Genomic DNA, 72,089 nt, shown 5'->3' on the forward strand with positions numbered 1-72,089 from the left:
TATATTTTTTTCTTTATGAAACTGACCTTACAACTTATAAAACAAAAAAAAAAAAAAATGATATAGAAATGCAAAAAAGACAAAAAATTGCCCAAAAAAAAAAGTAAAAAATGTTGGTTGTAGGGTCACGATTCGTGGCGGACCGTAACAGTGTCGGGTTCGCACGTAAAACGGCCCTAACAATATCATTTGTAGAGCGTGAGTTTGAAAGGCTAGGCCTTGATCGATAGGCGATGGGTTTTTCATAGCGTTCATACAAGGTTAAACGATCGTCACCCCTAGAGTACTTCTCCTGGAGGTGGGTTGGGAGGCTCTCGTTTTTAGCCATTTTTCTCAGCCTTCCTTTTTGGTGCACCTTCCTTTTTATTATATAGTCCGGCCTGGTTGATCCTGACCCTCCACTTGCAGGTCAGGCGGGAGCTTATCTCTGTATCCGTCCCGTCAGCCGTCCCATCTAACTTTCTATTAGTTGCATGGATCAAGGTTCACACTGTCCAAACGTCTTTTCTTTTCAACCATCTCTGGGTATTGGCAGGTGCATTTACTGAAGAAAGGACGCGTTTTCTTTAGTCCAACTTTCACACCCTGCTTCCCTATGGGCCCCATTTCGTTCACATCCCCTGGAGGGGACTGTTTGGGGGTTGCCTACACCGCAGTGTGGGCCTTTCTATTACAGCTCCGGAATGCCGAGGACGGGGTAAGTCCTCAGCCATTCCCTTCGCCACGCCGGCCACTGACCATTCGTCCTCGGCAAGATACCCTCTCGGCACGGGTTCTGGGCCCAGGTAGAGTTTGGGCTGGGTTGCAGACCTCTCGGGCCCACATTGGTAATGGCAACCCATTTTTTATAAGTATTCAAATTTTCAAGCCATTGAGATATCCTTATAAATACAATTGAAATGCTTAGAAAAAGAAGAAGAGCATAACTGAGAGAAAAAAAAAATCAAAATAGTAAAAAAAAATAAAATAAAGTACAATTTTTAACCTAAAAATTTGAATTGTTTATATTTTTACCATTCGTGTTTAATTTGCCTTTCTGTTTTAGGGGTAATTCTATGGTACCCTCTCTTTTTTTTGGGGTACGGTACCGATTAGTAGGCAACCTGCTATATCAGGTTACCAAAACATTACATTTGATGGTACCATCCTCATATTGTGTAGTAATAACATCACATGTTATTGTACTTTTGTTACATTCAATAGTTCTCTTATTTTTTTCTCACATTTGATAGTATCATCTTCACATTGTGCACTACTAACATCATATGTGACTGTACTTTTGTCACAGTCGGTGGTTCTTTCATTTTTTTCTTCTTACATTTGATGGTATCATCTTCACATTATGTAGTATTAACATCATATGTGATTGTACTTTTGTCACATTTAATAGTTCCCTTATTTTTTCTCACAATTAATGGTACTATTCTCACATTATGTAATACTAGCATAACATGTGACTGTACTTTTGTTACATTCGGTGGTTCCTTTATTTTTTTTCTCATATTTGATGGTACCATCTTTACATTGTGTAGAACTAACATCACATGTGATTGTACTTTTGTCACATTTGATGGTTCCCTTATTTTTTCTCACATTTGATGATACCATTCTCATATTGTGCAATACTAATATCACATGTAACTGTATTTTGCCACATTTGGTGATTCATTTATTTTTTTCTCACATTTGATTGTACCATCCTCACATTATGCAATACCAATATCATATATGACTGTATTTTGCCACATTTGGTGGTTCATTTATTTTTTTCTCATATTTAATGGTATCATCCTCACATTGTACAGTGACTGTATTTTTTTTTTTTTTTTTTTTTTTTTTACATTTGATTGTACCATCCTCACATTATGAATACCAATATCACATGTGACTGTATTTTGCCACATTTGGTGATTCATTTATTTTTTTCTCACATTTGATGGTATTATCCTCATATTATGTAGTACTAACATCACATGTTATTGTACTTTTGTCACATTTAATGGTTCCCTTATTTTTTTTCTTACATTTGATAGTCCTATATTCACATTGTGCACTACCAACTTCACATGTCACTGTATTTTTGTCACATTTGGTGGTTTTTTCATTTTTTTCTCACATTTGATAGTACCATCCTCACATTGTGTAGTATTAAAATCACATGTGTTTGTACATTTGTTACATTCAGTGGTTCCCTTATTTTTTCTCACATTTGATGGTACTATTCTCACATTATGTAGTACTAACATCACATGTGATTGTACTTTTGTCACATTCTGTGGTTCCTTTATTTTTTTTCTCACATTTGATGATACCATCCTCACATTGCGTAGTACCAACATAACATGTGACTGTATTTTTGTCATATTTGGTGGTTCCTTTATTTTTTTTCTAACATTTGATGGTATCATCCTCACATTGTGCAGTACCAACATCACATGTGACTGTATTTTGCCACATTTGGTGGTTCATTTATTTTTTTCTTACATTTGATTGTACCATCCTCACATTATATAATACCAATATCACATGTGACTGTATTTTGCCACATTTGGTGGTTCATTTATTTTTTTCTCACATTTAATGGTATCATCCTCACATTGCGCAGTATCTAACTGTATTTGCCATATTTGGTGGTTCCTTTTATTTTTTTCCTCATATTTGATTATACCTTCCTCACATTGTGCAGTACCAACATTACATGTGATTGTATTTTGCCACATTTGGTGGTTCTTTTTTTTTCCTCACATTTGATTGTACCATCCTCATATTGCACAGTACCAACATCACATGTGACTGTACTTTTGTCACATTCGGTGATTCTCTTATTTTTTTCTCACATTTTATGGTACCAGTTTTACGTTGCGTAGTACCAACATCACATGTGACTATACTTTTGTCACATTTGATGGTTCCCTTATTTTTTCTCATATTTGATGGTACCATCCTCACATTGCACAGTACCAACATTACATATGACTGTACTTTTGTCACATTTTGTTTCTCACATTTGATGGTACCATCCACATATTGTGTAATATCAACTCCACATGTGACTGTACTTTTGTCACATTCGATAGTTCCCTCATGTGACTATAATTTTTCCATAAAAATTACAGCAGACCAATGCATGATAGCTGCTGATCAAGAAACAGGTCTTTAGGAGATCCCAAGTATTCTGAAACATTTGTAACATAATTTTTCAACCAGGAGGTGCTGCGAGTCAACCATCCAGTCTGAGTCAGTTCTTGCATTTCAAGCATGCTTTTCCTTTCCTTATCCAGCAGTATATCTAGCCACCTCTTAGCCATGAAAACTTTGATAGCTTTAACCCCTTCCTTGACAACCTCCACTAGTGGGATTACAAGAGGATTTTGGTCCAAGTTGAGTTTGGTCAAATTATCAAGCAGACCAAATGTATCAGGAAGAGCATTTCCATCCGCTAACCCAACAAAAAAAAAACCCAAATTTCAATACCACACTAACAAGTACCCAAACCCCCTGATCATCAAAAACATAGACATAACAAGTTTGGAAAAACTGAATCCCTATGAAGCATTTCAACAAGCACTTCATGTGCCAACTGAAAAGAAATAACAAAATTAGTACCTCATCAGCACAGAAGTATTGCCTACATTGTGGTACAATGAAATTTAAGAGCGAAATCAAAAAAAAATTCTCAAAACACAACAAAGAAATTAGAGTTTTATTTGATCCTTACCTTAAAAATCAAAAGATTTGATCCTTTAAGAAACCTTCAGTGGTTGGTAAATGGGGATACCGACGAGATGACAGTGAAATTGATGGACATAAGGAACCCATTTGAAAAGAAGGAATCTGGATTTTTTAAGAGAACACCAGAGAGGGAGGACGGGAAAAGGTTGGAGAAGAGTGTGAGAGTGCCTTTTTTTGTAACACTCAGGCCCAAGGATCCCCGGCCTAATAAGTGGTTTGGTGGACCGGGCCTTGATTCACCACAGCTAACAGGCTATTTAAGAATCAAGGAGTGCACAGAACATGCTTCCTACGATACACATAAATGACAAGTAAAGATATTCGTATTGAAAGACATGTCAAAACAGCAAAACAAATTACAGAGAATAGAATCAACAAAGAACACAAAACAAATGTTATGAGGATCCTTAAATCAGTGAGACATATTTTATTAGGATTTCCTTTGTTATGGTTACAGTATGCTCACTATGACGTAATATAAGGTTCAAGCAAGCTCAAAAATTATAGTCTTGAATGGTTATTTCAATCTTCAAGACTTGCAAAGTTTGATTTTTTTTGAATCTGAGTATATGCAATAGTGGCTTTCACAGGATACCGAGAAAAAGTGTTATTAATTTCCTTCAGTTTTCTCTTCTTTTACAATACGTTTCTGATGTTTTTTTGTCTTTTAAAATCTGCCTCTTTTCTTCGTAACCTGCCCCTCCTTTTATAGTGAAATTCTGGCATCCCAGGAGAACCATTGGTTCCCCTGTTTCGTTGTATGGTTAACAGAGCCTGTTCTGTGCCCATCACTCAGCAGGTTCTATTTCCTGTTTTTTTCATTCTTTTCTTCTCTTCAGCTTTGATTCCTTTGAAAGTCCATGGCTGGTCACCTACTTCGGGACGTGCTGAGGTATGCCTTTCTCAATATCAACGTTTGGCAGTTCTCCCCTTTTGCCCTTTTTCCCATCTGGGCAGAATCCCAATTTGCCGTTTTGAAAGTCACCTATTACCATTCCATTTTTCGTAATTCTCTGTTCTGGTTCCCCGAGATGCTTCCCACTTGCACCATGAGAGGTCGCTGGTTATTTCCTCTTTCTTTGCTGGGTCTTTTGGCACTGGTGACTTCTGCTCTGTTTCTTATTTTCTTTTCTTGTCCTTTTCTTTCGAACGGTCTTAATCATCCTTTTGACCGTGCTTATGTGCCTGAAAGGATCCGCGCCTCCTGGTAGTTGCTGAGGATCCTGGCTATTTTTCTTTAATCTCTCGCTGTGGACCTCTTTTCCTTCTTGATGCTTTTCTCTTGGGCTTTCAAGCCTCTTGGGCCTGCTATTTCTTTTTCTTTCGTGGTCCCTTGCACCTGCTTCCTTGGACTTGACTTATTTTCTTTTTGGGCTTGGCTCACTTCTTTGGGCTTGGGCACTATGATCTTTTTAGACCTCAACAAAGAGGAACCACAGTTTTTCTTTTTTCTTTTTTCTTTTTGGCTTTTATATGTTTACTTGGTCTACTGGTAATAGGTTTCCTACTAAACTAAAATTAACGGTTAAGATTAAAATAACATAGTTTAAATGGCAAAGATTTGTGTGGGTACCATACCCACTAAAAATATAGGGGGTACTGGAGAAGGACCCTATATTCGAATAGTGACACGTAAATCTATGAGAATTCACAAGCATGTATAGAAAAAAAAATTTATAAGGTCAACAAAAATTCAAATATCTTCGGTTTCCATGTAAAAATAAATATATATCACTTAAGTTCTATTTTATGTTTAAAATTTTTCTAGAGTATTGACAAAGCATATTTTTCTTTAATGGTAGAATAGAAAATAAACATCATTATAATAAATGCATATTAATAATTACCTCAACTATCAAAATTCATATTAGAAAGAAAATCATATTTTGTTAAATTTTTTTTGTTCATTATATGGATTACTAAATAGTTTATATATTTTTTGCTAAATTACTAACTAGTCTATATCTATGATCTATAATCCATATAATATGTATAAAATTGAAGACGTTTGACTTTTAGTTGACCATGTAATATTTTGCTACATAAGCTTGTAAATTCTAATAATTTTATGTGTGTGTGGAAACTGGAAACTATCTATTTTAATGAAATGTGTAAATATAGGGAATTTGAATTCAGTTAATATATATATATATATATATTTTGGATTGAAAATCTTCAGAAACCTTCCATCAAAAAAATGTTCCATATTTAGATGATTCTCAAAAACAAAAATTCCATGTTTAGAAAAAAAATCATATTTAATGTTGATCTTCCCCGTGAATGCATGAACAACTTACTTGATCTATTACAGCATCATGCTAGGTCTGATCAAGCAAAAAATGATGTGTTTATCCTTTTAGAACTAAAAGTAAAAGATAAATGTCTTATAAGTTGTAACTAGTTGGTACTTTTTGATATTTTCAATGGAAATATTTATTGTTCAAATTTCCTTACCCTCAAATATCAATGTATCCCCAAAAAAACAAAAACAAAAACAAAAAATTAAAGCCAATTCCAATTATAGGGTAAATTGACTAAATTCCACTTTTAACACGTTTTTTGATATACAAATAATAAAAAAAATGAAATTCTATTAATTAATTATTAATTACCATTTAAAACCAAGGGTGTATTTATTAATTAATCCACAGACCTGGCTGCTTTGCCACAACTAAATTTACGATTTTTTCTCCGAAGTATATCCAAATGAAAACATCCTTATCTTATCTTCGAAACCCCATTAAACCACTTCAGTCTACCTAAGTAGGGCAAACGACTTTCACTACTCTATGCTCTTCAAAATTTTCTTTCTCAGGATATTGTAACTTTCTTTTCATAACAATGGCCAGAATAACTGTTGATCACGTAGAAGAGGAATTTACAAAGACCACAGACAAAACCAATTGTGTCTTTGGCATTTGCTCATCACCTTCAACAGTAACCATCGCACAAAAGGTGTAGTCAATAAAAAATAAGTGTTCCTCTTCCCCTCTCTTTTAAATGTGCATTTGTATAAACTGTTGCAAAAAAATATTTTGGCTTTAAAATAAACTTTTGTAAATAAAGTATAAGGAGTTGTTGTTGCTATTATGAAACAGTGTTTTGAGTTTTAAAAACGTACTTTTAGGCTCTCTAATTGTCTAACAAAACTGAGTGTCTCCATATTGCTGGATTATTTGCAGTTGATTGCAGAAGTCATTGGTACGTATTTTGTGATATTTGCTGGTTGTGGATCAGTTGTTGTGAATAAGATCTATGGGTCAGTCACATTTCCAGGCATATGTGTAACGTGGGGTTTGATTGTCATGGTCATGATTTATTCTGTTGGTCATATTTCTGGAGCTCACTTTAATCCGGCAGTCACTATCACTTTTGCCATCTTTCGCCGATTCCCTTACAAGCAGGTCAATCTTCTTCTCAAGGGCCCACCCTAATATGATAAAGGAATAAAAATTCTATGTTCTAGATTATACTCCAAATTGAATTTATGCTCTATTAATCACAGTCCATACATTATAAAGTAAACAAAGTTAAAAATAAATAAATAAATATAGACATATAATGCCTTTTTTTTTCCAATTAGGAAGAGCTAATTAGTTACAAGACTCTTGACTATGACATAATACAATTGGTGGATGGAATATAAATTTTTTTACAATGAGTTCACACACCCAGAGGACTTTTATTTCTTTAAAATTGTATTCACTCATTATTATAAAAAAGGAATGTATTAACTATTTTTCTTGCAAATTAAAATTGCTTCCTATATAAATCAAACATTTAGGACACAAGAATTCACCCACATTTCCTAGTTATAGTATATAGACAAAATTTTTTCTCATCCACAATCCAAATTCTAATATATTGTAAATGCTTAGAAGTAATTGACAGTAATAGTATTTTTCCTCTAAATGTGATTGGGAACACATGTCACAATATTTGCTGGATAATATCTATAAATACATAGTACATGATTTGCCATTGTATACTGCAGGTTCCTCTATACATTGTAGCTCAACTGATGGGATCAATTCTTGCTAGTGGCACTTTGGCTCTAGTGTTTGATGTAACCCCTAATGCTTACTTTGGAACTGTACCAGTTGGATCGAACTGTCAATCCTTAGTTCTGGAAATTGTGATATCCTTCCTCTTGTTGTTTGTCATCTCTGGTGTTGGCACAGACGACAGAGCTGTATGTACTCCAAAAACACCTTAATATTTGTTAATCAACTTTCGAATTTCAAAAAAAAAAAAAAAATCAAACACGTTTGTAAGTCAATAAATTCCTTCTTTTTTTTCTTTTTTTTTTTTTGTTCGACAGACAGGTGAACTAGGAGGGATTGTCACTGGAATGACTATACTATTGAATGTTTTAGTTGCGGGGTAATTCTCTATTCTTTGATAATGAGTAATTATATACTATTAAATGTCTTCGTTGATGGGTAATTCTTTATTATGTGATAATTAACGAAAGGTCCTTATTTCTAATTTGAACTTAAAGTCCCATATTTTTAGTTGGAAATGACCTCACACTCAAAATTTGATTTTCTTCATTTTTTTTTCCTGGTTTATGAATTTTGCTTATGTTGTGTAACAAAAGAAAACGTACACAAAAGAAAAACTTCAAGTCTTCGACCAAAAACCACACAAAAACACTATTCTTAACGTTTTTTTTATTTATTTTTTTGAATTTTTTTTACTCCATGACTTGGTTGTTAAATGTTAAGTCAACGTGGATATATCATAAAATTACTAGATTACATATATCTTATTACTTACTTTGATGTGTGTCTTAATTTTACAGGTTTTGAATTTATTTTTGCATCCTTAGCCTATTTTATAATATAGGAGTACTATATAAAACTGAATACTTTAATTTTTTTATTGACTTTATAATAGTGTGCTATATAAACTTTTGAAACCTCAAAATATAACAAAGATTTTATTTTTATAACGTAACAACAATTTCGGAATTTTTTTTCATTTAACTATTTTCATTTATAAAAGTAAGAAAGTGACCAAGCTGATTTGATACCATTCATAATCGGTTTGTCACAACTCACAAGTTTTTTTCTTTTAAATTTTTAACTTGTTCGTTTATATCAAAATTTTAAAACCTTGGTAGACTTTAACTAACATTCAAAAAAAAAAAAAAAAAAGTAATCAGTAAATAGCTGCTTCTCTGTTCTAAACAGTAAACACGCAATGATTGCTCTATGCTAACACAATTTAGAACAAAATGTTTGCAGGCCAATTTCAGGAGCTTCAATGAATCCAGCAAGGAGCATTGGGCCTGCTGTTGTAAAACATGTCTATAAAGGATTATGGGTCTATGTAGTTGGGCCAATTATTGGAGCAATTGCTGGAGCATTTGCTTATAATCTAATAAGATTCACAGACATGCCTCTTAAGGACTTAGTTCGGAGTGGGTCATTCCTCAGAGGTACTTCAGTTAAATAAGTGCAGAGAAAATCAACGGAGACAATTTTGATGTGTGTGACTATGAATGGTGAAGAAAAAAACGATGGATTCATGACAGTTACTCAAAATTTGCCCGGTCCAAGTTATGACAAAATTGTTGTCCAAGCTAAAATAACTTAGAATTACATTGCTACTTTAAATAACTCAGAATTACATTGCTACTCACGGTAAATTAGAGGGCTGATTATTAAAATAGATTTTGGATTTGTGAATTAAACCAAGGCCCGGCCATTCGGTTTGCGTTCAGCCATAGTAATTTTCTTCCACTTCGTTTTCTCAAGGATTTTGATTTTGATTTTGATTTTTTTTTTTTTTTCTTGTGTGTTTTTAATGTTGATAGACTTATTTTTCTTCATATGAAAGACCTTCTGCTCATGGTCTTTTTTTTTTTTTTTTTTTGAAATAAGAGTGTTTAACTTACCTCCAGTGCTCTCGTGCAATAGGGACGACATGGACATGACACGTATTCTAAAACAGCCATGTGTTGGCCTAATGTCTCATACAATGCATTGGAGTACTAGGCGAAAGCCACACCCAGAATGAGAAAAAAATTATATGTCAAAATTGTTTTATTATATTTCAATATTCAAATAATCAATGAGATGGAGAACATATATAGAAGAGTAACATTCCAATCACAACAATTTTCATAATATTTTTCAAAACAACTGAGTTGACAAGTTTGTTTTCATTTGGGCCAGCCATTGACATCAATTCATCATTTGACATTAACAACTTGCCACTTCGATAATTATTTATTATGAAATATTTTGGGAAATTGTAATAATTCAAAAAATATTGTGTGTGTCTATATATATTGTGTGTTTTCATTTGGGCCAACCATTGACATCAATTCATCATTTGACATTAACAACTTGCCACTTCGATAATTATTTATTATGAAATATTTTGGGAAATTGTAATAATTCAAAAAATATTGTGTGTGTCTATATATATTATTTATTTTTGAGGATCAAGAGATATTGTATATAGCACTAAATAAATGAATATGTGTAAGTGATTATTCATATGTAAATCCCTTTGATCCTGTATTAATTGGGATTGGACGGACACGAACAAATTTTATTTGTAAAAATCTTTCTAAAAGGAAATATTCATTTGAGATTTGCACTAAAGAATTTTCTATCATTGACTTATTTTCTTGAAAATAATTTTCTAAATGCTATTTAGTTATGTTATTTGCCATACATTGAATTATCTTATTACAAGAGTGATTCTAATTGCAAAGTGCACAAAACATGAAACTGTAATCTGTAAAGGCCACAGTTTCCATATGCATTGGCCAATCATCATTTTATAATGAGATCGAATTTGATAAGAATGTGGTGTAAAACCTATGAATTACACCATGCAATAATAGCAGAAGACATCAATGTTGGCTTTGTTGGTAGATGACTTTGGAGATCTGCAGAATTTGGGTGTGGATAATTTTTTTTTTTTTTTTTTTTTTGAGAAGTGGGGTTGGATAATACTTTATCTAGTGAATTGCTAGTATATACCCAAACACATCTCATCTTATCTTCAAATTAAGAAACTAGAAACATGAAAATTTGTCTCTAGATTTTTGCACTTTGTCTTTAACTGTCATAAAGAGTGTACTTATAGCCATTGTTATTGATTCCGTTCCGTTCTGGTCAGAACGGCCGAAATTTTTCGTACCAGTATGCAAACTGGTACCGGAATACCCCACGTTCCACCTCGGGTCAAATTTCGGGCCGTTTCGGTCCATTCTGGTCATTCCGAAAAATTCCGGCCAATTTCGGCCGAGATGTAAATTTCGGCCGGTATTGGATTTTGCCTGTTATTAAAATAAAAAAAAAAAAGTTATATTTGGGAGTTCTTTTGATGATGAATTTGATCATTCTCTCATGGATGATGATGAGGAGGAGGAGTAAATCTTGTATTATTTAATATTTAGTTATTTATTTATTAGAATTGACAATTTTATGTTCTATAAGAATATATATAAATTATTTTTTAAGAACCCCGAAACACCCTGAAACGGTACGCCGAAATCGGCCGGTACCGAAATATTCCATTCCACTAGACAAACCGAAACGGGTCCGAAACGGTATTAATAACAATGCTTATAGCCATTAATTCATCCAAGATTTGGCATGCACGTGGCATCATAATCTAACAAAATTAGAAATCAATATAATCATTTATTAAAAAAAAAAAAAAAGCAACATACTCGTAAGTTGTGAATGAAGGTGAGGATTAAAAAGTATCAGACTTGCCTTGCATTTAAAATTTTGATGTCTGATCAGTGATTCTTGTAATGCCATATTAGTCAAAGCAAGGGGTGGAATTAAATTGTTTCTTTTATTGTCAGAAAATAAATTACCTATTATCATTTTTTATTATTTAAATTGGAAAAAAATTTGTGGAACGAGAGTGCGGCAAGTTGGAGGTATTTTGCTATGGACTTGGTTTGGATCCAATTATTTTATGCACTAGAAGTCTAGACCCAATTTTTGCCAATTTGCTATCCCTAATGAGGTGGTTTTGATAGAAATGAAGTTTTAAGGATAAAAGAAAAATGAGAGAGAAAGAGAGAGAGAGCAAGTAATTGTGAGAGAGTAATAAAATATATTCCAAAAATATATAAAAATTAACATATATAATTTAAATATACTAAATACAAATATGTATAAACACATTGGAGATGGGGCAAAAGAAGTTAAGGTAGGCTGAGCAAAACTTGTCCTCGCATAGTCTTGTCTTCAAGAAAAGGAAAATCCCCTTGAGGCAATGTAGGGCAGGAGATTTTTGCCATCCTTAGTTTGTGCTTTTATAAATACACACATTTTTTCACTTATGTTCGCTTCAATAGATTACACCATTTACCTAACTATAAATGGACTTTAAAATTTCCACTTATTCATAGCATTACAATTATTGTTGGAAGTTGATAGTGACAAAGAGATGAGAGAGAAAAAAGCAAAATTAAGAACTAACATGATTTGGCTTGATGACTTACATTCATACATAAATGTCCCTGAGCTACTACATCTTTAATATACGAATTATTCCAATCACAGATATATTCATACATAAACGTCCACGAGCTAAGTAGCTTATTTATTAAAGGGAAATGTTAATCAATGCTCTAGCTATTTTTAGAAACATTTTTATTGAGAGAATGATAAAATAATAAATGTTGTTAACAACCTTTTATATCTCCCGTAAAAGTGGTGTTGAACCTTTCCTGTTTTGTCATGGGTTCTAGTTAGCTTAATTGGTAAAGTTTTTTATGATTGAATAAGAGATTTGAGGTTCAATTTTCGCCTACATAAAAAACCGATTAATGTCTTGGTCTAATGATAAAGAGTTATTGTCAGGAGTGGACACAATAAATTGAAACTCTCTTAAAAAAAAAAAAAGTGAGACAAAAGTCTTAGTTTTTTTTTTTTTAATCAATTTATTCAGAAGGTGATTATTAAAAAAAAAAAAAAAGTGAGACAAAAGTCTTAGTTTTTTTTTAATCAATTTATTCAAAAGGTGATTAAAAGTAAACTAAAAAATAATAATATTAAAAGAAAAAAGAAAAAATCAAGCTAAAAGCATGGTGTGAAAGGTCATTGTTTAAAGTAATTGAAAATTGAAAATTGAAAAAAAAGAATTAAATGATTACCTATTTAATTGAAGGAAAGAAAAGGTGATTGGCCCTCCATATCTGAGCGCATGAGTGACGCATCCCCAACCTCAAATGTCCGACAGCCCTTACTTTGAAGTCATCACAAATCTGACGCGGCAAGATATTAGTGGTGGGTGTAAATATATAGCTTTACACCAAATTCTTATTAAATTTAAACTCTTTTATAATTATTTATGTAGTGAATTTCTAGTATCTATATACCCAATCATATCTCATCTTATCTTCAAATTAAGAAACTATAAACATGGAAAGTTCTCTCTAGATTCTTGCATTTTGTCTTTAACTTTCATAATGAGTGTACTTAATAGTCATTTACTCATCCAAGATTTGGCATACACTTGGCATCATAATCTAAAAAAATTAGAAATCAATGTAATCATTTATTAAAAAAAAGCAACATAATGGTAAGTTGTGAATGAAGATGAGGATTAAAAATTATGAGACCTGCCTTACTGCTTAGTGCATTTAATTTTTTTTTTTTTTTTTGGGTTAAAAGGAACCATGTCATTATCAAACCAAAACAACAGAAGTATTGGCAGAGCGCCTTAGATTGTACAGACCCTGTGCATTAGAACTTAGAATATTACATAGTTCAACAGAGTCAGGATTTTATAATATAACAAAATCAAAAGGGGAAGAACAGCCTTCCTTAGCTAGCTTGTCTGCCACTCTGTTAGCTTCTCTGAAGACATGGTTGACCTTGAAGTGCTGGAGACGATTAAGGAGGAACCTGCAGTCATTTAAGAGGGGGGAATAAGCTCTATTAGAGTTGTTATTTGAAAGTACAAGCTGCACAATAACCTTAGCATCAAGCTCCACAGCAAGATGGATATTCCCAGTTGGTCTGCTAAAATGAGACCATCTCTGAGAGCCCAAAATTCAGCTATGATGCTTGTTGCAACCCCAACTCTTCTTTTGTAACCTTTAACCCAGTTGCCATTACAGTTGCGAATTACACCACCCCCTCCCGCTTTGCCCGGGTTCCCTAAGGATGCTCCATCTGAATTTAACTTAAACCATCCCTCCTCTGGTTTATTCCAACGTATTAGGTTGGTGGAGCAAGGCTTGGGAATGCGTACTTTGCTCACACAGAAGTGATACTCCATGGCTTGTTGGATGCAAGATTTGTGGAGGCAAAAATTCAGAGGGGTGTTTTCAAAAACCACCTGATTCCTATGTTTCCAAAGGCCCCAAATAGCAAAGAGAAATTGTGTGCTCCATGGCAGTCCATTAGCCTTCAACTGGTTGCTGTCAAGGCAATTCTTTTTTAACCATTCTGCCAAGTTCAGATGGCTTAAATTAAGAAGAGAGAGAGGAGTTTTGATTGCTTGCCAAAAAGAGACAGCGAAGGGGCAATCTCTCAAAAGATGCAGTATAGTTTCCTCTTGGTTCTTACATAAAGGACAGGTAGTATCACAATTAATACCACGTGCAGCAACCACTTGCCTTACTGGAACACTATTGTGGTGACATAACCAAAGGAAAGAGCTGATTTTTGGCCATATGTCTAACTTCCAAACCCAGTTGCCCATAAAAACTTGGGGGTTATTTTCTGCAGTTAAGTTAGACGCATATGCCGATGTCATATTAAACTCACCATCATGGGAAGACTTCTACAACAAAGAATCCTTCCTCTCACCATATATTTGCATAGGTGTGGCATAAATCTTGTCTTTTACCTCATTCGGTAGATCAAAAAATATAAAATCCCATCTCCAATCCTTCCTCTCACAATTTTGATGTCTGATCAGTGATTCTTATAATGCCATATTAGTCAAAGCAAGGGGTGGTAATAAATTGTTTCTTTTATTGTCAGAAAAGAAATTACTCCATTATGATTCTCCTTTTTATTATGTACCATGAGAGAATATAATCAGCCAGGAGTTGAATGCAAAATTAAGGTACTATGCTAAAAATAGAAAATGGGACAGTGTGCTCAAATTCATGAGAAGTTCATCAAATTTAGAAATTAGAACCAGTTAAATGGTACAACTCATTCAATGCATTGTAGACAGTGCACAACCGTCATAATGCTAGTAAAAGTAATATATATATATATATATATATATAGAAGCCAAATGTTAACAAGCATTGCATCAGTGCTTGTCAAGATTGTACTAAAGTGGGTCTCATTTAATAAAAAAATTAGATAAATAAAAGAAAATGACGTAAAACTGATCTTATAGATTATTTTAATATTTTTTTTCTCTCTATAAAATTGGCCTACACTGAAAAAAAAAATGACATAAAATTAAAAAAAAAGAGACAAAATTGTAAAAAAAAATCAAAAAATTGCTGTTAATGGGTACAATTGTTAACGGGCATCTTACTATACCCATTCACACAATCCTATATATAAAGCTAGTAAATAGTGACTAAAGAACTAGTATAGGTGTGCTAAATGCTAAACTTGTGCTAAATGCTAAAAGTTTAGCATTTAGCACAACAAAGGCAAAACATATCACCTTCAAGAAATGTGTCAATTGCTAAATAAATTTGGCATTTGTTATAGTGATGTTCTGTCACTAAACGTACTTTGTTTATTATTCAAACTTTCTGTCCATACAAAATATCTTTCTTAATTAAAAAGAGCAAATAAATTATATTTAAATAAAGTAGTAAAAGAATAAAATATGTAATTTAAAGTGTATTATAATATAATGTGCTAAAATAAATAAAGTAACTTTTTAATATATTAAAATAGTTTTTTTTTTTTTTTTTTAAAGAACCCTAGATGCTAATATTGACAAGTCAATCATTTTGTTAAAAGCAATGGCTCACTGTGAAAGAGATTTTGATCATTATCTCATTCTATATCTTTTGGATTTGATGTAAAATGCAAACATTGCATTCCTTTTTGCTAAAAAACACTATTCTTTTTTTTAGAAAAATTCTAGTACTATTATTTTGTGCACAACTCGCTCATGTGGCGAGTCGTGCATAAAGTAATGGCACTAAAACCACTCTTTTTTTTAAGACGCTAGATGCTAGTATTGACAAGTCAATCATTTTGTTGAAAGCAATGGCTCACCGGCAAAGAGATTTGCAAACATTGCATTCCTTTTTGTTAAAAAAAAAAAGGGTCATGTCTGATTGGACTGAACCTTGAATTTTGTAAAAGTGCACATGAGTTCCTTAGAAAATTGATCATTTATAGGATGGGTGGTACATGCTAGGGATGAGGTGGTTGAATTAAGAGTGTCCTGTTCTTACCTTATTCATTCTATAAAAAAAAAAAAAAAATGGAAAAAATTTGTTGGACGAGAGTGCGGCAAGCTGGATGTATTTTGCTATGGACTAGGTTTGGATCCAATTCTTGTATGCACTGGTATCCAATTTTTGCCATTTTGCTATCCTTAAAAGAAAAATGGAAAGAGAAATCGTTAGAGAGAGAGAGAGAGAGAGAGTAAATAGGAGATAGTAATTTATATGCAAAAAAATGTATAAAAAATTAATATATATATATATATATAATTTAAATATACTAAATACAAATATGTATATACACATTAGAGATGGGGCAAGAAAAGGTAAGGTAGAGTGAGTAAAACCTATTCTCGCATAGCCTTATCTTCAAGAAAAGGAAATTCCACTTGAGGCAATGTAGGGCAAGAGATTTTTGCCATCCTTAGTTTGTGCTTTCTAAAAAAGCACATTTTTTCACTTATGTTCGCTTCAATAGATTACTAAGTTTACTCAAATGTAAATGGACTTTAAAATTTACACTTATTCATAGCATTACAATTATTGTTGGAAGTTGAAAGTGACAAAAAGATGAGATAGAAAAAAAGCGAAATAAAGAATTAACATGATTTGGTTTGATGGCTTACATTTATACATAAACGACCCTGACCTACTACATCTTTAATATATGAATTATTCCAATCACATATATATTCATACATAAACATTCATAAGCTTAGTAGCTTATTTGTTAAAAGGAAATGTTAACTAATACCCTAATAATTTTTAGAAAGATTTTATTGAGAAAATGATAAAATAATAAATATTGTTAACAACTTTTTATATTTCCCATAAAAATAATATCAAAATTTTTTTTTTATAATTTATTAACAATTGTCTTAAGACATCCATTAAGATAACCCTTTATTAAAACTTAAAAGAGAGACAAAAATCTTAACTTACTCTTTTTTTAATCAATTTATTCAAAAGGTGATTAAAAAGTAAACAGAAAAAAATAATATTAAAAAAAACAAGAAATAAAAAAAATCAAGCTAAAAGCATGCTTGTGAAAGGTCATTGTTTAATGAAAATGAAAATTGAAAAATGAAAAAAAAAGAAAGCGAAGGTGATTGGCCCTCCATGTCTATGAGCATGACGCACCCCCTACCTCGGAGTCAGGCGGCCCTCACTTTTTAAGTCATCACCACCAAACCAAAAAAAGCTAACAAAACAAACAAAACGATAAATAATAATAGAAGAAGAAGAAGAATAAAAAGAAAGACTCAACTCCTCCTTTGGACTCATCACTCTCATTCATTTTTGAACCCTAAATCTCAACTCACGCACACTCACATCTCTCTCTCTCTGTCTTTTGCTCTCATTTTCGTTTTCAATGGAGGATCCGATGGAGAGGTTGGGATCGGAGCCGGACTCGTCGATCAAGGTCGACAGCGACCTGAGCATGGAAATCGACCCGCCGCCGCCGCTCCGCGAGAACGCCGCCACGGCCGAGGACTGGAGGAGGGCGCTCGGCAGGGTCGTCCCCGCCGTCGTCGTCCTCCGCACCAACGCCTGTCGCGCTTTCGACACCGAGTCCGCCGGCGCCAGCTACGCCACCGGCTTCGTCGTCGACAAGCGCCGCGGCATCGTTCTTACTAACCGACATGTCGTCAAGCCCGGTACGGCGGTGTCGAACTCTCTCTTCTTTTGATTCTTGTGAGGAAATTGAATTCCCTTTATGTTATATTCATTTCTTGTGTGTTTGGTTTCTTGGTTTTGTAGGACCTGTGGTTGCAGAGGCTATGTTTGTTAACCGTGAAGAAGTTCCGGTGCATCCTATATATAGAGATCCTGTGAGTCACCACTCTTTCTTTTTCTGCTTCTTCAATGCTTGTTCTTTATCAACAATCTTGTAAAATTACAAGCATTTCTTGATGAAGATTTAGTTTTCATTTCTGGTTATGTGTGAAATTGGGTTTGGGTTCTTGAGGAACATGGTGTTTGTGCTAAAGAAGCTACTTGAGTATTTCTTTTTATATAATTTTCATTTTGTAATATTGTTTTCTGGGTGTGAAATTGGGTTTTGGTGTTTGTGCTTAAAGAAGCATGAGTTCAAATTTCTGAGTTGGGGGGTAGGGGGGAGTTGGGAGCGTGTAAGTTGTGCGCTTTCAATCAAGCTTTGTTGGGCAAATGACTATGTTGATATGGAGAAGAAACTACTCATTTGTGAAAATGGGTTTTAGCTTTCAAATATGGTGAGGAATAGGGAGGAGGTAAGGTGTATTCATGGTTGTCGCATATGGAGAAGCATTAGGATGGGTTGGGATAGAGTTGCAGGGTATGTTCAGTATGTGGTAGGGGATGGTAATAGGGGTGAGGTTTTGGCATGATGCATGGTGTAAAAATCGACCTCTAATAAAAATGCATCTTGAATTGTATGTCATTACAATTAATAAGGATGATTTAGTTTAGTTAGATTTCACTTGGTGATTTTTGATTGACGAAACGACATGCTCATGAAATATTAAGTGTTTGTTCGCAATGTTAATGATTGGAAATCATTGTTGGTTGACTCTTTGTTGATATCTTTTACTCTAATATCCCAAGCAGTGAGGGTCCTGATTAAATGTTCTATTTGCACAAGGAGTGGTAAGACCAAAGATCTTTTGTTGTTGCATTGTGACATTGCCCATGAATTGTTGACTTATACCTGGTTATGCATTTGGGTGTCCCTGCCAGCTGTCAACATCGTAATATTCCTTATCCTATTGTAACCATCTCTCCCATATAAGTGTAATGAATAGTCTAAGCACTGAGATTCTTGTTTTTCTATCTCCTCCTTTTCTGTAAAATATCTATCTTTTTCTTTTTCTTCTTCAACGTGGTTTGATGAGTAATGTTGAAATCTCCAAAATTGTTTTTGAATTACATTCTGGATGTAGGAATTGTTTTGGTAAACATTCTTCATATGTTTGGAACTTAGCGCTGTTATGCCTATTATGGACTTTGTAGAGGGAGAGAAACCAATGCATTCTTGAGGGTATGCCTTGGTTTTTTAGCTGAAATCATATTTCCTAACAATATTGTTTTAGTGGTCTCCTTTTTTTGGGCCATAGTAAGATACATTCAGTTGTGGGTTTAATTGATTCTCTTTCTTTAAAGGGTAACTTTAATTGATTATGTCTCTTTAGGACTATTGTTTGTGTATATAAGGTAGTTCCTTTTCTTTAATAAAATTTAATTACTTTTTCCTTGTTTGATAAGTAACAATTCTTTTTTATTAAAAATAAATAAACCAAGTACATCGGGGGTGTATCCAGAGAGAAGGAAAAAAAATCAATCTCTCAAAGAAAGTAAGTAGGCAAACTTTTCAATACAATTATTCACCTCCACCAGAATGGGGAAAAGAGAGAAAGAAAGTAAGTAGGCAAACTTGAGAGTGTGCTTTTAATCAAAGTGACCTTACCCGCTTTAGATAGATAGAGCTGCTTCCAACCCGCTAACCTCTGTTCCCAGTTCCCAAGAATAGGATTCCAAAATGTCCTCTCCTTGAATTTAGCACCTAAGGGAAGACCCAAATATTTCATAGGAAGCGATGATTGTCTATATCCCAACAAAGTCACTAATTCTCCCAAATTGGTCACTTCCACCACTAGTGCCAACTCAGAATTTTCCAAATTAATCTTCCAACCTGATTCATTTCCAAATAACGAAGAATATCCCTCAATTTTGCTATTTGACTCAAGTCAGCATCTTATAAAAAAGAAAAGTTAGTTAAAAATGCTACCACAAAGGGGAGCTGGCCACTTTTTTTGGTCCGTATATTTTTGTTTCTTTCCACATTTATTTACTTTGAATATATCTTTCAGAATGTTGCGAGAGTTTAAGAGCTATTCACTTAAAGAGTTAAGTTTGTTTCCATTAATGTGTATATATTATCTTCCTCATGCTGACATATTTATAAATAAATAAAAAATCCTCATGTTGACATGAATAATAGACAAATCATTCAAGTTTCAGCATTATCTTTCTTTTGGCTTCTTTCATTGTGTATGTCAATGGTGATATAACTTTATGTGAACATTTTTCTAGGTCCATGATTTTGGCTTCTTTCGTTATGATCCTGGTGCAATCCAGTTTCTGAATTACGAGGAGATTCCTCTTGCCCCTGAGGCTGCTTGTGTTGGACTGGAAATCAGGGTTGTTGGTAATGATAGCGGTGAAAAGGTATTCATTTGGACTGGAAATCACTTGTAATACATACTATCTTTTGGGAGATACCTGAAAATGCTGAAATTAGGCAAATAGTAATTACTGATTAACCCCCCCTCCCTCTTTATGTAGTTTTAATTAAATGATAACACAAAATTGTGGCTTAAATTAAAATTTTTGGTGTACCAAAAGGCCAGTCTGAAGTATTGCTATATTTGTGCTTATGTGCATGAAAACATTGTTCAAATATGTATACTGATTGTTTGACATCATTGGAGGTGAGAAACTAATGAAAGTTTAGCAGATGGATGTGTGTCTTGCTTGGTTCTAGTTAAAGCAAACCTAAGGTTTGATGTTCTCTTGCAATGAAGACATGTATTATTTATAATCATATCTGCATACAAGGTTCTGTTGTAGTTGTCAGAAAATGTATTAAAACCTCCCCGAAAGGGGATATTTTGTTGGATAGGTTACAGTCTCCTTTTATTATCAAAAAAAGAAAAGGCTACTTCATGAGCACATGAAGAAGCCTAAAGAATTATTACAAATAAGAATTATGTAAAAAAATACAATGATTTTAAAAAATTTGCAATAGAATCACAATGTGTAAAATCCTATGCATGAGACCAATCAAATAAAGAGCTAGAGAAAGTTGCTAGCAACACTCTCTGTATGCACCGCATCTTCAAATGTACACTAGTTACTTTCCTTTCAAATAGTCAACATCAACCATAAGGAATCATATTCCAAATAGCTGATGAATGCTTACCCACCCAATTCCTCCAACCAAATATGGCTTCCATCACCTTCCCTGGTAGGACTCAATGTATCTCAAAGCACCTAAAAACAAAACTCCACAAATTAAGGGCCATTGTATTTGTAAATTAAATTAAAAATTGGTCCTCTGTCTCCTCACTACACTGGCACATGCAACACCATCCTAATAAAGTATAACCTCTCTTAGTGAGGTTCTCACATGTACTTATCTCTTGTAGACGAGAGTAGAGCTTTAGTTTTCTTTAAGACGCATACTTTACTTAAAAACACCAAGTTCTGTTGATCTCTTACAAAGGAGAACAATTTATTGGGTTAAAATGAATTGACCTCTTGCAATTAATTAATTAATTACCCAAGTTAATTAATTAGATCAAATTTCATGCAATAGCGTGATAGCACAAACAAATCACCAATTATACTAAATGCAGCGGAAAATAAATTTAACACGGGTGATTTATTTACGAATGGGAAAAACCATCGAGGCAAAACCCCACTGGGTGATTTTAAGGTCGTCTCTCCTAAGAATTCACTATTATCAATCACAAGCGGTTACAAGTATAAGGAATCTTACCAAACCCTTTGGTCTATCCCAAAATACCAACTTACAGTTGAACCCTTACCCCAATACCCAATTGGACTTGTATTGTAGCGGCAATCTTTCTGTTCAATGCACGAATTTCAGTACGTGACTAATCAATGATGCACGGATCTCAGTACGTGACTAACTTTAGCAACTTGAAAAGATTGTTGGCTGCAAAGTTCTTCAGTTTATCAACAATGAAGATTAGGAAGCTCTTGGTCACAAAACCCTTGACGTAAAGATGCAGTAGCTTCTTCAGAGAGAATAATGAACTAGGGCACTTTCTGCATGTAATCTCCCTTGTGTGACGGCCTTTAAAATAAGCCTTATAAATGTCTAGGGTTGTGAGAAGAAATCCTACACAAATACATAAGCTTGGCCCAAAAATCAGATCTGGAAATTCTGATTTCGGAAGTCTCTACAGAAACAGCTTGTGTCGAGCTTCAACATTAAATCTCAATAGAAGTCTCTTTGTCGAGATTGCTGTCGAGCTTTAATGAACAGCTCTTCTTCACATGTTTCTTGGTCAGATCTTCATGGTTTTAACACTTAACTTGAACAACATGTTTTTTGAAGTTTTAAACCTATTCTAAATCTACCCAATTACAAGTAAAGTGCATTTTGTCAAAGGATTAGTCAATTACATAAAATATGTCCCTAACACAATTAATGAAAGGCAAGAAGATAAAATATTTAAATGACAAACAGCAAAAGAAGAGAAATTGTAAGGGATGTTTAAGTATCGGCTGTTTTTGATTAGTGTATTTATTGTGCCAAGGATATTAAAACAGAGAAGTCCTTACTTTCTTTGGTTAAACTGAGTAAATAGGCAGATCTTCACAAACCTTTTTGATCTAATCGGTTGTTTTCATTGATTTAAGAATTTTGGAGTTGTTCTTTAGTTTGTTGTATTCCAGAAACAATCACCATTGCTCTATTAGCAAGACCAAATCTGAAAGGAATTTTAAAGAAAATGAAGATAGTCCAACATTTGGAGGGTTTAAGGACCTTGGCAGTCTTCCTCTATTGTCTCCTAACCATTAGAAGAGGTAGCATTGAAGGAAGATGTCTCTAGAAGGAACCCTACTGATACAGCCATTTGAGGAGCTAAAACCATCTTTGATGTTGACCATTTTGGTGATTAGTGCAGTTGCTAATGATTTAGCATTATAAATCTTCTGGTAAAACTATTGCTTGAACACGATTGTGGTGGCCTACATGTAGTTTGTATTTATGGTGGATGTTTGCTGCTTACAAAGCCAAGAAATAAAAATGGAATATTGTGGTAGCTTCCTTCTTTCTTAATGTTACTTATATTTTGCCTCTGGTACTTCCTATGATTTTATTATAGGACTTTAATTTATTATAGTAGTTTTTTTTTTTTTTTTCCATGAATGTTCCTTCATTGATTTAACTCTGAATTTACAGGTTTCCATTTTGGCTGGTACTCTTGCTCGATTAGATAGAGATGCTCCTCATTATAAAAAGTATGTGGTAGCTTTACTTTATTTCATTTTGATTCCTTTAATCTATAAAGAAACACATTTGGAAAAAAATTCAATTAATTGACACCAAATGGTCAAAATAGAGGTTCTTTTCTTTAGGGATTTTTGTTTTGTTTTTTTCCCCCTCTAATAATGTTTGTAAATCTTTTGACGGTGGGATTCGTTCATTAAAACTGAGGTATGGCATTTAATTTTCCATCTTTTATCATAATATTCTTAAAGATGTGGATGCAATTTGCTAGGTTTAGGTCATGGCTTCTTGTCAGCATTTTTTATTATATGCAGGAGCTATAATAGAAACCAGTGCTGCAATTCACATGAACGTTTTTTCCCTATTGATCTTTGGTTTTGCAGACACTTGTATTTGTTTTCTTGTTCAAAGTGTTGACCATTGTGAACATGATGTTCAATTTTTTCTCAATAAAAGTCTTATTACCTATCAAAAAAAGTATATGTGCCTTCTATTTGCTAGAAATGAAAAAAAAAAGGTTGCATTCACTACCAATTGATAGTAGTTGATAATGATTGTTTTGGTGCAGGGATGGCTACAATGACTTCAATACATTCTACATGCAAGTAAGTGTCTTAATCTTTTAGTCTTGGTTTCTTATTTTCAAATTTATCCATGATTATTTAATTTGTTGAGAAAATATATATAATTCAACCAACAGTACAGCTGTTGGTCCAATGGTTGAGACAATGACACATTGACCCAACAATTTTTTAGGTTAGCACATGGTATGGTTCTGATGACTATGGTTGTCACTAAGGATAATTAATGTTCCTTTTACTCTAACTGTAATTGACTGTCAACAATAGATCAACTTTTTGAAAATCGTATTGATGCTACTTGCAGCATATGTGAATCTTTTGTTAGTTTTGCAATTGTAGAACTTATGAGGCTTCTCATGCAATGTACTTCATTCCATAGTGTAGTACCAGAGAAGGAGGTTCATTGTTAATGTTGACAAGCATATGTGTTCTTAAATATGTGTATTCATACATACATTAAGACATGCTGTTAATAATCTTAGTAAAGTTAGTGGTGAGACACAGTAGACCATCTTCAACATTGTTTTATCGATTGGGAACTTAGATCACTTGTTTTCTTGTTATTGGGATTTATGGGTAATGCCTAGGACAGTTGCAGAGAAACTGCTATATCGGAAAAGGCACATTGCTAGGCACCTGTGATATGGGATGTTGATCCTCTATGTCTCATGTAGCGCATTTGGCTAGAAAGAATTGCTTGGACCTTTGAAAGATTTAAGCTTCCTGGTTCTAAGTTGATGCTCTGATGCTTTCATTTATTTGGTCACTCTTTGTTTAAATGGTGGAGTCAAGCTGTTATCTTTTTTCTTCTTTATATGATTTTCAGGATTTGTGAAATTTAATTACTTGGGTTATAATATTTGTATTCTTCTCTTCTCTATAGGGGTTTCTTTTGTGTATTCCTTTTGGGGGTTCTATTTTTGTTTGCATTTTGTGTAGTGGGGTAAGTCTTATTGATGAAAAGACAAGGAAGAGTTGCTTATGATGGTTTGGTCATATTTAGAGTGATTAATGAACTAATGAGAAAGAGTGAGTTAATTTAAGTTGAGGGAACTAAAAAAGGTAGAGGAAGACTGAAAATTACATTAATAGAAGTAGTAAAAAAGTAATGACAATTAGAAAGTAACAATGTGTATGACTTGGAATAATATAGAATGGTGGAAAAGATTATATGTGGTCAACCTTGACTAGTCTGTTGGGATCCATAGCTGACCCCAAATTTTTTGGAAATAAGGCTTTGATTGTTGTTGTAGTATTCTATGTAGTGGGGTCGTGTTCACTTGATTTGAGCAATTGAGCCTTGAAATTGAAACTTGAGCTTGGCTTGAACCGGCTCGGCCAGGCTCACATTTAGGTTGAGTTTGCCAACCTCACTCAAGCCCTCCCAATGGTTTTTTATGACCAGTTAAACATAAAGTCAGACCCAGGCATGTCCACATTGTGCCATGCACATTTGAATTCAAACTGATGGCATCAGTGTCCACTTTCATCTGCAGCCCTACTTGCTTCTTGGGTTACCTTTTGTTCTCTCGTTTCAAATGGTTAAATTGGATGGTAAGTAATATCTTGTCTTTTTTTTAGAGTAGTGCTAGTTACACTGTGTATGGTATGCACAGGTGAAATACTGTTTTGAAAACACGATTTTAGTTTTAATTGTGGGCTAGGATATTAACTTGTCTTTTGTTTAAAGTTAAGCAAGCCATTCTGAGCTAAATATTAATTTGAAGAATTTTTTTATCCAAAATAATAATAATTTGAAGAATTTTACTTAGTTTTTCATTTCCTTGGAAGAAAAATGAGTCTTGTTTTGGAAAATATTTAAATGAATTTGGCGTCTATTTATGAATTAATTTGTTTGCTAAGAATGCTGCTATATTATAATATTGAACTTCTCATTTGTGCTTGGTATATGTGCCTAAAGTACCATCCTTATTATTTTTTATTTTTTTAAGACTGGTCTTTTGGTGTGTCTGTAGAAGGTCATGACATCTTATGATGCTCAATGGTGTATCAAAATTGGTGCTAAATTGTAGAACATTGTTTTCATGGAGTCCGTTTCTTGATTCTTTTGTTATTTGATATTGACATAACATTCCTTATTGATTGTTTGTTGTCAAATTGTTAATCTGCTATGTTGCAGCTTGAGCCAAAATGTTATTGTTTCTTAATTCATGATTGTATTGCTTACAGGCTGCATCTGGGACTAAAGGTGGTTCTAGCGGTTCCCCAGTTATTGATTGGCAAGGCAGAGCGGTGGCCTTGAATGCTGGGAGCAAGTCATCAAGTGCATCAGCATTTTTTTTGCCTTTAGAACGAGTGAGCACTTTTTGTATATTTGCTGAGCCTTTATGCCATCCTTCTGGTATAAACTGGGATTGAGCACAATTCTTCTCGTGGGGAGTGTGTAATTCAACTTAGGCAACTAAACAGAGCAGAACTTAATTGGCAGGTTGTGAGGGCATTGAAGTTTCTCCAGAAGGGCTGTGACTCTTATGTAAATAAATGGGGGCCAGTTTCCATACCCCGGGGTACGCTTCAGGTTTGTTGTTGATGTTATCCTTGCATAGCTTTCCTACCATTAATTTGATTTTCTTAGTTGTTTACTCTTATCAGCAAAAATGCATTAGACAGAAGATAGAATGTGTTTTGTTGAGTAGGCCAGAATACATTTTTCTCATGACTGTCATTATAAATCAGGGCATTATTGCTTAAATTCTTAATTTTTAAGGTTGTGGAAGCTATGGTACAGCGGGTAAAATTTGAGGACGTTTGTTGTGGTTGGTCTGGAATATATAGAAAATAAAAAATACCCTGATCCTAGAATCTTGAGAAGCACATATGGTACATTTCCAAATATACACTAACTGAAACATGACATTGTCAGGTGCGTGCATTATTTCAATGTTGAAGTGTTCTTTCCCCTTAATGTGGTTCTATTTCTTGACAAACCCCCCAAAAAGATTCTTAATTACTTTTCATCTATATTTATTATATTTGGGAGGTTTTGTGGTGTTTTTTTTTGGGGGGGGGGGGGTGGGGGAGTTGGGCAGAGTGGATTTTCTGTACATTCTCTTGATTTGATCACTGACCTAATTTACTTATTTGGGAAATACGTAAATGGACCAGATGCATGTACTAGTTCTTTTGTTTTTGTTTTTTGTTTTTTTTTTTATTTGTTTTGTTTTGTTTGTTTTTTTGTTTTTTTCCTTGTGGTGAAAACTGAGTCATAGGGAGATGAAAACTTCAACCTAGAATCTAGAAAATGGTAATGAAATTTTTTTCATTTGTGTAGCCTTCAAAGTAGAGTTTTCCTCCTAATCTCTGAAGTGGTTGTTAGTGAGGGTTTTCAATTCAAAATCCTTATATACCAGTGGCATCACACGGAGTTGTGTTAAAAAATGCTCAATCAGTTATGCCAATTTTATTTTATATATAAATATTTGATTAATGTGTATATATGTAAGTGCTTTTATTCATAAACAATAAATCTTTGTATAAAATATCTGAGGGTTTATTACATGATTTGGCTTCTTTAATCCATGGTATAGGTAACATTTGTTCATAAAGGATTTGATGAGACACGTCGGCTTGGTCTACAAAGTGAAACAGAGCAGGTCTTTAGTTCTCTGATTTTACATTGTTTCCAGTGATGATTTATATATATTTTTGGATAAAATTGGGTTTCCTCAATGAGTAGTTATGCTTGTGCTTTTGACTTGTTTAGATGGTGCGGAATGCATCTCCACTAGGGGAAACTGGCATGCTCATCGTTGACTCTGTGGTAAGTACATTTGTTTGATATTTTACCTATAAAGGATAAAGTATGTTTTGTGTTTCTAATGCTCAATTGCGTGCTAATTTTCATATTATTTTAAAGGTAATATTATGTCATTTTTCTATTTAAAAAAAAAATTTGGGATTAAGGTTCAAATCCCAGCAATGGAAATGTTTCTGCCAATCTCGAGTTTGTTGAGGATCCGTAGCAAATCCCAAAATTTTGGAACTAAGGCTTTGTTGTTGCTGTTATGTAATATTTTTCTGACTAATGGGTGTGGACTTGTTTCAGGTGCCAGGTGGCCCGGCTCATAAGCATTTGGAGCCAGGAGATGTGCTTGTTCGTGTGAATGGGGAAGTAAGTAATGTCTTGAATTATTCTTGATTACATTGATTTATTCTATGAGCTATTCCTGTATGACTTTAATTGTGTTTTGTAATTGCTGGACGGTTTTGGTAGCTGTATTGTTATTTTCAAACTGAAACTTTTTTACTAAAATGTACCACCAGTTTTGTTGTCATAGAAAAGCTTCCAGGATTAGCCCTTAGAGCAGGCTACTCAAAACTGTTTCCAGGGAGCAGATTCTAACAAGACCCAATGTTCTCCTTTTTCTGTTTTGTTGCCATACCTTTGTTGGACGTTAGTTCATTCTCAATATCCTGTGACTGTTTTGTTTGCATATGTGGAATTAGACCATATGCCATTTGGCAACAATTTATGTGAGGAGTAGTGCAATATCATTTGAACTAGTTTCTTTTGGATGTCGTTAGATGGACATAGATCTTTGAATATATTAGGACTTTTTGGACTTGCGTGTAAGTAATTATTATTTTGGGGAGATACTAAGCTACTGTATTCTTAAGTTTCTTCCTCTAAGTTCTTGTATACTGTCTATGTTTCTATTTAATAAATTTATCTTTACTTATAAAAAAAAAAAAAATTATATTTACATCACAGAGTGAAATAATCTTGAATAATCATGTCTTAGTTCATATACAGGCAATGTTTTCTACTACTGTGGAGCTATTACTTGTATTAGTTGCTTTAACGTGTGGAACTCCTAATGCAGGTAATTACCCAATTCCTGAAGTTGGAGACTTTAATTGATGACAGTGTCAACCAGAACCTTGAATTACAAATAGAAAGGGGTGGCATACCATTGACTGTCAGCTTGATGGTAAGGGTTGTGCTAATGTTCAAGTATTGGTTACTGCTTTCAGTTTATCTAGAAAAGAAGTTTACACAGGTCCTTGGTAGATAGCTTGCTGTGAGAAATAATGAACTTGATCCTGGAGAGACTCACATGGAAGCCTATATCTGTAATATGGGATTGATTTCACAAACTCTGCCAGAACCATTCTATGCATGGTCTAGGATGGTGGCTCTTACAGTGAACACCTAGCAATAGCTTTACCAAGTGAAAAATGATGCTTGTTTATAATATAATGGCTGGAGTGGCATGAAGAAGTGATGTAATCCAAATGGAGGTTGACAGCTAAAAACTATGGACCCAAGATTGTTAGACTGTGGGCCAATTTAGCAAAGGTCCTTTGCAATGTTCAGAAGTGGGCTTGGATCCCTGAGAAATGAAATGAAGCTCGGTAGATTCAGATAATCAAGAAAGGGAGCAAAACTAAAAGCCGAAAAGAGAAGATAACTAATTTATTCTTTCAAAACTCTAATCTGAATACTCTATCACATCAATATGAATATGTACCATATGACTAGATTTAATATCAACCCTACACCTCAGACATAAATTTCTGGGTTGGTTTCGGCTGGCCCAATCAATCATCTAGTCCATGGATTTACCTATATCCTCAGTATGTGCTAGCTCTCACCTTCAATGGCATGTTAGGTTTTGTTGATACAATATGTTTTAAATGTACTAGCTACTTGGTGATATTTGTATGGTAGTTTCCATTTTGCTTCATCTTATTAATGTAAAATTTAATGTCTTCTTTATATATTTTAGGTCCAGGATTTACATTCAATAACTCCCGATTACTTCCTAGAAGTAAGTGGTGCGGTGATACACCCTCTTTCATATCAACAGGTAGGTTGGGATTAGCAGTTCTTGCTCAATTCTTTGGAGTGGCAACTTTTACTGTCCATCTATTTTTGCTGATATTTTCCTCTCAATTTATGCATCAGTTTGTCTGTGATTGGATGTGCATGTGTATTTCATATTGGCAAGTCCTGTACATTTTCTTTTTCAATGATGGTGTTGGCGAATTAATAGAATAAACTTTGAGCCCAACACATCCATACCATGAAAGTTGAGCTCAAGACACTCCTTAAAAATCAGGAGAGGTACTGTGCGGCTACAAAGCCAGAAAAGAATGTTGCATGTTTGCCTTAATTTTTCGTCTTAAATAAGATGATGTAAAGACTAGGTAGCAAAGCCTTATTTCAACTATAGAGAGCCCGCATATATAATAATAAGATGCTGTAAAGACTATATAGCTAAGCCTTATTTCAACTATAGAGGGCCCACATAAATAATCCTGTTTTGTTTCTGTGCTTTTTTGAAAGTCATTTCTGCTTATGCTATTGTGCCTTGGCTTTCATCCCAATTGACATTCTTTTTAGTTATCTGGTGCCTTAATCATAGCACCGTATATGGGAGAATTGTTGGTATTTATTGAATGTGACAAGCTTGGTTGGGGGTTTTTATAACTTTTTGGAATACTTTTAGTTCAAACTTTCCATTAATCAAGAAATGAAACTTCGGGTTAAATCAGTTTCTTCTTTTTCATGAGACTTTTTATTTTATTTTTTTAATTTATTTTTTTTACCTTCTATTATTGTGAAATCAAACTTGTTGACCTAGCTTTGTTGACTTGTAGTTTAGTCAATGTTGCTTTCTGCTAACTACTTTTCATATACAACCCTTAATTATTATAGCAGACATGTAACTCATTTAATTTATTCAATGCAGGCTAGAAATTTCCGTTTCAATTGTGGTCTTGTATATGTTGCAGAACCAGGGTAAGTTTAATCAGATCTAGTACTAAGATATACATTACTAATTAGTTTGACTTATTCTTCAATTGTCATGTACAGTATGCAAACAAATGTTGATCTTTTCTAGTTTGTATTCTATATATATTGATAATAAAATTTAAGACTTGACACTAATTAATATCTAGAGAAGATTGATTACCTTGTACTCCCTCCGTCCCACTTTGTTTGTCCTATTTGAAAAGTCAAACTTTTTAAGGGAACATTATTTATTGTCTTGTCTACCTTTTAAAAAAGTTTCCAAAACTACCCTTAAATAAATTTATCAAAAAATTGATGACTTTTAAAATAGGGGTATAACAGGAACATTAGTAAATTAATGATTTTATTTTTAGAAACAGGACAATATTTTGGGACATCTCAAAATGGAATAGAGGACAAACAAAGTGGAACGGAGGGAGTATAATTTTCAGTAGTTCCCTAGAGTGGTTCACTGCAGAAAACAAGCTTATTTTGGGCTTTTAATATGTGAGCAGCCTATCTTGTTAGTAGCTGCCAAAGAGGATTTCTCAGTGACATTTTAGAAGCTCCACCCAGTGCTTTATGACTGTTCTGCAAGCACTGCTACACTTCCTTTGATGTTGATAGAAAAACTCTGTTCTTCTGTTTCTTTACATTTGATGTTGATGTTTTTATACTATTTAATCTTTTTTTTGTAAAACCCTTCAATTCATTTGTTTATAAGTTTTGATAGCATGAGGTTCAAGATTTTTTTAATTTTATTTTGATAAGCGATAGCATGAGGTTCAAGATTATAACTATCTGGAGTCCCCAGATACAAATCTACACACTAACATAAATTTAAATATTGAAAGGCAGAATCTAGTGACGTCATAATACTTCCTGTCCTTGAAGGGAACACCAGCTGTTAACTGAACTCTCCCTGCCACGGTTCCCATGGCAAAAACAGGCAGTCTGTGAGGTTAAAGGCAGTAGTTGTTTATTACTTCTTTTTGTTAGGGTTTACTGGAAGTCCGGAACTATAGAAACGAGGGATGGGAAGGAAGGCGTGTTTTCTGTGTAGAATCAAAATTGTTTGAATTCATATTGGAAGAGAGTGGGCGAATGTATGGGCTGTGCATCATTGAAAGGTGACAGAATAGAGAGTGGGGCAACGTATCCACTGTTTTGATGATCTTCATTGTAAAATTTTTCCATCCATTCACATACTAGTGTGGAATGAGTTGAAAAGTGACCATCAAAATTATGCCAGACTTGTCGAGAATCTCAATAGGGCATTTTGAATTTGTAGCTTGGCTCGATGTTCCTGTATTGAACTTTTTTGCTGCACTATATTTTCATGTCATGACTCATGAGTTTATGTTACAATATGGGCGTGCAATTTAATTATTTCAAAAATTGAACCAATTTGTGTTTGCTTTCTTTCCACTCTATGCCTTTTTAATGTAATGGACCAATTGTTTTACCTATTGCAGATATATGCTCTTTAGGGCAGGAGTTCCTCGCCATGCCATCATTAAGAAATTTGTGGGTGAAGAAATATCATGTCTTGAGGAACTAATTTCAATTTTGTCCAAGCTGTCTAGGGGTGTTCGAGTACCATTGGAGTATATAAGCTACACGGATCGTCACCGGAGGAAGGTATATGATGATTAGTTATTACACTTCTGTTGATTAAATTGATAATTTATCAGCACAGTGAACTGGTACTTATTATTATTTATTAATGATTTCTTATTTTTGGTTTAATTCAATAATTAATTGATTTAATAAATAGGTAACACTATTTAATAGTGTTTATGGGAAGCAGTCATATTATTTGATTTATTGTGGCTTTCTTTATTTTGCAAATTGATTTCAACTGGAATATCTCTATAATTGTATTTGTGAGAAGGCCCAATAGGTTGTATTTGATTAAATCAGTCAAGGCTTTCTTTTAGGTTTATGGACCATAAGGTCTATTGGTTCTTTCAGCTTGTGTGAGCCTGATGTTGCTTTGGTCATTTACTTGTATAAAAATGAGCCTCTAGTGAATGGACCTTTAGAGTCCCAGTGGTATTTATTATCCTCGTATCATTATAGTTAATATCTGAAATTATTCATTTCCTTTTTTTGGATGAGGAAAAAAAAGATTCATTTCCACTGAATTTTAGTCCATAGATGTGCTATTTTCAGACCCATAGAAGCCTTGGTTTACATGATAGCATTTATAAGCATGAGAGACACTAAATGTCCTTCCGTGGTTTTCTGTCGTGTGCTTTATGCTATGTACTTATTGTTGCATTGACATTTACTCTTAGATTCCCCATCTTTTGGATTCTAACTTGATTATGAGCATTTTTGTTTCACCACCCTCTTCTTTGTCTTACTATTCTGACTCTTCTGGTGGGTTCAGTCTGTACTTGTCACAGTTGATCGGCATGAATGGTATGCCCCTCCACAGATATACACTCGTGATGATAGTACTGGTCTATGGACTGCAAAGCCAGCTTTTCAAACTGACTCCCTTCTACCATCCTCTGGTATCAACGATGTTGGGGCTCTGGCAAGCCAGACAATTTCAATGGGTGGTGAGGGTAATTTTATAGAACATATACATCAAAGTAATGGCCAGGAGTTGACTGATGGTGTTACTAGTATGGAAACGAATTGTGAAGATGCTTCTGATGAAGCACGTCCTGGGAATGACCCTGTTGGATTAAAGAAACGACGAGTGGAAGAGGATTTGTCTGCTGAAGGCAATGTTGTTGCTGATTGTTCCTTGCCTGAAACCAGAGAAGCGAAGTTGGAGGATCCTAATACTATGCAAAATGATATCTTAAGAGAGTTTCAAGGTGCAACGGTGACAGCAGCTAATGCTTCATTTCCTGAACGTGTGATAGAGCCCACTCTTGTAATGTTTGAGGTAATTATCTTAGAAATATTAAATCATATTTTCTTCAAGTGCCTGCCTAATTCAATTGACCAGGCTAGTTGATTTTCACCCTACTAGTTTGTGATGCCTTTTGCTTTATTTATATTAAGTTAAACTTAAATAGTAAGGGGCTTTACACTTTAGCTTTCTGAATCTTGCTCACAAGTTGAGTCAAGTACCCCTTTAATTGTTTCCCTTTAAAGAATAGCTTGTCAATTTAGCCCTTCTATGATTAATTATCTGGAATTGTCTTGGAAGATGAGCTTGCCTACAAATACAACTGAGAACCCATGTTAATTTGAATGTTATTATCACATGGTTTCAATCAAGATGATAATAAATTCATTCATGAAAAGTGACTAAATCTTACACTTGCTATCAATGCACTGCAACCCTCCTTTTTCCGGGTTTGGGACTGGTTTTGAACAAAATATACGACACTAGGCACTGACAGTCGATCCATCCATATGATTTTTTATTGTGCCGTTCGTTTATTAGGTTATATCAGAAAATTTAGGGTGTCCTTATTTGGAACTATCTGATGAAAATGTATAGGGACATGAGGCTTTTATTTCAATAGATTTTGGGTTTAAAGGCCCCTTTCCCTCTTTTATATTTGTTACTTATATTTTGCTCACAGAGTCATTCTTATATATATATATATATATATATATATTTTTTTTTTACTTATCAAAAAAAAAAAAAAAACTACTGATTTTACCTTTGTGGCTTGTTCAAAATTGTAATAACCTACTTTTATTCAATTGTTGAGGTGAAACTTTGTATATGTGTGAATATATATATGCATGGATGGTTGGAAGTGTTTCTTTCCAGGGCTTACATTTTATTAGTAAGTTGGTCTTTATACCTGCAGGTCCATGTGCCACCATCGTGTATGCTTGATGGTGTGCACTCACAACATTTTTTTGGGACTGGTGTCATTATACATCATTCTCAAAGCATGGGACTTGTCGTGGTTGACAAGAACACAGTTGCAATATCTTCATCCGATGTGATGCTGTCCTTTGCTGCTTTTCCAATTGAAATACCTGCGGAGGTAAATCTTTTAGCGTCAGTAAAAGTTAAAAATATAAAATAAAATAAAAATATGCTACTTGCTTAAGTTGTTTACATTCTATATAGGTGGTTTTTCTCCATCCTGTTCATAATTATGCTCTCATTGCATATGATCCCTCTGCTCTGGGAGCTGTTGGCGCCTCAGTTGTGCGTGCTGCTGAACTACTTCCAGGTAATTTTGACTACATTAATTTTAATTTCTCTTTGTTCAACTTTATTTGGAGTTTGTCAGATTCCCTATTCTGATACAATTCTATGTTTATGGCGTGTCACATGTTTGAATCATTCATACAGCTGGTCTTCTTCCATGTGTGCAAATATTATTATATTTGTATTAATTTCCAACTATGTTAACAGTTATTTTACCTAAAATATGCATATTGAAGAAGAATTTTCATACTTTCTGAGACAGAGCCTACATTACGTCGTGGTGACTCTGTTTATCTTGTGGGATTAAGTAGAAGCCTCCAAGCAACATCCAGAAAATCCATTGTGACCAATCCATGTGCTGCATTGAATATTGGCTCAGCTGATTGTCCACGGTACAGAGCAACCAATATGGAAGTCATCGAGCTTGATACTGGTAACTGTACTTTCATTACCAAAGTAGATCTTATTCATCCAGATTTTGACATTATGCATGTATGATATCAGATTTTGGTAGTACTTTTTCGGGGGTGTTAACTGATGAACAAGGAAGGGTCCAAGCTATCTGGGGAAGCTTTTCAACTCAGGTTTCCACTCGGTCCAAAAAAAAGAAAATGAAAAAGAAAAAAACTAAGGTTCATTGTTAAATTGATTTTTCCGATGTGCTCCATCGGAGCATGAATCTGACATAAATTCCTGATTGCAGTTGAAATTTGGTTGCAATTCGTCTGAGGATCATCAATTTGTCAGAGGAATCCCAATATATACAATCAGCCAAGTCCTTGACAAAATCTTATCTGGTGCACATGGGCCACCTCTTCTCATAAATGGTGTCAAAAAGCCAATGCCACTTGTTAGAATTTTAGAGGTTGAACTTTATCCTACATTGCTATCAAAGGCCCGGAGTTTTGGACTGAGCGATGATTGGGTGCAAGTACATATTCTTCCTTAGAAAATATTTTATCCTTCTTTCCCTTTCATTTAGTGTGCAATATGAATGCATTTGTTTCCTGCGTTCGACTTTGTAAATGCTGTTAATTTTTGTTATTATAAAGAAAGAAAAAATGGTTTGTTTCTTTGTTTCTCTTTTCATTGTGAATCCATTCAACAACAACAAAGCTTTAGTCCCACATATTTTGGAGTCAGCTATGGATTCTCAATAAATTAGTTGTGGCCGGCCACATGTGAATCCATACTGGCTTACTATTTCAATGGGAAAAAAAAATTCACTTTGCTCATAATATTTTGGTTCCTGAAAACATGTAGATATAGATGAAACAGCCTTAACGGCTAACGGATGTTTCAACCGATGTATTGCTATGGCTAAACATCATCAAAATTTTCTAGGTTTAGATATTGGAATGGTGCACCATTAGATGTGATAAGCTAATTTTTATCATCATGTTTTGGTCTCTTTGCATCATTTCCTTCTTGAATGAATCTTTTTGGTTACTAAACTCATTATTTTTGTAATTAATCATTGGTGAATGTTCCTTGAAGGCACTTGTCAAGAAAGATCCAATTAGACGACAGGTTTTACGTGTGAAAGGTTGTTTGGCTGGATCAAAAGCTGAAAATTTATTAGAACAAGGAGACATGGTCTTGGCAATCAACAAAGAGCCAGTTACATCCTTCCTTGACATAGAAAATGCTTGCCAAGCATTAGACAAATGTGACAACAATGATGGGAAGCTTAACATGACCATTTTTCGGCAGGTAAGCAAATAATATGTCCCATGTGGCTTTTGTTTTTTGCTTTTACATTCTTTTAGAAGCAGGGGTTCAAGAAAGTATTGCCTAGGTATATTTGCCTCTTTCACATTGTTGTGCATTGAATCCTTTTTGATATAAGAAATAGCTATTGAATAAATCAATACATTAATCGAATCAGCTATTGAATGAATCATCATTCATACATTGATCTGTATGATTCCAGGGACGTGAAATCGATGTTCTTGTGGGGACAGATGTTAGGGATGGCAATGGCACAACACGTGTGATAAATTGGTGTGGGTGTATTGTTCACGATCCTCATCCAGCAGTTCGTGCTCTTGGATTTCTTCCTGAAGAAGGTCATGGTGTGTATGTGTCAAGGTATGAAATTTGTTTGAATTTACAAGTATTCCATGCTTTTCCTGACGTGAAGGGGTATATAATTTTAAGGAATTGCATAATTGATGTTCTGTTAGCATTCCCATTGACTAGCTCAACCTAAGTCTTTGCTAAATGCTCATCTCATGGTGTTATACAGAAATGTTTTGCACCCACAAAAGTTCTTAATTAGGCCAATTTGGGTAGCAAGTGTTCAGCCTGATGCGCATCAACCAACACAAAACATTGACTGTTATTGTTTTTCTACCCACTGTTTACCTTGAGTGCAGGCCAACTTGCTAATTCCTCCCATACTCTTTGAAGATTGAAATAGTCACTTACTGAATATTAATATCACCCTGCACCACTCTTTTACATTTCTGATAAAATTTCATTACTTACCGTTAAAGCTTCAACTACTTGAGTATGCTTGACAATTTCTAAAATTTATCAGGTGGTGCCATGGCAGTCCAGTGCATAGGTATGGTCTGTATGCACTTCAGTGGATTGTTGAAGTTAATGGGAAACTGACTCCTGATTTAGATGCTTTTGTTAATGTGACAAAGGTATATCCACAATCTTCCCTTCCTCTTCTCTCTCTCTCTCTCTCTCTCTCTTCTTATATGTTGTCTATGTGTGGGTGCGTGAATGTGCCTGTGGTTTTGATGCTTGAAAATTTGACAATGCCCCCTTAATCCACTAACTTTTCCCCCCTTCTCCTTTCTCTCCCTTTGATTTAAATATTTGATGTTGATAGCTACTTTGAAAAATTATAATGATGCTTTGAAAGTGAATACATTGTGATGTTGGATGCATGGTTATCCAATTTCAAGGGAAGTGACGTGAGCATTTAATGCCAATGTGAAGAATAAAAATGATTTTAAAAAAATCTCTGTTTCATTTTTTTTCACAGAGCACTAATTTAGGCCAAAGTATAGGCATTCAATGTTAGCAAAGTCATGGTGCATGGGTCTTGTTTGTATTTATATTGGGATTTGGGTAAAACTGCATTTGAATCACTTTCATAAGGCTCACTTTGACATAAGGGCTGTGAGGACCTTTGACATCTTGTGGCTATATGTGCTAAAGCTAATTGTATGTTTGACCAACAAGATACTAAGCATTATCAGAGCTAGTCAACTTTTACTGACATAAGCTTGCACCTTGTTAACTCTGGCAATATTAGTGGGAGATATCATGGTTATTATTCAAGTAATTTTATAAAAATCTTTATGATTTTTGCATATCACTTCATTGTTACTTGTATATTTCCATATGGATTATGTTTGTTATATGCACAGAGGTTATTTACAGTGCATATGAAATGTCAATGATGATTTTCTGATTCGTGCTTCCAACTTACGCATGAGTCAGACATACTGTATATACATAGTCAAGCAAGGGCAGAATATATATTCACAATTGACTATTGGTCAGACAATTAGTATTTTGGTAATTCTACATCAGATATTCTTTGTTGCTATTTTAGAACCAATAGCAGAAATGTTATAGCATAACAGTGTGTTTGTATTTTAATTCTTCTGTCATCAGATTGGTAGGTATGTTATACCAAGTCATATACTTATTTATGAAGATTCTCTTTACATAAATTCAGGAATTAGAACATGGGGAGTTTGTCCGTGTACGAACAATTCACCTGAATGGGAAGCCTCGAGTACTAACGTTGAAGCAGGACTTGCACTACTGGCCTACATGGGAGTTGAGATTTAATCCTGACACTGCAATGTGGCGGCGTAAGGTAATCAAGTCATTAGGAAGCAGTAATGCCTGAAATTAGCATTATCATCTGGCTGGACAGATTTCTTGGGGGAGGAATGACCATACGAGCATAAAGTGTGTAACGACTGAACTGTACTGACCTATCCATGGTTAAAGGAGTGACAAACAGGTGCTGCAGCCTTCTGGTAGGACATGGTTATTTTGGAATGGAGCTGGGCTAACATGGTTTTTCAACAAACAGAGGACCGTAAAAGGCACATTTTATTTTGGCGGGCACAGCTATATTCATAAAGTGTCCAGTCATTTTATGTTTAAAGATGATTATATACTGAATAGTTATACAAGTGAATTGTTACTGAAATACAAGTGAATTAGCGAATGAATTCATCTGAGAAAAAAATGTTGGATAAAAGAAAGTAAAAATCATTATTATTATCTACTTCATCCTTTTAATTGATCTAACACCAAAAAAAAGGAAGATAAACCAAAAACAAGAGTACAAAGCAAGATTAGCAACTAGCAAGACAAAGTTTGTATTGCGAGGAATGAGAATATATTATGCTGATCTACTTCTACCTGTTTTTTGACTAATCTCAAAAAAAAGGAAAAAAAAAAGAAAAAAGAAAAAAGGAAGAAGAAAGAAGTCAGTTCTTGTCCACCGCTAAAGCGGAATGCATTGCCGTTGGCAGCTGTTGCACCCGAACTCCTGTGGATGAAACAATTGCTAAATGATTGTGGTATTGATGGAGGCACTAATATATTGTACTAACAATGCCATCATCATCATCTCCAAGAACTACGTTGTTCAACTCTCTCAGACCAATTATGAACTCGTGGAAACACAAGTTGTGCCTAGAATTTGTTGACACCGAAAACCAATTAGTCGGCCGTTTTGGTCTTCGCTTTGAGTATCTTAGGAAGGCTATTGGTATTTTTGTTGTCTCTTCAGTACTTTGTTTTTGCCCCTAGGGTGCATATCCATCATACACGCTAGGAGTGTGCGTACAACTTTACATTAGTGTTTGCATTCATGCGTTGTTTTTCATGTTTTGAATTGTGTTGCATTTTGTTTCTTGAATTTTAAAATTATATATAAAATAATAAAAAATAAATAAATAAAGAAGAAGGAAACCTTGTTTGGCCATATTACATTAGATTATTATTAGAGCATGAGTTTTTTTTTTAGATCATTATTAGAGCATAAGTTGTAGCTTAAACTTGCACTTTTATGTGCGCGCATAAATTACATAAGCTTAAGTTTAGCTGCATGTCTGAGTTTCGGTAAGTAATCAGTCGTGTGATTACATGTCTGTGATCCAATAGACAAAGACAGACTAGACATTCTTGAGTGTAACTCCTCACACATCATCTTTGCTATGGCATTGTCTCTAATCCTCTCATTTTAGATCAAATTTCATGAAGTTTTGCATTGAACCTTGGGTTTCAAAATTTGGGATTTCCTACATTCTCTCATGTTCTTGTTTCATCTTTTATTTTGGATGTTATGAGTTTTTGTTCTGCATGGATTTAGATTGAATTCAAGTGACATTTCCTTCCCTATCATTTAGATGGTGATTTTGTTTGCCAATTTTTGTGAGATGTTTTTCATGTTTGTCATTTTTCACAATCTTGTAATGATGGGCTTCTTGTTTCAAAGATCAACCGTATTGCGTGACTTTGGAATTGGGTGTAAAGTTTTGGGTTGTTTCATATTGCAACAAACCTTTTTCATGTCCAATTTGCATCTAGCTCACCAAATGTCAAACAAAATGCCTCACTCAAGTTTGATTAAACTTCATGGTATGTGCTTTATGGTACTAATTGTCCTTGGTCATTAAATTCATTTCATGTTCAGTTAGAAATCCTAGGGCATCATCATACTTGAAAATTTCCGATGTTGGTTTTAGGAAGTGGTTGTCACTTGTCACAAGTTGCATTTTGGGATGAAATTGTCAAACGCATGTCATACGTTCTTTTTTTTTTTTTTTTTTTTTTTTATGGAAAGCATGTCATACACTCTTGAACGGTGCATCATTGAGGCATTCACATTTAGACATCATAGGTCTACATTCTCTTGCTTAGTTCTTTGTATATAATATTTAGGGTATGTGTCTCATCTGTTCATGTCATATACATTTAAGAGTATTTAGTGTCCGTTTGGTATGATTAATTTTGCCAACTTATTTTACTATTCAGTTTATTTTTTCTACTATTTATGAGTCAAATTGCAATTTTTGGTACTATTCATGGGTTCTTGATGCAGATTGGTTAAGGAAGAATAAAATATTTTAATATTTTATATTGTTTTCTTTTTTCTAGTTGAATTAGAATTTTAATTGTTTTTCTTTTTCTAGTTAAATTGTTTTTCCTTTCTCAAGTAAAGTAGGTTTATTATTTCTTTTCCTAAAAAGAGTAGGAGAAAATCTATTCTTATAAATACTCTTTATAGAGGGGTTGATTATTATTTTGTTATGCGTTGATTAATAAAAGTTTGTTAGAGATGTTTTCTCTATTATTTTGCCTACTAGCCTAGTGTTCTTGTGGAACTTAGGTTTCGTGGAAGAATTGTAGTAATTGTGTGTTACAGATTCTGCTTCTACACGCTTACGCTACATTAATTGGTATCAAAACCAGGCTAGGTTTCTACTATGGCACAAAGAGGAGTACATGGGGGAAAACTTGTTGCCATAGATGACGTGTATGAATGCGATGAAGTTGCACGTGATGCGCAATTAGAGGCGTTCTTTCAACGAATAGAGGAGTGATTTGATGCATTTTCAAATCAGCCCACTGCCTTAGCCGTTGAAAATTGACCTCAAAACTGCCATCCAAATCCACGTTATGTGGAGGAGGAGGAGTATTTTGATGTCAAGGAGGAGGACTACGATATCAAAAAGGAGAATGAATACATTGAAAGAGTCTGTGTAGTAAATTGGGATTCTCCACCAATTTATGATGACTATCTTGAAGATTTTAGTCAAGGAGAAAAGATTAAGCTTGATAAAAATAAAGTCATATACATACGAGATGAGCCCATAACTCACATCGTTGATGAGACTTTCGACATTCAGAAACAAAAGATTATTGATCCCTTTTGGAAGAATTTTATTGAACAAGAATTGATAGAGGTCAACAAGAGGCATGAACGAATGATTTTAAGTAATCTTTGTCGAGGAGGAAATATGAAGTTTTTGGATGTGTGCATGGATTCTTTTTTAGTACTTGCTTCATATATCCCGCCGTGGCAAAAGAAGTCAAGAATAAAAATCCATACATCAAGATTTATTATGAGTGAGAAAAGATTGATAAGTAGCATACTGATTCGTCTTATCTTGCATAGAAGAATAGGATGGAGAGGATTATTCGGGGTTCCAATTGATCGTGGAAGATTGCCACAAAACTCGAGGACGAGTTTTCCCCAATCCCGAGAGAATGCTGCAGATTGGTTAAGGAAGAATAAAATGTTTTAATATTTTATATTGTTTTCTTTTTTCTAGTTGAATTAGAATTTTAATTGTTTTTATTTTCCTAATTAAATTGTTTTTCCTTTCTCAAGTAAAAGTAGGTTTATTATTTCTTTTCCTAAAAGGAGTAGGAGAAATTCTATTATTATTGTAGGGTGTAAATGATTTATGGGCCAAACCGAGGAGGATTATGGCCCAAGTTCAACGAAATAGACTTTGGGTACCGCCGAGGGTAGTTCAGTCCTCGGCAGACCCAAAGTTCCCCCTCGTAAAGAAGGGTAAAAATGGTATAAAACTGAAACTCGGAAAAAAGATCTAAAATATCCAGGGAAAACTGTCCTTACTGCCATTCAATGCTCTGAACCTGACAAAGCCGCATTCTTTGGCTTTTACAACCACCCCCAACGACTTTGAATATGGGCTAATGGGACAAGTATCAATCTAGGAAAGGTTGATCCAATACGTGGACGAAGGACAATGAACGCAGGCAAATATAAAAGGAAAAATAAGTAACCTAAAAAGGGGGGTTGGGAAAAATGGCCAGAAACCTGAGCCTCCCAGCCCACCTCCAGGAGAAAGACTCCAGGGGTGTAGGAAAACTTAAACTGGTACGAACACCGTGAAAAACCCACCGCCTATCAACCAAGGCCTAACCTTCCAAACCCACGCTCTACAAATGATATTGTTAGGGGCCTTTTCACGTGCGAACCCGACACTGTTACGGTCCGCCACGAAACGCGTCCTTACAATTATAAATACTCTTTATAGAGGGGTTGATTATTATTTTGTTATGCATTGATTAATAAAAGTTTGTTAGAGATGTTTTCTCTATTATTTTGCCTACTAGTCTAGTGTTCTTGTGGAATTTAGGTTTCGTGGAAGAATTGTAGTAATTGTGTGTTACAGATTCTGCTTCTACACGCTTACGCTGCATCAGTTCCGCTATATTATTTCAACTAATTTTTACTTTTATCTACAATACTTTTAGCAAAAAGTTTTCAATTTTAACAAAATAAACGGATTCCAAACAAACTCTTAATTGAATTGTATCATTAATCTCGGGTCCATTACATGGCTCCTAAACGCGGACATGCATTCACCTCTTCACCTTCATTTGATACTCAATAATGCTTTCATGACCTAGATGTCTGTTTGTTATTCTATTCCATTTATCAAAATAGTTCTTTCGACTTGGAAAATCAAATGCTTCTATTTGACCTTCAATGCATTAAAATTCCACACTTTTTTTTAGTCACATGAGTGGTTGTCTTTTATCATGAGCAAGACTTCCCTCTTGTAAATAAAAGTACAGGATGGAACACAGAACAGACATGTATCCCCTCTAATACTTAAAATCAACTGAGGAAAGCCAAATCCATTTTATAGTTAAATTTCTTTACCGGCGACATCCGAATTTTTTTTCTCTCTTTTTAATCACACGTGCTATTTAGTATGCTCACCTAATTGTGGACAAGGCCAACTAGCTGCCCCTAGTATTCAGAAAGCTGTGAAACCATGGTCCCCTAATTTAGTGAGTAGATTCTAGAAGGTTGATTGTCATTTCTTTCCTATCGAACACGTAATTAAGCACAAACATTTACCTGTATTCTTTTACTAAAATTACTTAACTTTTTATCTTCTCCTTGCTGAAATGTTTGACTCAAATATAGAGGACTTGCTCTGAGCTGCAGTATGTTGGGACAGAGCTTCATTTAAAGCTCTTCTTATGGTTGTGATCACTGAGAGTCACTGACATCTAGAAAGTGCAACAATGTTGTTGAAGTTATAAATGCTCATTTCTAGATCCTTATGCAGTGTTTCAAACATTTACTACAGTGTAAGTGACAACTGATCAAACTGTGTACCCCACTAGGGATGGACATAAAAGTTAAAACTCATAAAAGCTACCAAGTTTATAAGGATAATCATTCAAGTCTTACTGTGAAACAAAATAGCTGCCACTCCAACAGGCGGGTTGGTTTATCATCACTGAAACATTTATATTCGATTTATGATTAATAAACTTGGGCAGAATATTGTGAGATCATAACTACACATTGTTGTTGACTTGTTGTAGCATATAATTTCATGATTATCAGAATGTTTGATCCAAGTTGATCAATTAGAAGAGGCAAGCATTAAACAAAATCTACTATCCAATTTCCGTGTCATAATTTTTACTACAAGTTTAATGTGGTCGACTTTGAGTAATGGAGAAAAAAAATGATGGATATGTATAAGTAATTGTCGGCTGCCTTAACAAATTATGACAAATGATGTGTGTGATCTAAGAATAGGATGAACTTTATTTCCTCCTACCGAAAAACCTAAGAACTGAAAGTACATAAGAAAAGAGTAAAAGCTGAGGTAGCAATGAGGGTGGTTCAAAACTTTAAATTGATTGTGTACGTCATATATACCTATCTCGATCGTATAGTGACACATATTACATACATATAGATAGGTTAATAGTGTCTGAGTGGCCGGTGGCTAAAACTGAATAAAGAACAACTCTGACGCCAGGGAGTGTCGGACCAATTGGCTATAATAATCTTGACAAATAGTGAAGTTGAAGCTTTTTTTAAAAGGTAAATTTGTTGGGTTTATTTATATTATTCTTCCCTGCAACCAGAACCTCTTTTAAGTTTTCTGGGGTTTTTTTGGTCGAATTTAGCTCTCATTTTTTTCAAGCTTCATAATTAAGTTGTCAAAATCTGAATATATTTGATCAGATTTGTGACACGATCCAAACCCGTGGCATAAGTCAAGAAATTTGATTTGGGCATTGGATTGAATGAAAACACAGATATAGAAAATTAAAAAAATAGAAATTTATTGAAGATTAAATTTTATTTCTTGAATATAAATAAATATTTTCACGCTTTAAATAGCGTAGTATTTTGAACATGAAATATATCCTTTTAAAATGGACAGGATCATTTTCCTCCTTGAAGAAATTAACAAGCACAATAATAATCAACACTTACATTATCTAAACCTCCTATATTAATTTGTATTTTCTTTTGCAACCATTCTTCATAACGCATAATTCTAAATTCCTTCATCTAATTAGCAATTATCCAAGTTCAAGTAGCAACACATAATTATTTTAGTGTTCCCCACTTACATGAAAGATATACACAAGACAACTATATGAATTGTATTAATTTATTTTGGTAAATTGAAAGTTCAATTATTTCTGCATGAAAAAAATAAGAGATTAAACATATTTTGATCTCCACAATGGACCACCTATGTTAGAGAGGACAAAAGTATAATAACATAGTAAAAAAAACCAATATTCAAGTTATAGCATTTAGACAAGAACTATAAGAACAGACCTAATATATATGTATCCATTTCCAAGACCTTCAATCTTGACCAAGTTCTCAGGTCTATATCAGAGTCTCCCAAATCACTAGAAGTTCCAACACTCCAAAACCAAGCAAAAGCAACAGCCCCACAATCATATTCCGATCGGCACTTGAGTGATACACCCAAGTATTATATATTGGATAATTTGGATCAGTGTTGTACAAATTTCCACCAGGCACACTTGTGACGTAAGTGAATCTTGGTGGTGGTGGTGGTGCCAAAGGAGGGCAATACGGTGTGGATGGAAGATTATTTGGAGTTGGAGTTGGTGGTGGCGGTGGCGGTGGCGGAGATGGTGGCGGTGGTGGAGGCTGCTGCACACATGGGTTGGAACAAGGGCATGAACCGCACTTTACTTCTGTGTCTGCTTCTTGAGGCAGCGGAGTTTGGTCTAGCTTCTGAGAAACTGTGGCACTTGTTGGAAATGAAAATGATATTACGATAAAAAAAAGTATCAGAAGAAGTTTTTGAGGGCTCCAACAATGTGTTGAAGATATCATTTTCCGATGAGAGAGGCTGATTCTTTGTTAATGTGTTTAAGAGAGAGAGAGAGAGAGAGAGAGAGAGAGAGAGATTACATGAAAGAGAATAGGAAAGGTGGATGTGAGGAATGAGGAGTCTTTGGGTGTAAATGGCTTACGTTGGGTGCATGAGGAATGTTCGATGCTAAAGGACATGCTCTATATACTATTAGCATTAGCTATTAGGTAATTCAATTTGGTCTAAATTTGGTGTTTAATTAGATTCTTTGGAGTTATTTGTGTTTCTATTCACCCCTTTTGTCCAAATATGTCAATCTTATTGTAAGAAAATTAAAAATGAAGTAGGTTGAGAAATGGTTATTTTCTCAAAATTTTCTTCTGATTTTTTTAAATCAAAATTAAGTCATGTTCGACTCACATGCAAATTATGACATTTAATGTAAGAAATTTTAATAAATTTGGTCACAAATTTACATCAACAATTAAAAAAATAAAAGACCTTAGTGATTGAAATTAAATTCTAGTAACTTAAGTTACAACAAATTTATTTTACTATACATGTAACTTTTTGGGAAAATATGGAGTTGTTTGTTGAGAGGGACTTGTTATAATGATGATCCTCGTTTGAATGGGTTTGCAATGGTTTTGAAAGCGAATTGCATGTGGCTGTTGTAAATGTAGGGGACCTTATGTCGACCTTTTAATTAATTGGGGCTTTAGGGTAGGCGTGCTATATTTTTAATTTGAGCTTTACTACTTACTCTTAATAGGCTTAGAAATTAAGGTAATTCCAAACTTAATTGAAGTGAGTTTACATCATCTAGACATACCTTTAATAACAATCTTCCAACCATACAAGTGGTAATTCAATTCCATAATTGTAAACAGTATTTAAGTAGTGCATAGGAATATTATCAACGTACAACAACCCCTATCAGAAAATTAGCTAGAATCTTTTCCCTCTGATTTTTAGCGTTGGTTTAAGAGATTTACCTTTAATGAGCATAATTAGCTACAGACAATTTCTCAACCAAAAAAAAAAAAAAAAGCTACAGACAATAGGTATAAGATCCCTTTGCCATACATCTGGCCGGTGGCAATATTTTCCTCTTTATATATTGTCCGGGACTACTTTTTACTAAGAAGAATATTTTAGGATTAACTAAGATGGTGAATGCTAAATAAAACAAAATGAAAATAGCTAGCTACAATTACTGTATATTTTATTACATAGGTTTTACTAGTACTGTGAACTTATAAACAAAATAAAAACTAATCATGTAATTTATTTATTAATAAGATATGAATTATATTTATTGTCACATCAATTTATGATTTTTTTTTTAAAGTGATATTAGAAATTTAACCTATGTTATATATAGACAAAGAAAAACTGCCAATAATCATGTCATTTGGTTTGGGCTATGGATATCGTCAATTGTTGCCAATGATTAGCTCCCATCCTTTGTTACAAGGTGGGACACAGAAAGATCAACCATTAGCTCAATAATTCTTTAATGAATAAAAATATAAAAAACAAACAACTTCATGCCCTATAAAACTGTAAAGAAGCCATAAGAATTGTAATCAAATTTGTAGGATCTCTAAAGTTTATTTTTAATTGCTTGATTCAAAGATTTAAGAGACTTGGGCGTACTATTCTTAAGATTGCTTTATGTCTCTCCAACTAGAGAATGCATCATGCACTTTATATAAAGTGTATAAGGTTGGCATTATTCTTCCACTTGGGCTTTTGTAATACCCATTATTATCATAATCTTTTGAATTAATTTATAAGGGCTTGAACCTTTTACTATAATCATTTAATTGTTCATATAATATAAGGGCTCCATTTTCATCTCATAATTTCATGATCAAGTAAAGTAGTAGAGGGAGTTGAAAGCTTTTTGTTTGTGGTCTTTATGTGATCTCTTCCTCTCTTATCTGTCTCTCCCAACACACTTTTTTGTTTCCTCTAATTAATGTGTTTTTCAAGTAATCATGTAATTCTCAATCATAGGAATTGACTGTTAACTTGTTAATTAAGAGCATTACGACAAAGTACTAATGTGTTTTAGACCAATTTGTGATGAAAAAGAGTGGTTCTAGATCAAGTTATTGAGTTTTAATTTTGATGTATGCTTTTGAAATAGAGTTAAATTGCTAAAGAAACAGGTTTCCTTGCTATCACTTTCTTATTGAAAAGACAACAATGCACCATCAAATAGTGTCGGGGCATTCTTCTTTAATATTCCATTAAGTCCCAAGTCTCTGGTTGGTGATCTAAGGACCTAAAGTTAATGGCAACATTTCAATGGTGAAAAGTAAATCATAAGGGACGGAGGGAAATCTGTTGTTGCAAAGTTTGTTCAGGTTACTTTTTAGTAGCGTAGAGGAATCATATACTCTGGCAAATGATCAAAAAGGCATTAGCTATTTATCTTTCATCTTTTCATCGAAGCAGGCACCATTCTTTCCCTGCAAGGAATTCTCAGCAAAATTCCCACGAGTACTCCAGCTGAAATTGGAAAAGTGTCATGACATTATCATTATGCAATCAACCCTAGCTTAAGGGGCAAGGTTTTTCTTTTCTTTTTTTTTTTAACCTTCAAATATATATATATATATATATATATATATATAAAAGAGCATATAACTAACATATATAGGCCGATCACTGACATGGTCTATTGATACCTAGGGGTTGAGGGGTGGGGAGGAGTTCTGATAATAGTAGGCGATTCTAACCAAGCTAAATAAATAAATAAATAAATATAAATATATATATATATATATGTATATATATGTATATAAATGATTAAATTGGTCATGTTATCAAATTATTGTCGTTGCCTACGTGATGATATGTATGTGGAGTCTGATCTATTATGTTAATTATATCAAGAGCCCCAAAATTGGGGCAAGTATAATTATTGGGGAGTATTTTTAGAATTTGAGAATACATGAGAATGACATGTAGTTCAAGTAATAAAAAATTATATCTATGTTAATGATCCATAACTTTTAATGTGACAGTTACAACAAACTACATTAATTTTGTGTACATAACCCTAGTTCTGGGGGAGCCACTTAAATTTAAGTATTTGCTTTTATCTTTTCTATATTTTATTTTCTGCTGTTTACATCTCTTAGATCGAGTGGGTTATTAGGTTTCTTAATTATGGGTCTTATTGAAAGAGCATATATGCATGTGGGCAAGTTATGTTCCAAAAGGAGGTGTCAGAATCTCTTTGCTGTGATCTTTCAATTAATTAACAAAAGAAAAAACTGAAACAAGTTTGTGAAAGATGCATAAACACCACAAAAATGTGTGGGAGGAAAAAGGATGGATAATGGGGTCTTGAATAGAATTATATAAAGAAGACAAAAAGTTAGGAATAACTAGTCCATGCTTATTGATGGGTGATTGAGAAGCTTCACAATCCACAAGCACACGGTACTGTCCCTACCATGCACATCTTAAATTAGCATCTGCTTCGTTTTTTTATAACCCACCGCCTCCTCTAGCTTTCTTCCCCCTTCCCTTTTGGCCTCCCCTACCGCTACGATTTATTATTTTGTGTAACCATTGCATCTAACATCTCTTTCACCCCATGTGAGAGGAATGTATGCAACAGTTACATATAATCCTTTATTATTAATAATAATTTTATATTTTGATTTGTAAAATGTCAAATATATATCCATTTTATGATACAAATTTATTTTCTCATAAATCTCTAGCTCACGATAAAATCTACACTATATCCACTTTTGACTATATTCACTTTTGGATTTATAAAACACTAAAATTTTATCATGACATAGGTTTTCCATATTTTGAAACAAATGGAGAAGATCTTGATCCATTTCACATGTGTAACCTATTTTGAGGCTACAAAAATATACCTTAATTGGTTTAAACATTTAAGAGCGCTTACATTAGGCTCTCCATTTTTTTTATATATAACAAAACTGGCTAGAATTGAAGCTCCCACATCCGGTTTTGTATCACCATTTAAAAATTTGCTAAAAGATGTATTGCTCTATTACAATACCAAGCATCATAGCTTTTGTATACTCTCAATAATACCCGGTAAAAAAAAAAAAAAAAAAGATTTAAAATGAGGGGTATTTAATTAAATTTGTTTATGAGGGTTAATTTTATAATTAATATTACTAAGGGGTTAGGTTGAAATCCTAGCTATATATAATTTAATTTAAATCAGCATATAATAACAAATATTTTGAGAAATGAGAGTCAGGAGAGTACCTAAAATACTCAAATAAAGAAGGTTTGACTTCATAATTGAAGTAAGAGCCTAAGAATCTCTTTCTTGTCAAATCTAAGTTTTATTTGGAATTAAAATATTATTTTTATGTGGGTATTTTGGCCAGTACTGAAACTATTTAATTATTCAAGAGTTTTAGGGCCTGTTTGATAGCCCATTTTGAGCAACGTTGTTTTATGTTTAAACACCCAAACAGGTGGACCCCATATTGAAATCTTTGTTTGGTATGTGAGTCTGAACTACTGTTGTTTGAGTTGTGTTCAAGCGTTGATTGAGCAAGTATTTCACATGAGATGAGTTGTGTTCAAGCTTGTTTGAGTGTGTGTTTCACTGTGCTCTGGGCCCACGCATATAATTAATCATACCGTTTCTTCTCTCTCACGTGTTTAGTCTTGATGTGAAATAAAGAGAAATAGTACTAGTGGCAGTTTTTTTTTTTTTTTAAAAAAAAAAAACACACTTACCAAACACACAACTTCATATTTCTAAACACCAAAATATCTATTTAAAACACATTACCAAACACATTTATCTCTTTATGAATACTATAAATACATATTTTTAACAACACTTTTTAAACCACATTTCCACATCATTTTAAACAATGTTACTCAAACTCCTTTGCCAAACAAACTCTTAATGATGCAAATGAAGAAAAGTTTGGATTTATTTTCGATAAACTAGACGTTGTTACTGCAGATTTTTCTATGTTCAATAACTTAGGGCTTATTTAGTACATGTGATTAAACAACTGTTTTTAAATTTTTTTTTTTTTAATACATGTAGGTAAAAAAAAGTATGAAAATATGTGTAAAATTATTTAAAAATTAAAAAAATGTATTTAAGTCTTTGAGTAACTGTGCCGAAGCAGGGGATTTGATGAAAAAAGAAAAAAAAAACTATTGCGCCTAGGCTTTGAGTACGTCATCACGTAAAAATTAAAAAATTGTTTTTTTTCCAAGGCCATGTGCCTAACTTGTACCTTCCTTCTTTTTTTTTTTTTTTTTTTTTCAGCTAATGCCTAACTTGTACTTGGAGTTATCATCATCTCAGAAGATGATAATGGGGGCAGGTGGCATGAGATTTTGAGATGATAATGGTGGCAGGTGGCATAAAAAAATAAAAAAGGAGGAGGGAAGTAATAGTGTCCAGGAGTCTTTTGTTTTTCTTCTGGTATGATATAGTACTGAGAGTTTTGGCCTTATCTCTAGGGCATTAATGGTGGCAAAAAATAAAGAAGATATATTAAGAATATGACAATTTTTGGGTATGAGATATTTTTAGGGTATGTTTAGATATCATTTATTTTATTGAAAATTAAAAACTAAAAATAATAAAAAAATAATTTTTGGTAACTATTTACACTAAAAAATACTGTTCATATGCCTTGATATACTGTTCATATCTCATGAACATTACACCAGTCGCTAGTTCAAAAAAAAAAGGGGGTTGAAACGCAAAATGTCCAAACGTGGATGTGATCCAAACGCTTAATTAGTAGTTTTTCTTTTGACTGAGTATCGTTATAAGTTTTTCTTGAATTATTTGATTATTGAGTAAATGGTGCCCGAATATATTTTTAGGTGATATCTAAGGATTTTAGAGGAAGTGTTAGGGAGAAGTTCTTTTGTGGTGAGCTAATTGAGGTAAATAATCTTATCCTAATTGGTTTTATCTTATTTATACTACTATATTTTAACTACTAAAAATTGTTTATAATTGTTACAATTTTATTTAATTGTTTTAGCTACATTAATTTAAAGTAAAAAATAAAGAATTATCACAAATATATTGAGTACTAAATATATAATTATATATATATATATATATATGTATTTGAATGAGATATATTTTTGTTGAAACTATGATTCGATATATATGATTTTAGACAATCTAACTATGTTTTGATTCTGATACCCAACCAATGGGGGTTATTCATTGGTACTGAAACTAGTTTTATCTGGGGCATTACGAGCCTATCGTGTTTTTGGACCCAACTAACGGGGGATATACATTAGCATGGAACTAGTTTTATCTAAATCTGATGCCCAGTCATGAGGATATAGTGTGACCATAGTTGTAAAGATTGTTAAGAATATAAATTATGTTGGATATTTGAATTTGCTTAAAGTCCTTAAAACTACTTATATGTTTTTGGAACCTATTGTAAATTATAGCTTTGATATATATATGGAAAACCGATTTATTTCTAATTCATCTATGATATATTTGTGAGATTTAAAATATTTGATCTATATACAAATTATTATTTTAAAGATCTATTTGTTTAATAGAACTTATTAGGACTTTGGTTACTTATTAAGTTGTCAACTCACCCCCCCCCCCTCTTTCTCCTTTCAGATTTTGATCAGGAAGAGTAGCATATTTTTGAGCTTCCGTTGGGATGTGCGTATGAGTGAAGTGTAGGAATCATTGGGATAAGATTTGGACTTTTAGGTTTAATATTGTCTTTTGTTTAGACTTTAGTCTCAAAGATTTAGTTTATTTTCTTTATGATGTTTGAAAATTATTATTTTGTTGATCCTTTGAGAATTGCACTATTGAATATCTTTATAAGTGTGTGGCTATTGTCACGTTCCTAGCTCCTCTCTCTCTCTCTCTCTCTCTCTCTCTCTCTCTCTCTGTGTTGGATGTGTGCTACAATGGTTGTTGTTCATGCGATGTGGTGGTCATTGGGCGAGGTGCATGGGCGGCTATGGATTGCTAGTATGAGTCATCATTTGTGGTGGTCATCTTTTGGGTTGTTTCTATTGGTCAATTGGTGTTGTCGAGTCACTGATTTGCTTGGTCTACTTGCTACAATGGGCCAAGGAATTGATGATTTGATCATGGGTGGGGGGATTGCCGCGGTGGGATTAGGCTTGGGTTGATCTAGCCAAATCATTACTATTGTGGGATGGGGCTTTGATGATTGGGAAAAATTAACGGATGCCTTAAAGGCATTAGTTTATGAAATATTTTTAGAATTTTCTTAAGGGAAAATAATAAAAAAAAAACTTTTTGACAGTTTTTTAACAAATACCCTAAGGGCACCCATTAACCAAACCCTTAATGGTTTGGACATGGGTGGTGGATCCCTCTGGTGGAGTTAGACATCGGTTTAGCTAGCCCAAATCTAGCATTGCTTGAGTTGGTGCGAGAGTGCTGTGGGAAAAATATAAAAAAGAAAAAAAAAAGAAAATCATTTTAGATTATTTAATATGACACATATATATATATATATATATATATATTATAAAATAAAAGGTGGAATGTAAGGTGTATTGTAAGAGTGGATGGCTAAAATAGAAAAAAAGTGACTATTAATTACAAAAATTTTGCCAAATTATACAAAACCAGATGTGACTCCTTTAAGATATTAATTTGAGATCATGATCATATCATCCTCTAGATGATTTTTAAGCAATGATAGAAAATTGTGCCTATGTGCAGTAGCATCAATAAACTATAAGTAATGTTATGGGTACAATAAAAAAACCAAAATAATATTAGAGCATTCCTAAATTGTCATATGATTAAAAAAAAAAAAAAAAATTGTGATGGGTCCATGTGTGAGTTGGTATGCCAATTTAAGAATATATATATATATATATATATATATATATGAAATTGTTGTGGTTTTTTTGGTTGAATCCCTAGCAATTCATAAACTATGTCAACAATTTGTTTTTATTAAATTATTTTCTTACCAATAATTTTATTTTCTTTGGTGATGAAATACCAATAACTACTTAATTGTGTAAAAACTGTATAAGGGGGACATTTCATAAACTATTTCAACAATTTGTTTCTATTAAATTATTTTCTTACCAGTAACTTCTTCTTCTTTTTTGATGAAATACCAATAACTATTTAATTGTATAAAAACTGTATAAGGGGGACATTTATGTAGGCATACTCTATGAGTACATGTAATATGCTAGTTGTACAACTAAAGGTTAATTGGCCTGGGCCTAGGCCTATATGACCCTACATCCTTTTTATCATCCACTTTTTTTTTTTTTTTTTTTTTTTTTTTTTTTTTTTTTTTTTTTTTTTCTTATTTTTTGGCTTGGTAGTATATATATATATATGGACATTCTAATAAATATTCTCTAATAGTCTCTCTCAAACTCAAAATGGGCTCTCAAACTCAAAATGGGCTGCAGGAAGTCAACCTGCATTTGGATAAAAGATCGTAGAACCAATCCAGTAAATGAGATTTAATGAAAATACTGGTTTTATCTTGAAAGGAAATAGATAAAATAAGCTGTAAAGTAACCTAAAGAATATAGTGACAAACAAAATAGCAATAAATTTCAATATATGTTTGGTTAATTTATGAAAAAGTTATTCTGTGCGATCTATATTGCATTCAAAATCTTTGTACGAATTTTCAAGTCGGTCAAAAATTAATAACTTTGTAATCAATTAAATGTTCAATTTTCAATTTTTTTTTTTGGTATAAATTTGTGCATAAAAAATAATTTTTAGAATCCTTTTCCTTTTTCCTTATGTGTGTGTGTTTGTTTCTTAAAAAAAAAAAAAAAAAGGCTATTGTCCTATATTGCTTAAGAGAGTGTGTTGTTTGTAGTATAATTTACCACACCCTCCCTTAAAAGTTACCATGACTTTTGAAGTGGAGTTGTGGTGTGTTTTTGTGTTAAAACTCATTTTCCTCTCCCTTGTACGAATGTTTGTTTATCAAAAAAAAAAAATAATAATAATAATTTTATTAATCGAATAATAAATAACATCCGATTTTAACGAAATTTGACATACATATTAAGAACATGAAAATCATAAAATTCAACAATTATATTTTAAAAATTTACATCTAATAAAAAGACAGAGGAATAGGGTATTGCTCCGTTGTCATATTCTTATTAGTGCAAGTTAGATAAGTGTACCCATTAAAGTCTCCTGGTTACATCCATTTCTTGGCATTGGATGCTAAAAAGCTGTTGCAATTTGCAATCACAAAGCTCCTCCAAGTAGTAATGCAGCATCCCAAAAAAAAAAAAATGTTAAAGCAGGACATCTGTCCAAACCTCATAGTCTACCGACACGCCTAAAACTTAAGCCTCCAAAGGCCGACATGTAACACTCAACCAATAATATTTTCCAAATCCATCAATCTCTTACTCTATATATAAAACTCAAAGGTCCTATCACAACCCCAAATCCTTCTACACTCTCCTAAACTTTGATCAAACAAATCTGTTGCTTCTTCATCGATCTTTCCTCATTTTGTTTGACACTTTTGCTAATTGCTTTTATTTGCTGCAACCAATATGACTGGTGGTATTGGAGTTCCAGCTTGTGTTCAATGTGGCACTCATAGCAACCCATGCAGGTGCAAGTTTGTTGGCCCAACACTTGGGTTCTTGGCTTTTGTTGTTACTGCTATTGTGGAATGGCCTGTGGGGGCTTTGGTGTATTGCTTTCGCCACACGAAGGGTCGTCGTATTATGGCTCATCCTGCTGCAGTGGTTTACCCTTGTGTCTCTAATAAAATTCCCATATGATTGGTGAAAACTAGCTTCTGTTTGGTTTTTTTGTAATGTGTAACTGTGTGTGCCTATGTTTTCTGTGTTAATCTGCTTGTAAAAATATATATATCTCAGTTTGTGTGTATGTGACCTTCTTTTATACGATAAAGGTCACTTCTTGTTCGAATTAAACACTGCTTCCGTGAAGGGAATAGATGCGCTGATGCCTTAGCAAGATTGGTTCCAACCAAACAGAGGATTTTTGTGTTTTTCGAAGTCCGCCTGTGGACATTGTTGAGCTGCTAAAAGCTGATTCTGATGGCTTGTACTTAAATAGACTTTGTACTAAGCCTATTCTGGTTGTTTAGTTCTAGGAATATATTCCTTTTTACCCAAAAAAGAAAAAGAAAAAAGAAATAAAAGAAGTCACTTCTTGTCAATGTGATTTTTTTTTTTTTCTTTTTTTTGGGTGTGAGAGAGAGAGAAATGAATTACTCATTACTCAATCACAAGTGGCACAAGTTAAGCAGAATAAAACTCGACTACTTAATCCAATTTAAACTAGCAACAATAATATTTGTTAAGGATACTCTAATTGACACAAAAAGCCTAGGATTGACACAACGACTTTTAAAATTTTCCCCATTCTGACTATCCTGGTTCTAGTTTTGGCATCTGTATAACTTGAAGACTACCCATCTTCTCCATTATATTATAATATATTTTTTTTTTTTTGAGAAACCAAAAAGGGTGGCTCATGTGTGATATCACAGCCGACCACACCCCACAGATACATCGCCTGTGAGTACCACCAGCACATAATGGTGCCCGCGACTTGGACTCCACCCATGCACTTCGTTTTTTTTTAGAAACCAAAGTCCAAACCCCACACCTGTGGGGTATGAGGACTCGAACCCGCGCTTGGCACAGCCATCAAGAAGGAGACAACCACTAAGCCACACTAGCTGGTGGTCCATTATATTATAATATTCATATCCTCAATTAGTTTATTGTTTTACAAAATGGATAAGAACCATATTTGGAATCTACCTCTCTTGATTAGTGTGCTTTCTTTTAGGATACACGTGTAATTACGTGGATAATGAAATCAGCACACACACAGAGATTCATATCAATATATTCAATTTTAGAATGACAATACCCTCACCACTCTTATAACAAAAAAATGTCACTTGGATTGTCAATGACCATCTTGTCTAATGGCATTCCGTTCCCCTATATGAGATTTCGAATTTTAGATTAGAGGGTTGAATCTTGTTTCCCTTGACTTTAAAAGTAAATATTGAAAAAAAAAAATCTATAGAAAGAAAGAAATGGTTCAATTTGGATTTTTATTTCAAGCCGTTGAAATTGCTCAACCGCCTCTTCCTCATCAACGGCCATTGACGTTAATTTGCATCTGAGGGAGTGCTTGTTTATTTCCGTGAAATCGTAGCAATATAATTTTTAGAGTATTGAGGTTAAACCATAAAGAGCAAAGTAAATTCAAAAACAATGTAATCAAACAACATTTTGGATGAAAAACAAAAGTAAATTTTTTGCTTCATGATTGTTAACAATTAAAAATTCTTTGCAATCTAAAAAAAAATATATTTCATATTTGATTATTCTTATATAATTAAAAACCTATGATTTGATTGAACTAAGGCAATTCAAATATAATTAAAAACCTATGATTTGATTGAACTAAGGCAATTCAAGAACGCGTGATAACCTAGATTAATAATATGATTAGAATAGTTTTCAGAAAAACTCATTGATTTAATTTCTATTTGAAACTATTAGAAATTAATCTAAAAAATAAGAAAAACATTATTGAACTTATTGAAAGCATGAAAAAAATAAGAAAAACATAATTGAACTTATTAAAAGCATGAAAGAACTAATACACCAAAAGAAATCTAATTGAACAATCGAAAGAAAATATGTTGTTTTCTAAAATCTTAGAAAGAATCTCATTGATATTCATACCTTATAGAAGAAACATAGTTCCTAACCCTAGCAAAGAGTTTAAACTGCCAGGAAAGTAAAAATTTTTTTCTTTGGAAAATTTGTTCTCCACCACCTCCCTTCAAAACTTTTGACTATGCAAAAAGCATACCAAGAAAATAAAACTTTTGACTATTTAATTTTTATCTAGATTTTCAGTAGATTTCGACTTTCAAAAAGTGTGAATTTTGAAAAACTCAAAACTGGAAACTTGTAGATATTTAAATTATGGTTCCAGCCTATTCGGCCTTGAATCAATTGGATTTTTGAGGAGAGATATACATTCAAAATACTGATTAATACTTAAATCTAATTTTTCCTTTTTAAATTATGTCTCTTTGATTTATTTCCTTATTTGAAACTTCCAAACATGGTAAACAACCCAATCACTCCAATTGCAACTCCTAAAACATTTAAGTATAATCCTTTAGCTCTTCTTTAATTTTAGTTTCACCTCTTTAGATATTTCACATGATTTCTTGAAAATATAAAATTACACAATAAATGATATTGTATTCAAAAAATTACGTAAAAATAAATAGTAGAGACAAATAAAAATCAAAGCTTAATTATACAAATAATAATTAAGAAGATAATGTCCAAATAAATATATAATAAATACATGTTTTAAGGTGTTCTCAAAGATGAATAATACCAAAAAGGTCGAGCTTTATCAAAGAGGAATAATGCCAAAAAAGTCAAACTTGACGGCTGAGCTTAATATCTATGTTTGGGGACCACAATCTGGCAATTGTGACCTCTCTTCCTTGTCTTTCAATGCCTTGCCATCAACATCTCTCTTCTCTTGTCTATCGTCGTTGTCACCCTTGGTAGTGGAGAATCAAACAAATCGATTATGAAACCCATATGCCTTCTAACTTGACAACACAATGATAGTTGATCGGCATCAATTTGTGTTCTAACTAACCTGGCATGATTGGTCTCGCCTGACCCATAACTAATATGTTGAATTTTTTTTTTTTTTTTTTTTTGAGAAAGCTAATATGTTGAACTTATATGATAATTTTTCCTATTTGTGAGGCTTTTTAGATATGTGGAGCATAATCAATATGGCGGAAACTCCAATAATAAAATCCTAAAGTTTTATTGCCCCACTAATAAAAAAATAAAAAAGAGAGAGAGAGAAGTTTAATTTGCACTAGGCCTAAATTTAATTCACACCACAAAATTTGTACAAGCACAGTCCACTACAACCAAAACCCGTACCATACCTAACTTCAAACAGTGGCCTACAATACATTGAACCTTGGCCTTAATGAAGTTTGGTTGGTCCAAGGCTCTTTGAAAAAAAACAATAAGGGTATTTGGTTTATTGTGATGTATTTTTAATGTAATGTATATTATGATGATGTGGTATTAAATTTTTATTTTTATTTTTTTAATATTATCATAATTTAAAATTATAAAATATGTCACATCATCTTAATACATTTTTGTACTACCTCCGTCTTTTTTTTTTTATCATATTTAAAAAGTCAAACTTTTTAAGAAAATATTATTTATTCTCTTGTCTACCTTTTAAAAATGTATAAGTTTCTAAAACTGCCCTTTAAAAAATTTATTAAAAAATTGAATTAGTAAATTAATAGGGGTATAATAAAAATATTAGTAAATTAATAATTTTTATTTTTAGAAACAAAACAATATTTTAGAACATCTCAAAATAAAATAAAAATAGTACGGAAGGGGTATTAAAATTACGATAACGTAATACTAGCATCTGCGCGTTTAAAAAAGAAAAAAGAGAGATAGAGAAGTTTAATTTCCACCGAGCCTAAATTCAATTCGCACCACAGGAATTGTACTAGCATAGTCCACCACAACCAAAACCCGTACACCATACCTAACTTCAAACAGTGGCCTACAACACATTGAATCTTGGCCTTAATGAAGTTTGGTTGGTCCAAGGCTCTTCAAATATATATATATATATATATATATATATATATATATATACAGGGACGGAACCAGGATTCAAACCTGAGGGGGGCAAAGCTTAAAACAAATTTTTTTTTTATGAAAATAAAAACTAACATCTATTTTATATTCAACAAAATTCTACATATAAAATAAGTGTTTCTTAAACATTTCAACACATTTATCAAAATGAAACTCGGCACTATTTCAGAGGAAATCCAAAAATATATATATTTAAGGCAAATCTTAATTTTTCAAATTATCTATGTATACCAGTTTTTTTTTTTTTTTTTTAACTGGGGGGTCTATTAGGACCAAAATTTAAAATTTCAACATATATATATATATACACACTAGCTTTTTTTTTTTTTTTTTTTTGGGGGGGTTTTGGGGTTTTTGGGGGGGGGGGGGAATGGCCCCCTCTGCCCCACTGTAGTTCCGCCCCTGTATATATATATTAGGAGCATTTAGTTTATTGTAATGTATCTTTAATGTGATGTATATTATAATGATGTGATATTAAATTTTTGACAGTGAAAAAACAATAACTAACTTTTCAAATTCTTTTAATATATATAGATTACAATAATATAGTAGTACGGTGTAATGTAACATCACGAACTAAACGCCTCCTTAGAGAAGTAGATCTGCGATAATGAATTTGTATTTAATTTATACTTCTTTTTTTTTTTTTGATGAACTTGTATTTAATTTATACATAGTTTATTTTGTTATGAAATTTGATAGGACTTTGCTTAGAAGCCTCTCCAGTTTCTTTACTTAAATTCAAAGCAAGCCTAGAAAGGAAAAGACAAAAAAAATCAAAGCAAGAAAAGGTAAAAGCCTAGAATAAACCATAAAGAATCACCAAAAATACCAGCGAATAAAAGCAGCTAACAGTATATGACTACATGAATGAATGACTTTAAAAGCTCACAGACGACTTAAGTCAACTAGTCAAGTCTGTGTTAACTGGTAAAACACGGAGCAGTCTCTTGCCCAATTACAGAATGCCATGTCAGCATTTCACGCGGTTGGATTACCCAATCACTACACTATGGTCCACAGTAGAAACTTTGAAAGAGTCTTACACCCATATCCCCATGTCCTATTATAATGCAAGAACTAAGTTATTTCTATGCAACAAACATAGCTAGCTAGCCTCCATTATTACAGTACTCTTAGTGGAGTTCATACATTTCTTATAGTTCAATCCTCTTATTGTTCATGACAAGGCCTCTAATTCCTAGCCTTCCCATTCATAATCTTTGGTTTACTTCAATACCCGTCAACTTTTTCTTTGTCATAATTGCAGTCGCATCCATATTTTCCATCATGGCATTTCTATGTACTTCTAGCAAAACCAAGAAATCGTTGACACTAAAAACAAGCTTTCTGTCGAAGGAGAAGAAGGTTTTCTCAAAGTTGAATAGCAATATTAGCAGCAAAGCTCTTTCGATGGTGAAGATGTTGTCTTGGAGGAAGGTGGCGGAGTCAGAAGGAGAAGAAGAAGAATTGGTAGAAGACTATGATAGTGATGAAGCAGTGTGGAGGAAGACGATCATTAAGGGAGAACGTTGTCGTCCCTTGGATTTTTCAGGTAAAATTGTATATGATTCGCAAGGAAATCTTCTACCTGATTTGCCTCAACCAAGTTCAAAGTAACAAGCGTGTTCCCTTGGAAACAATATTGAGTTTTTTGTGTGTTGAACGGGTGATTCCACAAGAGGCTGAAACTATGGCTACTCTTTTCTTTTTTCTTTTTTTTTTTCTTTTTTTTTTTCTTTTTTTTTGGGTTCTTATTACGATCAATTACTGGGAGGCTGTTGATGTTTGTTGTGAAAATGTTGTGAACATAAATAAATAAAATTATTTAGAAAAATGAGGACAAAAATAAAGGCAAAGAAATGGTGCAGGGAAAGTTCTTGTACAAATTGAAGTTTCGAACTGGATTTTTTTTTTTGCATTGAATATGAAATTTTATTCAAAAGACTAAGAGATACAATAAATTTGTTTCAGCAGTCTACAATAAGGGTAAATACTAGTTTTGGAGCTGAAATCATCGCTTCAAGTCACAAGTTTAGCATAAAAAGTGTGTACATTTTTGTGCAACTAGTGTGAAATAAACATTACTGAACAAAACTTTAAAGCTGCAAACCAGCCAGTGGCACTACAACTAACAAAAATAAAGACCTATTTAAGATCCATTAAATTTAAAAATATGAAAAAAAAAAAAAAAATGAAGAAGAAGATGAAAGAGGACGAAATAAAATCCTTTAAATACAACATAAGGGCAAACCAGTAATGAAAATGGAAATTTGGGAGTAAGACTATATCTGAATTATTTCTTTTCTATTACTCATCCACCACATCATATTATTTCTAATAATGAATACATATATCTCTCTTTTGTTCGTCTCTAAGAACTTCTCAGTTTCTATCTATTTGCATTACAATAAGAGCTTATGCTATATATAGAGGAAGAGGGAATATTGAAACGGGGATAAAGCCATAAATGAAATGGCTGAATGTCTATACCCCTAATGTGTAGGGTAGGTGGCTTGTCAAGCCGCACATGGGTCCATGTGTACAAGCAGCCCATGTGCATTTATATATATATATATATATATATAACATAACTATATTTGGTTGTAGCTTAGGAAAGGGAAGAAAAGGATAAAATGCTTGTTTTTACTAGGGCTGTCCAAGCAACCCAATCACTCAATCCAATCAACTGGAATTGACTCGTCCATGGCCTAATTCGACAACTCTGACAATCAGCAACGGGTATTAGTCTTTAGAAACCAACTCCGATGGGTCGAGTGATGGGTTTCCTTCTCTAAAGCCCAAACCACCCGAGACGACCAACAAGCACTTCAAATAAGGTCGACTCTACCTTGATTCAGCGATGATCAAGCTCTTCTCCCTCAGATTTGGTATCGCTTGGCCATTCTCCATTTGGATTTGGTGATATTTTGCTTAAATCCACTTAGATCCTGTGACATTTGGCTCTCCTCTACTCATATTAGGCATCGTTTGGGTCTGCTATTCAAATTCTTCCATGTTCCCATGTTTACCGAACATAATTAGGCAATTAGACACTTCCACAATTAAATTAGGCATTTCTATTCTTTTTTTTTTAATAGAAATTAAAAAAAAAAAAAATCAAAAATCAAACACCCTTATCCACATATTAGCCACAAACGTACCCATTAAATCATCGTGGCACATTAATTGACATGTTCAAAATGATGTAATTCACAATGAAATACTACTTTGTTCTTTAAAGAAATTACACATGAAAATTGGGACAAATATTTCTAAGCAAACGTACCTCATACTTTGTTCTTCTCCCTAGTGTTACCAAGAGCTGGTTTCCATGGCATTTCCCGGTGCCCCAACACGCCCTCTTCTGTCTTCGGTGAACGATTTCAGACCTTTTGATTATTAGACTATTAGACTATCATCAAGTCTTGTACCTTCTCAGCCACATCTACCTCATCTCTGCTTTCAGCCACCAATTTAGCCGCTTGAGCGCTTAACAACCTCATTTTCATCCTCAAAGGCATCGTACCCGCCACTGGCTAGTCAGATGCAAGACTCCAAGGTGGTATACTAATCGAAAGGTTTGAAAACGTTCTTCAAGATAGCATCAAACACTCTAGCCTATCCTTGGTACTCAGGTTTATAACACCGGATTGTGAGCTTTTATGCAATTTGTTTGCTCAGGATACTTAGTCAGTTCTATCAAGAAGTAAATTCTCTTGGACTTAAGCTCTTGTTGTTGTTGTTGCAATGGCTAGCTTGGCTAAGATGCCATAATGCGTAGAAGCTTCAGATTCCAATAATACGTGACCAGGGTAGTCCTTGACTACGTCAAAGCTCCCACAGGAGTCTGAGGCAGTTTAGCATTATGGCATCCCAGCCAAGCCATTGGAGCCACACCGAGAGCTTAAACCCAAGAAAATCAACTTCTTAATAGAACTGTCTAAGTTTACTGAGAAAAAAAGAGGTTCCTAAACGGTCACAATCTAGTGTTATACACAACATGAGTGCCAAGGATAGGCTAGAGTGCTTGAGCTATCTCATCGAGTCTTATATCCGTTGAGCAAGAAATAGGGAAGTAGGCTCAGAGATGTAGCAAATATATCTTATGAAATCGACTGCAAGTACTGTTACAGTGTTTAGAGCATGAAGATTTGGGTCTGTCACGCAAGTCTCTTTGCTGTCTTTTTTTTTTTTTATACTTATTAAATGGGTGGTATTTATTTCACACTTGTTACACACAAATGTATACACATATTTTGCACAAATCATGAGTTGAAATTAGTTCGTGTAATAATAAGTGTGTACTAGTATTTAGCCTTGTAAGCCTTGTAATACACCATTTGTGAGGGAAAATTGTTGACATTTTTTCCAATCTGTATCCCCATCTCGTTCTATGTCTTCATATACATGTTAAATCAAAATTTCTACCGATTAAATTCTTTCACTGAAATTTATATTAACAACATAACTAGTGGTAAAGGAATATTGAACATTTTAGGCATGATGATTGATGAGAAGACACTCTTCGGTGGAAAAAGAATATTGAACATTTTTTGGCATGCCATGCCTACTCTCCTTTTGACACCTTTTATATAAAAGGCCACTGGTCATAAATAAAAGTGGTGGTCTATCTGCAAAAATCTTTCAATGAAAAAGATTCTTTTTTTTTTTTTTTTTTTGGGTAAATGAAAGTTTAGGTAGGGGATTTTTTCTTTTCATTTTTTAATCCCTTTAGGCCTTACCTTTAAATAAGGGGTTTTTCTCTTTCTCCATGAGGAAAGCCCTTTCCAGATGGAGTGCATCTCTGTCTTGAAAGCCCACCTTACAGATAGGAGTTCCCCATACTAGGGTTAGGGCAAGCCACAAGCCTCAAAAGAACTTACATTGGACTTATAGATCACCCACCAAGGAGGACTACTGGTAGTAGGACTCAAATCTAGGCCTTTTGGGCGAAGTGTTCGAGCCTTACCAGCTGAACCAACCTTGTTGATCAATGAAAAAGATTCTTTTCATACCTTGTGGTGCTGTGCATTGTAGACAACTTTTGGAATGTACAAGGGATGTTTTGACTTTTGATTAGGCCTATTTAGCCACTACCCAATACTGACAGAACCGCCCCTCACCCTCTGATCCGCCCGCCTCATGGCTCCACCGCAGCTTTCAAGCACGGTGGTCGCCAGAGTTTTCTGAGTGGTGGTGGGTTTTGCATACCGATGAGAATCGCACTACACCGATATATCATATATGCATATATAAATGAATATATATATATATATATATGTGTGTGTGTGTGTGTGTGTGTGTGTGTGTGTGTGTGTGTGTGTGTGTCAATGTGTGTGTTTTAGTATAAAAAATACTAAGAGAGAGAGAGAGGCAATTTATTGAGAGAGAGAGAGAGAGAGAGATATTAGCGTACCAAAGTACCAGTATGAGATAGAGGCAAAGTGAAGCTTGAAGGAAGAAGAAGCTAGGTTATTAAGTTTATAATATAATATGTGTTGAAATGATGTCGTTTGGCTTCTCTATAAGTTAAAAATAATAATTATTAAACTACGTCGTTTTGAACCCAATATTAAAATTAAAATCAGGTCCAAAACTATGTCGCTTTTAGCATCAAATTAAAAAAAAAAAAAAAAAATTGAAATGATGTCGTTTTAACTCGTTTAAGTTTAGGTTAAAATTTTCAAATCTCAAATAGATCAAACTCTCTCTTTCTCTCTCACGCCGCTTCTCCCCCTTTCATCTCTCAAGTCTTGTGTGAGAACCTCCCTCTCCTCCTTCGCCTCTGCCTTTGCCTCCTCCTCCACCACCATCATTCTCCAAGGCCACAATGTAGCTCTCTCAAAGTTTTTAGAGAATGTTTTGATGCTCACTTCCTACTATGCTCTCTACCAAATTTGTATGTGCATTCTGTTCTTTTTTTTTTAATCTATTATTGGTTGTGTTTTTTTTTTTTTTTTAAAGAGTTTTTGTGACTTGAAATAGGATAGTTAATAGAAAGATAGTGAAATTTTTTGTTTGTTTGTTTTGTTTTGTTTTTCTTATTTATAATTTTGGGAATATTTGGGGTATTTTAATGATTTAGATGTGGTTTGTGTGTTAAATTTATTTATTTTTTGGTTCCTAAGAAAATTGAGAAATAACCGAACCGGCACCTTAGGTAGGCCGGTTTCCACCCCTCCACAATTGAGGTGCCCAAATTTGTGACCTATACATCTGGGGGTTGTCTTTAAAGCCCAACTCCGTGTCAAAAAGAGCTAGTTGATGAGTGTTACACGAGGGCCCATTGATAGGCCCAGTGTCGTGCCACGCTAGGCGTGTGCTCAAAAGGGAATAAGAGTTCTCTTTTGGGCTTATCCAAAAGAATCAAGGCTGCCCATTACTATTCTTGACTCGCTTCAAAAGCCCACGGTAATTACACTTCATTCTTAGAGAAACGAGACTCCACTCTAAAAAATAAATAAATTTCCCTATTAGCATCCGTTTGACCAAACTCTGTTAAATTGATGTTAAAAATATTGTGTACTATCTTGCTCTTTTCTTAAGGTCCCACTTCCACAATTATCATCTCTTTCAGAATTAAAATCCATTGATTTAAATTTTAATCAATGAATATTTCAAGGGAAGACCGAATCCAAACTTTTATTTATTACCACATTGTGCTTTGCTTGGTATATTTAGTATGACTTTTCCTTTTCTTTTTTCTTCTTTTTCAACGGATTGTGGAGAGATTTATATATCGTTGCAATTCTTTTAGTACTTGATAAACTTTGCATTATTATTCTAAATTTATCAGCTATGTTTTTACAAATCATGATTAAACTTTGATAAAGAAAATCTTATTGAAATTTAGAATATTTTGTTACTAAAATAAACAGGAGATATTATTTTTTTAAACCTTAACCAAGGAGACTCTTTTTTTCTTTCAGGTTTTGGGTGAAATGTCATTCTCCTAAATTTTAAGAAGAGAAAAGAGTGTAATTACCTGTATTATTATAATTTTTTTTAATAAAAAAATGGGAAGGGTAAGTGTATTTACACAAACTAACGTTCACCCTTCTCTTTGTTGCTTGTCTTCCCTTTGTAGACTAGTGTCATCTTGTGCAAAGCCGGTGAGAGAAGAGAGTGATCTCTAGTGGTGCCAAAAAGCATTTGTCCCTCTCCATCAGAGCCTCAGCATCATGACCCATGATCCAGGCTATGGGTTGGCAACACAAAGAAGTAGAGAGAAGACGTGTATGGTTTGGAAGTTTGGGGAGTACAGCCATGGAGAGAACATGTGGCCTTTACTCATTGAAGCCTTGGAAGATTGGATAAACCTCGGTATTAAAAGCTTGAAGCCTAGAGTGTAGGCGTGTGTAGCCAATTATCAATGATCTACACATAGCCACTAGATTTAGAGAGGAATGTCGAACCTCTAACCCCTAGCACCATGATGGGGAAAGGAGATGCAACCCGTTGGACCCATAAGCTAATCAAAAGAAACAATTTCAAATAGCAAGCCTGTTTAGTTTGTGTTTCACAATTGATTAAAAGTTAATTTTTTTTGTTTAAATTATTTACTGTTTATGAGTCTCTTACTAATTTTTGTCTAATTTTTATTTTAAATAATCTAACTTTAAGCTCTTTTAAAAAAATAAGTTAACTTTTAACTTTTTGTCTCATATTATGCAAATAAATTAACAAAAATAAGTAATCAGAAATATGCAAATAAGTTATAAAAAATAAATAACCTACAAAAAGTAATTTTCAAATAAAGAAATGGGAGTTCACAACCAGCCTAACCACTAGGTGAGTTTGGAAATTGCCTAAACCCCCCGAGGCAGCGAAAGAGGGTCCCAAATTTTAATAAATAGAGTTAGACCGTTAGTTGATAGATGAAAATTAAATGTTTAGATCGGCGTTCCTAATGTCAGGCAGGTTGTCCAATTTTTTCAAAAGATTGTCATTAATGCACTTCGGCACGGAGACATGATTCACTGTTTCCTCCAATAATTTAATCAAAGAAAAGCCCAAGAGCACGACTATATGAATGGGGGAATCAATTGATCTGAGAACTCAGTCCATACTTCTATAAAATGAGGGGCATGGTTGAGGAACATAAAGAGACAAAGAAAAAGTAATAGAGTCAAAATTGCTAAGTGATCATTTGACTCTAAATTAAAATATCAATTTATTTTACTATTTAGTTTATTTTTGTTACTATTTATAGGTCTTACTGTACTTTTTAATACTATTTATGGGTTTCACTGTACTATTTCAATTAACTTTTACCTTTATATATAGTATTTTCAGTAAAAAATTTTCAATTTCAACAAAATAAATAGATTCTAAATAGACCCTAAGAAAGAAAAGAAAAAGAGATAATTAAAACAAGTGAAATGTTTCCTATATGCTAGAAGTCATTTCTCAATCTCTAGAAGCATTTTCACATCTTTGGCTGCCTCATTGGCAATCAAGGTTCAACCTTGATTGGAGTGGTGGGTCGAACTCCCCATAATGAATCTGGGTCTAGTCGAGATCCACCTCCCGGTGATGGGGTGGGGATGGGTTTAGACTTTTTAGACCCAACCTACCCCTCCCCATTCCCACCCCGCCCCTAATTGATAAGGGTTAAATTATAAATTTTTCATACCCTAAAATCTTACTATTTAAACAAACATATCATTAGCTTATTTTATTTTACCCAGCATGGTTTTCTGCCTTTTTTTTTTTTTTTTTCCCCTCTAGCAAGGTTGGAAATAAGTTACCAATTTTAGCATTTTCTTTTGTCTTTATTATATACAAATTTACATATTATTAAATTATTTATTTTGTATTATGAGATTTTTTTTTTGGGTGATATTGTCTTGTTAAACACTTTAATAATATTATTCAATTTTTACTAAAAATTAGTTTGATTTGATGGGATAAATTTATTTGTAATTTCAAGTATATTTTTATTAACAAAACAAGTTTTATTAAAAACAATTGTAATAGGTTTGGGCAAATTAACAAGAATTAGAGTTTTACGAGGTGGAGCAGGGCTTTGCGGGACACCGAGGGACGAGGATGGGGCAAGAAAATTTTCTCCATCATGCGGGGAAAGGCGGGGATGGGGTAAAACAAAATCATGGAGGGCGGGGGCGAAGACCACTGGCGGCTCTAGATGCAAACCATGGTAGTCCTATGACTACCCTAACTTGTAAAAAATGGCATATATACACTTGCCAAAAAATTTATATGTTAAACTAACCTATTGTGACCACTCTAATAAAAATATTGTACACCTTAACTTGAGAATTACAAAAAGTTGGGTTTAACAAAAATAAGAATAAGGTTACATTTATAACATTTTCACAATAATTTTACAACAAATCTAATGTGGTAAGCTATTATTGATTTTAATTTGGACTTAATACAGATATTATTTTTCTACCCACCAATAACAATTTTTTGTATAAGATTTATTGTAAAAAAAATTGTGGACGTAGCATTACTCCACAATTATTTATACCCCCAAACATAATCCTTAATTCCTTTTATAAAATTAAGAAGAAAAAAAACTTAAATAACAACAATAAATATTAGTGCAAATAACAACAAAATTAGACCAAACAAAAACAAGATAAGACCAAACAACAACAAGTGATCTAGTTATTCAACAAAAAGCCTACTATAAAACAAAAAGATAAAAATCACTAAACATTCAAATTTGTAGTTCGTTCAACCTATTTAATAAAAATAATCTCTAACTCTATTTTTCCCTAAAAAATGGTACCAAGAAAAATATTGTGGTTGTCAATTCTTCTTGATGATGATGACAGTAATATTCTTTTTAGCTTTGAAGTCACAACAATTTTACTCTCCTTAGTGACTTGACTTACAACTGTAGCAAATATTCAAGTTATTGTTTTTTTTTTAATTTTGTATAATTTAAATTTCTTAGTGACCACCCTAAAAAAAATTTCTAGAGCCGCCGCTGGCAAAAACCCTATCCTTCGGACTCGCTGCACCCCATTGCCATCCCTACTACCTACGTAAACATGTTAGCTACACAAATTGAATGCCTTCGTCTCTTAAATTTTTTTTTTTTTTTCTATTTTTCCTACATATGTCATGTAATGTACTATAAGAACATTACAATAATTAACATTTTTTCTTTATATGAAACTCTATTTCTATAGTTTCTGTGGGGCCCAATAATCCGTGGGCCAGGCCCATTTACTTGTTGGGGTCCAAAGGCCCAAGCCGAGGAGGGTGATGGCCCAAGCTCGGCAATACAAATACGACGTAGCCTTGGGACGTAGCCGAGGACGACTCAGTCCTCGGCATAACCAAGATCTCACAAGAGGAAAGGGCAAAAATGGTATAGAAATAACTTTGGAAAAAAAATCTAAAATATCTACGACATTTAGAAAGGGGTACGCTGGGAAATATAACGACCCGGGAAAGCTGCTCTTATTGCCATTCAATACTCTGCACCTGACAGAGCCATACTTTTCAGCTTTTACAACCACCCCCAAACACTCTGGGTATGGGCTGATGGGACAAGTATCAGTCTGGGAAAAGTCGATCCTACACGTGGACGAAGGATAAGGAACACAGGCTAGTATAAAAGTAAAAGTAAGCAAACCAGAGAGGTGGTTGGAAAAAATGACTAAAAACCAGAGCCTCCCAGCCCGCCTCCAGGAGAAAGACTCCTAAGGCGAAGACGACTTAACCATGTATGCATATCACGTAAACCCACCGTTTGGCGACCAAGACCTAGCCTTTCAAACCCACGTTCTACAAATGATATTGTTTGGGCCTTTTTACGTGCGAACCCAACACCGTTACGGTCCGCCACGAATCGTGTCCTTACAATTGGCGCCATCTGTGGGGAAGGCTTGTGTCTTGGCACTGGTGGTGGGTTGATACCATCCTTCACATCATTTTCAGTAGTTGGATATAGTGTTTTAGAGTAAAGTCCCACTAGGGGCTACGTTTCTTCACTAGGGGCTGCGCTTTGTAGCGTCAATAGTACGGATGGTTCCAGGGGCTTGGCCGAGGGGCTGGTCCCTTTAAACCAAGATCCTACGCCATAGCCGAGGGGATAATTCCCCCAACTACTTATCAAAACTGAGTTTTGGACAGAACTAAGGTATTGCATGGTCCTCGGACTCAAGCCTATGGGGAAACCAACTACTTGGATGAGAAAACTAAGTTTTGGACAGAACCAAGGCATTGCATGGTCCTCGGACTCAAGCCTATGGGGAAACCAACTACAGAAAACTGAGTTTTTGACAGAACTAAGGCATTGCATGGTCCTCGAACTCAAGCCTATGGGGAAACCGACTACTTGGATGAGAAAACTGAGTTTTGGACAGAACCAAGGCATTGCATGGTCCTCGGACTCAAGCCTGTGGGGAAACCAACTACAGAAAACTGAGTTTCGTAAGGTCGGCTACTTAATAAAAATTCTAAGTTATTTAGTCCTCGGCTCAAATACTATAAAAGGTTAAAGCTATTAAAAGTGTTAAGAAGATGGTGAAACGCCCCACAATTCAGCCACCTACAGAGGCTGTTCGTTTTGCTGGTGGTATGTCTTTGGATGGTTACATCCCACACCGTATCGAGCATTCAGTTGTCGTCTCGGCTATTTTCAGGGTAAGTGTTGTTTTCGCAGGTTGGCGTTGTTGTGCCAAACAACTCTATTAAAGTTATGATAATATCTTTTCCTTAGCAAATATTTTGCCCCTAGGTGTCGTTAATTCAATGCTATATCATTGTGCCGAACAGCACTTGCAAGTTCATAATAACGCCTTTCTCTTTAATAAGGGATTACGGCCCCAAGTATTGTACTCTAAGGTCGGCGGTGTTGTGCCAGGCCGACTCAGTAAGCTCATCATAATGTCTTTTCTTTTCCTGCCTAATAGGAGTTTCAGCTCTAGATATCACTTGTTCGATCCACCTTTTGTATAGGCTTGTTTCATCATATATCATTGTGCCGAACAGCACTTGCAAGTTCATAATAACGCCTTTCTCTTTAATAAGGGATTACGGCCCCAAGTATTGTACTCTAAGGTCGGCGGTGTTGTGCCAGGCCGACTCAGTAAGCTCATCATAATGTCTTTTCTTTTCCTGCCTAATAGGAGTTTCAGCTCTAGATATCACTTGTTCGATTCAGTAATTATTAAACCGGACTGTTTCTATAAACACAGAGCAAGATCTTTTTATAACTAGGACTTTGGTCCTAGACGTCAATCAAAGTTTAAAAATAAAAAGAATTCACAAGATTGTACGTCTATTTCATCGTGTTATCATTTCGAAAATATAGAGATAGAAGATGCGAAGTAAGTAGTAACAATTTTTTAATATGAAGATGTATTACAACGTACAAAGAGGGGCTTAAACAAGCCTATACAAAAGGTGGATCACCAAAACAATAAAAAAAAAAAAAAAAAAAAACAACAACAACAAATGACAACAATGTAGACAAATAAACAGTCAAATGCCTTTTTAAACTCGTCTCCGAAGTCCTTCCAAACTCTGCCTTAGTAGCGCCCATATCGAGAGAATGACCTTCTTCAGAAG

General features: G+C 33.8%; 4 protein-coding genes and 1 pseudogene across 5 annotated transcripts; 3 read left to right on the top strand and 2 right to left on the bottom strand.

Annotated features, from left to right (window-relative positions):
• Positions 1-4,592: 4,592 nt before the first annotated feature.
• LOC115966298 (probable aquaporin NIP-type) lies at positions 4,593-9,453 on the top strand. Its single transcript, XM_031085554.1, has 6 exons — positions 4,593-4,788; positions 6,500-6,687; positions 6,915-7,136; positions 7,727-7,924; positions 8,054-8,115; positions 8,982-9,453. Exons 1-6 carry the CDS (start codon positions 4,593-4,595, stop codon positions 9,190-9,192), a joined length of 1,077 nt encoding a protein of 358 aa, XP_030941414.1. The 3' UTR covers positions 9,193-9,453.
• Positions 9,454-17,223: 7,770 nt separating this feature from the next.
• Positions 17,224-38,868, top strand: LOC115967195 (protease Do-like 7). Of its 2 annotated transcripts, none has more exons than XM_031086255.1 (24): positions 17,224-17,757; positions 17,861-17,931; positions 20,171-20,305; positions 23,076-23,134; positions 23,692-23,728; positions 25,895-26,020; positions 26,154-26,243; positions 27,253-27,318; positions 27,429-27,485; positions 27,771-27,836; positions 28,549-28,656; positions 29,455-29,535; positions 30,421-30,470; positions 31,940-32,105; positions 32,860-33,369; positions 34,253-34,435; positions 34,522-34,627; positions 34,868-35,038; positions 35,110-35,237; positions 35,309-35,536; positions 36,103-36,318; positions 36,539-36,696; positions 37,148-37,259; positions 38,309-38,818. In XM_031086255.1, exons 1-24 carry the CDS (start codon positions 17,472-17,474, stop codon positions 38,483-38,485), a joined length of 3,387 nt encoding a protein of 1,128 aa, XP_030942115.1. In that variant the 5' UTR covers positions 17,224-17,471; the 3' UTR covers positions 38,486-38,818. The 2 variants fall into 2 exon arrangements, with proteins under 2 accessions (XP_030942115.1, XP_030942116.1); XM_031086256.1 differs by having other exon boundaries at positions 17,226-17,757; positions 35,110-35,189; positions 38,309-38,868.
• A 6,424-nt stretch (positions 38,869-45,292) lies between these two features.
• LOC115966300 (leucine-rich repeat extensin-like protein 3) lies at positions 45,293-45,772 on the bottom strand. Its single transcript, XM_031085555.1, has one exon. The coding sequence runs from the start codon at positions 45,770-45,772 to the stop codon at positions 45,293-45,295; it is 480 nt and encodes a 159-aa protein (XP_030941415.1).
• A 9,474-nt stretch (positions 45,773-55,246) lies between these two features.
• On the top strand, positions 55,247-55,978 carry LOC115968781. Its single transcript, XM_031088277.1, has one exon. The coding sequence runs from the start codon at positions 55,341-55,343 to the stop codon at positions 55,572-55,574; it is 234 nt and encodes a 77-aa protein (XP_030944137.1). The 5' UTR covers positions 55,247-55,340; the 3' UTR covers positions 55,575-55,978.
• Positions 55,979-62,679: 6,701 nt separating this feature from the next.
• On the bottom strand, positions 62,680-63,391 carry LOC115966301 (annotated as a pseudogene).
• Positions 63,392-72,089: the final 8,698 nt, after the last annotated feature.

This window comes from Quercus lobata, chromosome 11 (assembly GCF_001633185.2).
Source record: "Quercus lobata isolate SW786 chromosome 11, ValleyOak3.0 Primary Assembly, whole genome shotgun sequence".
NCBI classification, from domain to species: Eukaryota; Viridiplantae; Streptophyta; class Magnoliopsida; order Fagales; family Fagaceae; genus Quercus; species Quercus lobata.

Excerpts from the sequence above, each read along its gene's own strand:
- LOC115966298 (XM_031085554.1), top strand. The coding sequence starts at position 4,593 with ATGGCTGGTCACCTACTTCGGGACGTGCTGAGGTATGCCTTTCTCAAT. Across the intron at positions 4,789-6,499 it reads TCCCACTTGCACCATGAGAG|GGCAAACGACTTTCACTACT; the intron begins GTCGCTGGTTAT and ends CTACCTAAGTAG. Across the intron at positions 7,925-8,053 it reads TTGGCACAGACGACAGAGCT|ACAGGTGAACTAGGAGGGAT; the intron begins GTATGTACTCCA and ends TTTGTTCGACAG.
- LOC115967195 (XM_031086255.1), top strand. The coding sequence starts at position 17,472 with ATGGAGGATCCGATGGAGAGGTTGGGATCGGAGCCGGACTCGTCGATC. Across the intron at positions 33,370-34,252 it reads CCACTCTTGTAATGTTTGAG|GTCCATGTGCCACCATCGTG; the intron begins GTAATTATCTTA and ends TTATACCTGCAG. Across the intron at positions 36,319-36,538 it reads ACATGACCATTTTTCGGCAG|GGACGTGAAATCGATGTTCT; the intron begins GTAAGCAAATAA and ends GTATGATTCCAG.
- LOC115966300 (XM_031085555.1), bottom strand. The coding sequence starts at position 45,772 with ATGATATCTTCAACACATTGTTGGAGCCCTCAAAAACTTCTTCTGATA.
- LOC115968781 (XM_031088277.1), top strand. The coding sequence starts at position 55,341 with ATGACTGGTGGTATTGGAGTTCCAGCTTGTGTTCAATGTGGCACTCAT.